General features: G+C 44.3%; 2 protein-coding genes across 5 annotated transcripts in view; one reads left to right on the top strand and one right to left on the bottom strand.

Moving 5' to 3' along the window:
- Window positions 1–29061, top strand: part of R3HCC1L (R3H domain and coiled-coil containing 1 like) — a 109037-nt gene extending 79976 nt beyond the window's left edge. For all 3 annotated transcript variants that reach the window (XM_027860395.1, XM_027860387.1, XM_027860380.1), the window contains 5 exons: window positions 6915–7090; window positions 17285–17355; window positions 18422–18517; window positions 18891–19031; window positions 28263–29061. In XM_027860395.1, coding sequence (XP_027716196.1) covers window positions 6915–7090; window positions 17285–17355; window positions 18422–18517; window positions 18891–19031; window positions 28263–28330 — 552 coding nt within the window. In that variant the 3' untranslated portion in view covers window positions 28331–29061. The remainder of the gene's footprint in view (window positions 1–6914; window positions 7091–17284; window positions 17356–18421; window positions 18518–18890; window positions 19032–28262) is intronic.
- Window positions 29062–32454: 3393 nt separating this feature from the next.
- Window positions 32455–50155, bottom strand: LOXL4 (lysyl oxidase like 4). Of its 2 annotated transcripts, none has more exons than XM_027860298.1 (16): window positions 50066–50155; window positions 46738–46986; window positions 44056–44355; window positions 43023–43201; window positions 41983–42188; window positions 40787–40825; window positions 40271–40478; window positions 39411–39594; window positions 39070–39224; window positions 38322–38489; window positions 37981–38143; window positions 37229–37472; window positions 35526–35641; window positions 35101–35237; window positions 34517–34628; window positions 32455–33406 (listed from the first exon to the last, which is right to left on the bottom strand). In XM_027860298.1, exons 3-16 carry the CDS (start codon window positions 44327–44329, stop codon window positions 33336–33338), a joined length of 2256 nt encoding a protein of 751 aa, XP_027716099.1. In that variant the 5' UTR covers window positions 44330–44355; window positions 46738–46986; window positions 50066–50155; the 3' UTR covers window positions 32455–33335. The 2 variants fall into 2 exon arrangements, with proteins under 2 accessions (XP_027716099.1, XP_027716106.1); XM_027860305.1 differs by having other exon boundaries at window positions 46869–46986.
- Window positions 50156–71230: the final 21075 nt, after the last annotated feature.

The raw sequence follows: 71230 nt of genomic DNA, 5'->3' as shown, positions 1-71230 counted from the left end.
GAACCCCTCCCTCTCTTCCTGGCTCAGCTCAAGGGCTGCTTCCTTCCTAAGAACTCCCCTGATTCCCCTAGCTGTTAGTGCCACTTGGTAACTCTGTATTTATTTTGCAAAGAGCCTTGAGGGCAGAGACTTGCTCCATTTGGTATGTACAATCCCCAGCACCTAACAGTTTCTGGTACATAGTAGGTGCTTAATAAATGCTTGTTGAGGCATAGAATCAGCAGTTCGAGTTGCATTTTCCTCTCTGCTGCAGAATCTTTGAATACCGCTGGAACAGGCATGCAGATTAACAATAGCAGCAAGTGACATTTATATAGCACTTTAAAATTTCAATGATCTCATTGTGTAAACACCCTCATGTACCTGAGGAGCTTCTAAACTTGGCCAGGACAGTAAGTTAACCAGTTGCTGGGCCTGCCATTACTACTGGCATTATCACCTGCTGTCTTGTTTAAAAAAAAAATAAAATAAAATAAAAATAAAGAATGGTTTTGTTTTGAGCCACAATAAGGCCATTTGGAGACAGCTGTGCGGTGCAGTGGTTGGAGCACTGGGCTTAGAAACAGGAAAACTCATCTTCATGAGTTCAAATCTAGCCTCAGACACTTACTGTGTGACCCTGGGCAAGTCAACCTTGTTTGCCTCAATTACTCATGTGTCCAAAAAAAAAAAAATGAGCTGGAGAAGGGGATGGCAGACCACTTCAGTATCCTTGCCAAGAAAACCTCAAATGGGGTCACAGAGAATTGGACCCGACTAAAACAACTGCACAACAACAAATGCCATTGGCATGTGGTTTTGAGGAAAGCACTGGGTTGGGAGTTAGCAGAGTCAGTCAGTTAGCATTTATTAAAGCACCCACTGTGAGCCAGGCACTGTGCCAAATGCTAGAAACTTTGGTTATAGCCCTCTTCTGCCAACTACTTGTGCCACCTTGTCTTATGACTTTGAGTAAATCAGTTTCTCTAGGGCTTGTTTTCTTATTTCTACTATGTGGATAATACTTTTTCCATGTCCTCTTTGCAGAAGTGTTTTTATGATCAAATAAGGTAGTAGTACCAAAGTATTTTACAAAGTATGAAACTCATGTGAATATTGGTATTATTTGACTTGGGGACTGGCTGAATAGAACTGGTCATCCAAGAATTCTATTCCTGGTGTGTTTCTCTTCCTATGTCTCAAAACAAAACCAGACTATTCTTTTCTTTTCTTTTCTTTTCTTTTTTAAAAAGCAAATAAAATAACAATCCCAGCATCTCTCTTGTTCTTGCACTCAGCAGTAAGTCACAGTCAAAGCAAGTGAGGTGTCCTGAGTTTGTTTTCAAGGCTGGGCCCTTAGGCCATAAGAATGCTAAACTGAGTTATCTGGAAGTTAATTGAGCTCTGATTCTATGACTTTGTGGGGATTATTCATGAATAAATGAAAGAGGTTTGCTGAAAGCTTAGATTTAACTCAATGCTTTATGAACAGCAGGACTAGCTACTGGTACATTCCTCAGTGTATGCTCATGTGCCAGAACTCAGATATTCTTACTGGTTCATAGGCTGCTGAATTCCCCTGTCCTCTCTGTCAGTCTCTTACTCTTCCTCCTCCCAGAAATATTTCAGATTGGTCTGACTTAATCAAAATGCATATGAAAAGAGCCTTTTCTGATGCATCTGATCTCTCCCTTCTCAGAAGTAACAGAGCATATTGCCTTTCTTATGCACTTATCTACCATATTCTACTAGATCTTCTCGAGGGTAAGGATGATGCCTTATTTAACTTACAATTCCTTCTGTTCCTGACACAGTATGATGCAGAGCAGACACTTTATATTTGTTCAAGGAAGGTGTACATTGAATGGTAAGACACTGTTGACCAAATAAGTGAACTGCAAGTTACATTGTTGGATCATCTAGCGCAGGAGCAGTAGATGGGGAAACTACTGGTAGATCTCCTAGCTGTTCTGTTTGCTGCTGCCTTGTACACCCCTTCAAGGATTTTGAGGATTCTGTAGAGCAGTAGTGTCAAACGCAAACAAAAAGGACTTCCTGTAGATCACATATTGACTTAGAAAACCACAAATTAGTATTAACTGTGTTGTATTGTATTTTTATTTATTTTGTTAAACATTTCCCAGTTATGTTGTAATCTGGTTCATGCCACCTCTGCTTATAGTGGATGGGAATACATTCAGCAGCAGCATACCCTCTTCTACTCTGTTCAAGAACTTGAGAGGTTCAAAGGATTTAGAACTGGAAGGGACTTTAAAAGTCATTTCAATCTCTTTATTATGCAGATTATCCAAGGGGATTAAGTTTTCCAAAATCACACAAATAATAACAGAGCAAAACTGTGAAGCCAGATCCTCTGATTCCTAATCCAGCTCCATTTCTACTGTACCACTCTGCCTCTCAGACCCAGCCTGATGGTCCTAAGGCTTCAGAGAAGTGAAAAGTAGCTCAACCTAAAAAAAAGTTAGGTACTTCTGAAATAGTCTGTTCTGGGAATAGTAGGGAATTCTGCACTTGGAATTTTGTCCTCTAGAATTTTATAAGATTCAGAACAAAAAAATAAGTATATTGACATTACTGCTAACAGAGTGACTGGATTTAGTCAGAAGAAAAGCTTAGTAATGGGTTTGAACCAATGGAAAAAGAAAAAGTTCCTGAGGAAACGTGATTCTGCAGAATAGGAGATCAAGTTAAGACCTAGGTGGCAGACAGCATGGGAAGCTAAGGTGAGGTGTCCCACCAGTCTTCCTGGTCTCCTTCCAGCCCTCGCCCACAGTGGGCCAAAATGTTTAACAAAAAGCTCATTCCTCTTTGTACTGTACAAATAGGTAAGAAGCAGCTGCATTTTTTTTTTAATCCCATGTCATCTGCAAATTTGATAAACTTGTTAGTCATACCTTCTTTCAAGTAATTAATGAAGTTGTTAAATATGAAGGGCCACAGACAGCTTCCTAGGACACTCAACCAGAGACCTCCCTCCAATCTGAACCCAGTATTGACTGTCCTTTGTATCTGGTTACTCAGCTAGTTCAAAATCACCTAACTACACTATAATTCAGCTCGTATCCCTCCTTTTTTTTTTCTGCAAAGAGACATGACAAAATTTGTCAAATGTTTTGCCAAAATCTAGACACACTTTGTCTATAGCATTCTCTTATTATACTGATATCTTTGTCTTCCTTCCTCTCCACCCCTTTAACCTTGAACTACACCCTGACCTCTTCAGCTCTGATAGACAAAATTTCAAAAGCCTTATCTTGCTGGGGAACCAGGCTTCCACTGTACTTCCCAGCCATTGCCTCACTATGTTACTACCTACTCTGTGGCCACCATCTTCATCTTAGCTCACTATAACCTTAGACTGTCTCTGTGTCTTGGGGATCTGAAAGGTGAGCTTTCAGCTTACCTTCCTGAGAACTTGGTTTCCACTACACTTCTATGCCTTCCTTGTTCATATCTCACCCAACCCTTCTTCTGGCTCCACTATGTATATTATGTTTTCCCATTAGAATGTAAGCTCATTGAGGGCAAGGACTGTCTTCCTTGCTTCTCTTTGTATCCCTAGTGCTTAGTAGCATGCCTGGCATAAAGTAAGTGCTTAATTAGTGCAATCATTAGTAGGCATTCTCTCCTTCTTTGAAAATTAAGACATTTTGCCATTTAACAACCCTGGAGCATCTCTCCCAGTCTCCACAATCTTTTAAAAATCACTGACGATGGCTTAGCAATCAGGATCCCGATATACATAGCTTCTCCAGATCTAGTTATGTGAACCATCAAGGGCAACTATGTGCTCACTTAATCTTGTGCTTCAATTCAACATGAACCAGTTTTATTCTCTTCTTTCCAGTTCAAAGACAAGAGTTAAATAGATCTATCTTATCTCTGTATCCCATTATCCTCATCTCATATCTCCTAAGTAGAGGATCTAACTCTTCTTTGATCCTCTTTTTCCTAACATAGCTTTAAAAATAAAAAGCCCTTTTTATTGTCCATAGCATTTATTTCTAACCTCAGTTCTCTCTGAGATTTGACACTATTCTTATAGTACCACATCACGCTTATTTGTTTTCCCCATTTCTTCCCCTTGCTTCTGCCTTACATATATGTTTTTTTAAAGTCCAAAGTCGAATTCCCTGGGCAAACATTGGTCCATGTAAATAGCTCCTTCTTTTCTGACTCATGTAATTGTTACTGTTTACATCTTCAGAATTTCCTTTTTTAGAGCTTTCCATCCCCCTCGGTATAACTTCCTTTATAGAATTTTAGGCCAAGGGACCATAACTATCCTTTGTCTGAACCCTTTGAAAACTACTTTTCTAAAATTTAGGGTTATTTGACAAACTATGCCTGACTTTATTCTTTTTTTCTATCATGAATGCCACGTTGGAGCAGTTACTTTTCCCAAAGTTCCCATCTTCATTACTTGAGGCATGGATTTTTTCTTGTTGGCCAAAATCAGGTCTAGAATAACATTTTCTCATGTTGCTTCTTCCACTTTTTGAGGGAAGAAATTTTAAGTAAAGCAAGCCAATTTATTCATTCTCTTAATTTGACAGAGTTCCAGGAGATATCTAGATAATTGAAGTCTCCTATCACTGTTATATCTGGTTTTCATGCCAAGCTTGTTATCTGCCTCTTGATATATTTCACATTTATTTCCTTCTTTCTTTTTCTTAGGAGTTCCTCTGGAACACCTCATTTATTTCTTATTTTCCAGTGGTCTCTAGGTTATTCCCACATTCTATTGATCTTCATCCAAATATTCTTATATCTTACTTTCCCCTACTTTGGTTCCTTAATTTCTTCACATGAGTATATCTTTTTAATATACAATTCTGTGCCCTTCTTTATTGATTCTGCTGTTCCTTTTGAATAAGGGTAAACCCTTTTAGAGTCATATTACAGTTGTGATTCCCACCTTACCGAGTTTCACTGAGGTGAAATTTGTTTTCTTGTATTGGGATATCCAGTACACCTTCCTTATTATTACTTATACTTTATATATGTGTGCATGAGTATGTAAGACCATAAGATTATTCCTAACCTTTTTCTTAGATTTTTATCTTTTATTAATTATCAGATATTCCTACTGCTGTTCTCTGTGTTGAACCTGTTACCCTCAGTGATATCTAACTTGGCAGAGGTGCGTGGGCAAGTTTTCTTCCAGTTTTCTTTCTTTTTTCAGTTAAAACCTTTCTGAGCATATTTGCCAGAATCCAGTAATCATGTGTTTATCAACCTCCCCAACCAAGTTTGTCATCCAGAAATCTAAATCCCATTCTTAACCACCATCTTGATAAATTGTTTACTTCCCAAGTCTGCCTTTCCCTTCCGAAGCCCAGGCCTTAAATCAGCAATTCTGATGAAAACGCAACCTATGTCCCTAAAGTTTCTTGCCCAGGACTTCATATTCCCAACAGTGCTTTCTGGGTTTCTTGTAAGCAGCATCATTTATTCTTATATGAATCATCAGACAAGATTTCTCTTTAAAATTAACACATATCATTAAGTTGGAGTACTTATTTTTATTTCCAAGATACTTTGCAGATAACCAGGTGTCAATAGGTAGCCATCATAACGTACTTCAGGATTCACACTGCCTTTTTACAGAATTGTGCACAAATCAACAGAGTACATCAGAGAGTCAGTGCTGGAACTTGGAGGTTTTGGATGTCTTTCTCTTGTTGCTTAACCTACTCAATTATGTTGTTGATATTCTGTTTCTCTTTCAACATCGAATTAGAGGCATGTAACAACAATTCATTTTTCAGTTACACACTCCATATTCTTAAACCACCTTCCTCTCTTCTTTTTTGGTTCTCTTCTCCATCAGAAGGACATGACTTGTCACTCACCACTACTTTATCTATTATTTCTGGCTTGGAGTGTCAAGGAATACACATTTAGGACTGCAGTGAAGGGTAGGAACAAGCATGGTGAAACTTCTGAGGAACACCCTACTTCTTTGCCAGTATGTCAGGGTGAGGTAACCTTGGGTAGTCACTATGTTCTGCTACCAACAAACAAGAAGCATAGTAGTCAGGGTACTGGCTCTACTGCTTCTTTCTACATCCCCTCTCCCATTTGATGATCTTGAAGATCTAATTTAAACAAACAGGTATCAATCAGTCAATGAACAAGCATTTATTAAGCACCTGTTATATGCTAGGTCCAGTAAAAGTTCTCCCAATGGAAAAGAATTTTATATTGATTGCATTTCGGCATTTGAGTAGGCCAAGAATAAATCTTTTCAGTTGACTTTTAGGATGTCAAATTTTACATTTGTATTACTGTTTCCCCCACTAGCCCTTTACAAATTCATCACTTCAGTCTAGTCAAAATGATTCCTTTAGATAGCTTCAAAGCCGGTGACCCTGAGTATATCTCCTTATACCATTTACCTCAGAGAAAATTCTGTTTCATGGAAATTCTGTCATCCTCTTCCTCAGCCTTCTTAACTTGATCAACAGAAAGTAATACATAAATTTTTTTCCCTATGTTATTAAATTGAAAAAGCATGCACACTACATGATGAATCTGATCAATAAGTACAAAAATTATAAGGGTCATTAATCCATCTCCTAAGCCAGGCAGGATCCACAGTTCATTCCCTAAAACACACCACTTATAACTCCCTGCATTAATCAGTCTTTATTTCTTTACATGCTGGCACATAGGTGAAAATTCAGTTTCTGGTGTTACCTGTTCTCAGTGGAAGTTCATTAAAAGTTCATAAGGTTTTATAAAAAGCCTTATTCCCATCATTGTCCCCATCATGTACAATCTTAACAATAAAAAGGCTAGAGTCAGAGAGTAGGGGCTGGATGAACAAAGAAGATATTCACATAGGAGATGGATTTACATTATTTTAGCTTCATGGCTCAGTCACTGATGTGCTTCCTCCTCCTCCCTAGTTATCTGGGAGTTCGAACAACAGGAAGAGTCTCCAGGAACCTAGATTTGATTATTACAACTATGAAGCTCGTGAACTTGACATCAGCGATTGTGAACTCCCCCATGTCATTGAAATCTATGACTTTCCTCAGGAATTTCGAACCGAAGACCTCCTACGTGTCTTCTGCAGCTATCAGTGAGTGTTCTTGCATGGTTGGGGATGGTAGGGCGGCTTGGGGTAAAGATACTTTGGAAAACCTTCTGCAAACACTTGTATGTCTTCAGTTTTCCTAAGAATGACTACAGCTTCAAGTCAACTTACATCCCTAAAGTTTAGAATTTTTTTTTTACCAATATTGTCATCAAAAATAATTCTGCACAATTAATGCCTTTTCAAACTCTTCCAGGTTCTTTAAGATACTGATTAGTCTTTGTAGACACCTTGTGTATCAGATCATTTCTCACTCAAAGATCTGTTGCCCTTGACTTGCTTTCTTTGCATTCATTCTTTTGAATGGTGTAATGGTTTCCAATTGGCTTTGCTATTTTGTCTGAGCTCTTAAAAGAATCCCAGCTGTTTCTTGTAGCCTATCTGTTGGTCTCACTGTGTGTCTGGACTTCATCTCCCTTAAGTTTGCCTTAAATTCTTCTGACTGCTTCTTTTTGGCTTCCACTAAAAGACTTTCCACCCCTACTCAGATAGGATCATGTGGCTATCAAATACTTTGCTTAGACTTAACTGTAATAGCTAGAAACTTTCTTCATCCTTGACCTTGCGCTTGCCATTTTCTCTCAAATCTCTTTAAATTAACTGTCCTCAACTTGACTCTGTCATTTTTGACTACTTTCTGCTAAACCTTGTAGAGATTAGCGTGGGAAAAGATTGCTCTAGTGGTTTGGGCCTGTGTCTAGCTAGGACTAACAAATTTTTCACCCCACAGAATATTTTCTAGTGTTGAGTTCAGTCTTTTTCTAAATATCGTTGTAGTAAAGAATCTTATTCTTTTGTCCCCAGAAATCCAAAAGGATCTCCATGCTTCTTTACCTAATCACATTTAAATTTAATCATATTTCCTTAAGAATCAATCCTTCAGCTCCTTGAATTATTTCTGTCTTATTTCTCAGAACTTTCTACTACTTATTCATCTGCTTGTACCCTGCCAGTTATTCACTTTAAATATCAGTTCTTTTGATTACTGTATATTCACAATTCTTAACTTTCATATTAAAATGCCAAATATTTCTTATGCAATTAACAAGTATTTATTTAAAACCTGTCTTTCAGTAATACTTGCCTCTGTCATCTCTTCCCAAACATATATTTTCCTTTCTTTCTCAGTCTTTCATTTGGTAAGTATTTATTGAGTGCCTATAGTATACTTAATCGTTTTCTTTGTGTTGTGGGGGATTCCGAACAAATACAATGACATAGATCCATCCCTCAAGAAGTTTGTAGGCTTTCCAGGAAGATGAGGCATCCACACATAAAACAAAATATGATTAAGTGCTGTATTGAGTGGTATAGTTTAAGTATTAGAACATTGTAGACCATTGCTTATACTACTTACTACTCTGTAAAAGATATTTTTCTGACCATATAGAAGATTTTGTTAATTCTATATGTTTCTTCTATAAGAGTAGAGGAACACCTTCCTAAGTGCTAATTACCAATATTGCTAGTAGGTGAACTGCCAGTAGAAGGGGAGACATGAGCTTTTTTAGGAACCCTGGCAAACGTAGTAAACAAGTAGTTTTCAGTGAGTTTGCAGGCAGACTAAGGGTTTAGTTGAAGAGTGGGAGTGTTGTCAAATACTTTCTTCAACTTAGAAACAAGGAAATATTGATACAGAAGAAACTCTTGCCATGTCACATAGAACACATAAGGTATATTTTTCTGCCTGAGGTGATCACTGGCTATATCTAACACACTATAAGCTAGTCTACTAAAGAAGGTGAAAGGATTAGAGTCCATCTGAAGTTCATTTCCATCTTATTAGAGATGATAAAGTTTTCTTATATAAGATGAAAAAAATAATTCTAAAGCAAAATTATTCAGGGACAAGAGGACCAAATCATTGTTTAGAGTTAAATAAGTGAAAGACTGAGACATCAAGGAAAAAGAAGAAACATTTTCTTCTTGGAACTCTACATTAGATATGAGATTTATCTTCAAAGAATAATTGGTTATACTTAAAAAAGTACCATCCCATATTCTACAGAACACTAAGGAATATTCACAGGCACAAACCAGAGTTTGTGGCAGAGTTCTAGTACCATCAAGATGAAGAGATCTATTGATAATGCTAGACCTGACAAAGCAAGTGAAAATGTGTGCTGTCACAACATGTCTTAAGACTGTGTCTCCAGAAGATGACAGAAAGCTACCAATAGAAGTACTCTGTGACATAGATAGATAGATAGACAGACAGACAGACAGACAGACACACACACACACACACACACACACAATAGAAATTGGTATGGTTGGGGCGGGGGGCAGTGCTTGGTACAACCTAGGTGAATAATGTTTATAATCTCAGTTACCATATACAGGTACAATAGACCCCTTCCACCATTTAAAGAGGGCACCCAAGGAATTCTCCTCATCATTTCCCCCCCCAGCTGTTCTCCTAGATTTCAAGATCTATAGAAATTCATCATTCTGCAAGATAAATTCAGTTCTGTAACTTGTACCTCCTCAACTCATTTTCCACCTTGGCTACAAAACCACATTATGTTCCCTCCCATGGTGAACATACCACCACCACCCCACACACACACACACCATTTCAGCTCCTTTTTTTTGTATTGTCTCCCCCATTAGATTTTGAGCTCCTTGATGGCAGGGACTATCTTATTTCTTTCTTTGTCTCCTCAGCATTTAGCATAGTTTCTGGCATATAGTAGGTGCTTAATAAATGTTTATTGACTCTGACAATAAAGTATAGTTAGCAAAAAATGATTCTTGAATTCAGGAAAGTAAAATTTGATAGATTTCACTGAAACTTGACACAAGATTTATGACTAGAATATGACATTAGAAATGTTTACATTGTTCAAAAGGAGATTAAATAGAAAGGAAGTGGATGTAACACCATGTGAAGAAAGTATGTTTGCATTTGAGAACATGGGAGTAAAAATACAAAAGAATATTTACTGACATGTAAATAGAGAAAAAATAGAAACAGTATTGTTAGAGGGGTATAAATGACCCAGCCAGGTGGAGAATATTGATGATATTTTTCTAAGACAGACTGTAAGACTGGCATGGGAAACAAAATTTGGTGATAATTTGGGTGGGAAGAGAATTTGACAATGCAAGCATCTGCTAGAAGTCTCATTCTTTTAAAAGCAGAGCATCTGATAAATCCTTGACTGGACTTGGTGTTAATTTATTTTCTCATAAGGCAGAGAAAGCAACAAAAGAATTATTGTGGATGTTTTAGGATTATAGCTTTGAAGTGTTAAGGAACTCGGAAACTGTCTGGTCTCTCTCCCCAACTCACCCCCATTTTACAAATGGCTTTATTGGCTTGAAGCCAGTGGAGTTTAAGTGACTTTTATGTGTCAGAGGTAAAATTTGAACCCAGACCCTCTGACTCTAGAACCTGTATTCTTTCCAGTGTACCAAATTCTCACAAACAAGAAAGAACTTGTGGAAGGGGAGATGGTAGGAACCTTGGGGAAGGCAACCAGATCTTGAGATTCCTGGTAGCAAGGAAAGAGAATGCTAGGGAGAATGGAGCAAAGCAAAGATAAGAGGAAAGAAGGGTGTGATGACTTGGTCAGAGATTCTGAAGAGAGGTACAACTCTAATAGCATAGGAGAGTCTTTTAAAAAAAAAAAACATTGAAAACTCTGTCAAAGAAGGGGCGGCAGGGCACACAAGTAGAAACCAGTGTGCCACAGAGCATGCTCTCTGATTAGCTCGAGTTTTTAAAAGATGTGTCCAGAAGATGAAGGAAGGGGCATGTGAGTGAGGATAAATACAAAAGAGGGACACAGCCTAGCAGAAGAGTCTAAGAGGGGACAGCCAAGAAAGAAGAGTATTTTCAGATATGCTTGGAGAAGATTAAGAAAAGGATAAAGTAGGCCTGTTGGGGATATAATAATAGAAGGCAGAGCTACTTGATTTCTTCTTTCCCTCCCCCTACTCCCTATCATTCTCTCCAACAAGGAAAATGGCATTTTTACTGAGATGTAGAAATCATGTGATATGAGAAACATTTGGAGGACCTAAAGATATCAAGGCTGGATAGGAAGAATGGGGAGAGGGAGCCTAAGGAAACTGATGATCACTAGACTGAAGAAAGAACAGACGTATTCTCTGTAGTTTGAAAGGCCAGGAGAGGTAGTGGTGGAGCAGCTTGGGGTATTAGCATGAGCTTCTATGGCTGGAAGTCTTCAGAGAAATGATATATCCCTTATTCAGGGATGTTTTAGAAAGAACAGTTTCATGGGCTGGGAGGCTGGACTGGAGAGCTGCTAATGTTCTTTTCCTTTATATAGTTCTGTGATAGGAGTTTGGAAAAGGGGGCAGATCAGAGGTGCGGCTAGATTGCTTAAGTCAGTTCTTCATGGAGGCCATGGGAATGGAGTTGGATCTTTAATAATGGTTAAAGAAGAGTGAGTAGTATATTCCTCTTGGAAAAACAACTTGGGCAGACAGAGACAGAACTGACCGTGCACTGAATCTTTAGAGATACATTTGTGTTGAGGAGTAATAAAATGAGAATGGTTACGCCCTGAAAGGGTTCAGATTACTAAACATAAAACATAAACATAAAAATTAAGCTGAGGAGCTTTGTCCTGCAGGCATTTGCAAACCAACTTGCATTTTTTGCATAAAGGATTTTGAATAGGATCAAAGCAGTGTGTTAAGAAGTTAGGTCTGTAGGTACTGTAATTTTAGAGGTAGCAGCCTCTCCCTCCTTGGAGGTTTTGTGTCCAGTGGCCTCTTTTTTGCTTGGTTGTAGTGACAATTCTTTTTCAGGTGTGGAGTGAGCTAACATCCCTTCCAACCTTGAGATCCTTTATGTAGATAAGTAAAAGAGAGATTGAATGGAGAGAAGACTAGAGGCAGAAAAAAAGCAGTTAGGAGATTGTTGGGAGTGATACAGGCATTAAATAATAAGGACCTCAATTACTTGGCATTGATAATGGAAGAGATTGGTTGGATGCAAAGGGCTTCTTGAAGGAAGAATGGACAAGATGTAATAGTGAATGGGATCAGTGAGATGAAGGAAGGATGGATTTAATTTATCATCTTTATGTAGATGACATCCAGATCTGTACTCGGCTGCCAAAGTGGTTTTTCTAAAGCATAGATCTGACTGTGCTCCACCACCACCTCCCCCCTCCCTCTCACTGGCTCCCTATTATCTACAGAATAAAATGTAAATTCCTCTGTTTGGCATTTAAAATTCTTCATAATCTCACCTTTTCCTACCTTTCTTTCTAGTCTTGTTATATATTAGTCCCTTCCACAAACTCTACAATCCAGCTTCAGTGGTTTACTTGTAGTTCCTTGAACATGACTCTTCATTTCCTGTCTCCATGCCTCACCTCTGCCTCTTAGATCACTTGGTTTCCTTCAGGATGCAGCTTCAATGCTGCCTTCTATTGGAAGCCTTTCCCAATCCCTTCCACTGCTCATCCATTCCCTTCTCAGATTCCCTTCTGTCTTTTCTGTACACATTTCCTGTCTTGTATGTACCTAATTAATCACCAGTGTCTCTCCTCATTAGAATATAAGCTCCTTGAGGACAGGGACTACATTTTCTTTTTATCCTCAGTACTGAGTATCATGCCTAGCACATACTGAGTGTTTTCAGATAATTTTTCACTAACCAGTTGACTCCATATCCAGCCCTAGTCTCTTTGCTGAGCTCTAGTCCTTCCTCATCAGCTGCCTATTGTATGTTTCTTCGTGTTGTTGTTGCTTTGTTATTCGGAAGTTAACAAGCAAAACCAATTAAATGGGCATTTTCTATAGATAGTAAAACAGAGAAAAAGGATTTCACAAGAAAATATCCTGCGGGTGTCTGTTATGTGCAGCTTGTTTTTCTTCCAACATATATAGGTTCAACCTGTAGCTTTCAAAGCTGTCTGGCTTGTCTGTGCTTCTTACCAGACTTCCTTGCGTTCTCTTCTCTACATTTAAAAAAAAAAGATGCCTCAATTATCTCCTTGTCTTTCCTTTTTTTCTCTCCTATCCATATCCATCTTGACTTCCTACCCCTTCTGATGTTGAAAAAAGAAAACCCTTGTAATAAATCAGTCAGAAAAAATTATTCAGTGCCTACTATGTGCCAGGTACTGTGCTAAGCATTGTAGATGTAAGAAGAGGCAAAAGACAGTCCCTGTCCTCCAGGAGCTTACATTCTAATGGAGGCAACAAAAAACAAACAGAAATGCTTGAACGTGCTCATTACAGGACAAATGGGAAATAGTTAAGAGAGAACAGGCACTGGTATTAAGAGGGAGGATTTGGGTTGGGACTTAAAGGAAGCCAGGGAGGTCATGAGGAGGGAGAGTGTTCCAGGGCATAGGGGAGGGCCAGAGAAATGCCCACAGCCAAGAGATGGAGGCTCCATGAAACAACAAGGAGTAGAGACAAGCAAAGCAAATTCCCACATCAACTGTATCTGAAAATATTTGTCTTATTCTGCATCTTGAGCTTCGGTACATTTCAGGCTGTGATCTCAGACCCAGGACGTTTAAAACAGAACTTAATATCTTTTACTCCCAACCCATCCTTCTTCCAGACTTCTCTGTTATTGTCAAGGGCACCACCATCCTTCTGCTTCCTCAGTTCACAACCTCATAATTATCCTTGACTCCTCATTCTCCCTTACCCCATACATCTAATCAGTTGTTTATCCTTCCACAATACCTCTCCCATCCATCCTCTTCTCTCGACCCATACAGGCTTCAACCTAGCTCAGTCCTTCATCACTTCTTGTGTAAATATTTTAATGCCTCCTAATTAGTCTCCCTAACTCTAGTCCCTCCCCAGTCTTCCACACAGCTTGCCAAAGTGATTTTCTTAAAGCATAGGTCTGACTATGTCACTCTCCTATTCAGTAAACTCTCGTGGCTTTCTGTTAGCCCTGGACCAAATATAAACTCCTCCATTTGGAATTTCAAGGCTTCACCACCTAAAGGAGCCAACCTTTCCAGCCTTTTTAACACTTTCACACTCCCTGTGGTCCTAACAAACCGGCCTTCCTGCTGTTCCATTTGCTGTTTCTGTGCTTGAAGAACAGGGCTGATGGAGTCGCTGAGCTGCCAAACCTTGAGAATGGAGCAGGAAGTGACAGTTGGGATTCCCAGCTCAGGAGCTGAGCCCACTTTTCTGTAACTCCAGAATTTGGCCCTCGAGTCAGTGAAACCTGGCTGTGGTTCAGAGGGTATCTGAGAGACCATGTCATGAATCCCTTCGTGCTCCAGACTAGAGGGGCTGCTCAGAATTGAGTTGGGTCATTAGCACCCACGTCCAAGAATTCGCCAGCGTGGGCTGTAACGGGATGTACTGTGATGTCCAAGCCAACCTGAGTTGTTCCAGCGTGTTTAGTACCTCACTTTGGTGAGCTGCAGCTCAAGAGCCATGATTCTTGTTTGAAAATATTAATTTAAATATTCATGACTTTACGTATTGAATTCATGAGATCCTAATTCTGAACATGTAAAATAGATCAGGGAGTCTAAAATATGTTGCAGTTTTTTTCAGCATCAGTATTAAAGGCACGTTGCTTTTATAAAATGCATAACAGATTTTAAAAACCAATTTAATCCTCTCCCAGAAGAAGAATCTTCTAAGTTAGGTTATTGTTAGTAAATGGCATATGTTAAAGCTATTGTCCAAGTACTTTTATTGTAGTCTTTAAGGGATAAACATTTATTATTTGTTTTCTAGACTTTGCCAGAGAAAGACCATAGGCCCTTCCCATCACTTTCAAATATACATCTCAGACTGTGGCAGCAAGAATCTTCCAGAAATTATGAAATTCATCTTTTCATCACACAAATCTTCTTGGATACATAGTTATCATATTACTGAAACTTTCCAGAGAAAAACCCTCTCCAATCTCTGTAGTAAATTGAAGTGCTTAATCCCTTTTTCAGCAAGGAAATTCTTTTTTCTGATTAACCTGAATAACTTTAATTTCCTTTTATCTGGTTTTCCTCAGAAGGGTCTTTTCCTGGCTGGATATCCTGAGAGTAGGGGTGGGTAATGCCTGGATTTGTGTGCTTAAGTTAATATATAATCACCTTTTTGAGAAAGGAGGAGAGCAGATGCCAGACTTATGCCTTCAGACTTGTGAATTCACTGGGTACTCTAGAATCCTCGAGTTGGAGCTGTAAGACACCATAGTAAACATTTAGTTCAACCCTGTTCTTTTATTGGTGAGAAAATGGAAACCCCCAAAGAAAGACTTGCTCAAAGGCCTGCAGCTAGTTATGGCAGAGCCGGGACTAGAACCCGGACCTTGGGGTCCTAGAGCCTGTTGTTTCTACCTCCACAACTTCTCTTCTCTTCTCCATCCTCAGATCTCCACTCACATCCATCACCCTAGTCCAGACTCTCATCACCTAACTGTTACAGTAGCCTGACTGTGAGTAAGCTTACCTAATTGTTGCAACGGCTTTTAACTGAACTTCTTCTCTAGTCTCTACCTATTCTAGTCCATTCTCCATACAGCTGCCACAGTGATTGTCCCAAAGTGCAGGTCTAACATGTCATCACCCTGCTCAGTAAACCTCAGTAGCTCCCTCGTACCTCTAGGATCAAATATGGTGGTGCAGTGGATAGAGTGCTGGGCCTGGAGTCAGGAAGACCTGAATTCAAATCTGACCTCGTATACTTACTAGCTCTGTCACCCTGGGCAAGTCACTTAACCTTTCTTTCCTCAGTTTCCTCGGCTGTAAAATGGGGATAATAATAGCACCTGTCTACCAAGATTGTTGTGAGGATGAAATGACGTATTTATAAAGCACTTAGCACAGTACCTGGCACATTGTAGATATTTAATAAATGCCTTCCTCAGTCCCTTCTTCCCTTCTTTTTTTCTTCCCTCCTTTCCTCTTTCTTGCTTCCTTCTTTCCTTCCCTCCATCCCTCCCTCTCTGCTTCCTCTCACCCTTTTTCTTTCTTTTCTTCCTTCCCTCTTTCCTTTCCTTCTGTCTGCTTTCCCTCCTTCTCTCTCTTCCTTCAGGCATTTAAAGCCTTTCACAACCTGATCCCATCTTGCCTTTCCTGACACATCACTCCCTTTTATGTATACTGTGTTCCAGCCAAATTGGCCTTCTTACTTTTCACACATGGTACTCCATCCCTCTTCTCATGCCTTTGCATGAGTTGTCTCTCATGCCCAAAATGCACTCCCATCCCACTCCCTTCTCCTAGCCTCCCTAGCTTCCTTCAGGGCTCAGCTCCAAAGCCACTTCCCACATGAAGTCTTTCCTGATCCCCCCTGCCCAACTGCTAGTGTCTTTCCCACAAATGCCTTGTGTCTGTTCTGTGTACCCTGGTGTATGTATGTGTAATCTGTTCCTCCAGAGACTGTAAGCTCCTTGAAAGCAGACGGTTAGATATCTAAAGCCTAGGATAGTGCCTAGCACATAGCAGGTATTTAACCTTATTGATTGATTCTACGTGACTCCAAAGTAGGTAGCCTATTAATTCTGCTAAATGACTGACTTTCCACTGCTTTGTCTTCTGATCTGGTCTGATGTCCATTTTATATTTTATTTCTCTTTATCATAGTTCCTCTAACTTCATCATAGTTTTTACTTCCATAGTACAAAAGAAAAAACAAAAGACATCTTTTAGTTGAGCTGCCCCGTCTTCATTATTTGCTTTTTGCCTTTTTTCTATGAACTCCATCTTACTGTGTAATCTCTCTATGCCCTTGAGCCTACATTTGCATTAAATCCAAATTACCTTCCCAGTTCACCTTATCCCTTCTAGTACTCCTCCACCCCCCTCCCCTGTACCTGCTTTCCACCTCTCCCTTGTCCCCTGCCCACAAGAATACCTCTTCCAAATAATGCATTTAATACATTCCCTCCCCAGGGACTTGTGAGGATTAATTAGTTGATGTCTGTAAAGTACTTGGGAACATAAAATACTCCCGGGTAGTGCTCTGTGATGACATTATTGCTTTTAAAATTCAGCTACAGCTTCTGTTCTCCAAGCTGGGTTGTTTTTTTTTTCTGTGTGTCATTATCCACTTTTGACTTTATATGAGATTGGCTCTATTTCTTTCCCTGCCCTTCTCAGTGTAAGGTGTTTTATGAGACTTTATAGGAACTTAATAAATGTTTATCAAGTGAATAAAACTTTATCTTATTTTAAGAAATAAAATATTTGCTTTCTTGTGTTGCAGAAAGAAAGGATTTGATATTAAGTGGGTGGATGACACACATGCTCTAGGAGTGTTCTCCAGTCCGATTACAGGTATTTCTCTTTTATCCATTCTTATCAATTGAAGGAACCAGGCTTGTTTAGCTGGAGAGAAGACTCAGAGGAGACATTAGAACTGTCTCAAGTGTCTGAAGAGCCGTCACGAGGAGATTAGGTTTGTTCACATCGACCCCAGAGGACAACTTCCCTAAAAGGCAGATTTCAACTTGATGCTAGGAAGAACTTTCTTACAATTAGAGCTGTCTGAAAGTCAAATGGCTTGTCTCCAGGGGTGCTGAATCCCTCTAGCCCGGTGGTCTCGATGCAGGGGCTGGAGAGGGATGCTTTAGTATGATAGGTTAAACCAGATGGCTACCGGGTTCCTTTGCAGCTTCCTTTCCTGCCCTCCTCTTCCTCCTGTGATATGGCAGCCTTTATCAGTTCGATGCTCATTTGAATTTCTCTTCAGGCAGCCAGGGCTGTGGGACAATGGCAGGTTTTTTAAAGTGGTACCTTGGCACCTTCATCTGTAGATGATGGTGATACAAGAAGAGGAATGCTTCTCCACCTTCTGAAGAATTACTTCTGAATCTGCTGGAAGGTGTTACATTTATTTGCTAATACTTGGAGGAAGAAGTATTTCCACAGTACTTTTGATGCTATTTCATCACCATAAGCAGCAATGAAATCATAAATCTGAACACATGCCCCCCCCCAAAAAAAGCACCAAAAGTAATTAAATTGTGGTGCCGGAAGACCCCTTGGAAGCTTGTGATAGCCACACTTTGGGTGTCATATGCCTTCACATATGTAAGGAGCCTCACGAAGGAACTGAGAGAGAGAGAGGGAGATCTTTTTAGACATTCGACTCTCCCTACCTTCACCCCAATCCCTTGAGGCCAGGATCTGTTGTGTTTGTATCCTGAGCACCTAATACAGTTCCTGGTGCATCATAGGAATAAAGAAATACTTGTTGAACAAGTGAATATATGGATAGTCTCTATCACTTCCCCCCAATTTTTTTTTATTTCCAAGAAGTTCCTTCTGAGAACCAACTTCAGATTTTTCTTTACTTCCTTTCATTCCATTTTTACGTGTTCATGTTTATACTTCTGCACAGCTCGTGATGCCCTGAATAGTAAGCACATGATGGTAAAGATCCGGCCACTCTCTCAGGCCACGAGAGCAGCCAAAGCCAAAGCACGAGCTTGTGCCGGTGAGTCGGACCCTCTTTGGTGACTGGTCTTCTGTCCCTCTTGTCTAGTTAGGAAGGGGTCATGGAGGCAGGCGTGGCGTCACTCCAGCCTGTCTTACTTCCCTGGCCTTCAGTATCTCATGACTGCTAGATCCGGGTCTGGCTGAGACTGGCTTGCTTAATGCAATCGCTGCATAAAGTTGTGTTATTGCAAATGATGAAGCCAAGTTGTACTTCACAGTGTTAATTTCCTGTGATGCTCATCTAACACTGGTATTAATTACTGCTGATGCAGCCCTTGTTAGTCTATTTGGTATGTTAATTACTGTGTTAAATCACTTAGGACTGAGCTGATTACTCCTTCACTCCCTCCCCCTCCCTGCTTCCTCTTTAGAGTTTCTCCAGCCAGCCAAGCCACGTCCTGAGACATCCGCTGCCCTGGCCCGAAGGCTAGTGATCAGTGCCCTTGGGGTTCGGAGTCAGCGGACCAAAGCAGAACGGGATGCTGAGCTCAAGAAACTGCAGGAAGCCCGTGGTGAGTTGAAGAATCGGTTCCTTCTTTAGCTCTTTTTAAAAACTTTTCCAGATCCTCACTTGAAGGCCAGCGAGGAAAGGAGAGCCACCTGTTTCGTTTTGCCATCTTCCTCCCTGTGAAGGCTCTCAGGAGTAATGAGATGGTTCTTGTGCTGATATTTGGGAGAAAGGCATTTTAAAATCTGCTTGCCAGTTTTATACCCAACCAGATATTCTAATCAATGCTCCTTGCAATGTTTTTCATGAGATATGTAACAACCCTCTAGATAACATCTGTGGTTCTTTGTAAAGCATAATAATGTCTTCCCCAGCCTTTAGCAAGGCCTTTCTTGTGAAGTACATTTCCAGTGGAAATCCTGCCTCTGGCATGAAAGGCAATTTGCCATGGTTTGTGCTCAGCACATCCCGCACATCACTGTGATGTGATCTTATCAATACTCAGGTAAGAAGTAACAGAGAAGAAAGTGCTGGCAATTCTGTTAACAACTAGAGAGAATGATTTTGATTTTGATTTTTTTTTTTCAGTCTGAGACACTCCTGAATATTTCTAGTGTGACATGATCTGGAGTTCGTCTTCTAATTATTTACTAGTAGGTGGAGTTCTAGGAAAATGTTTCTAGACCACAGGTAGATTTTTTTTCTTTCCCCGCAGTTGGGAGCTGAAGTTAAAGTCTGTCTCTTACCCTTTATCAGCTGTTGACTTCTTCGTAAAGGCTTGGGATTCTGGCTTGGCTCCTAAGTACTTTTTATCGACATTTAAGGTTTAGACAGTCTCATTGCCCCAGCTTAAGATCTGGGGAATCTGTGAAGGCAATTTATTCTGAGAATTCCACTTACCAGAAAGTAACTTCATTTTTCCATTAAACGAATTGAAGTTTCAAAGACCTTGTTTATTGCTGGTCTAACAAGGCCATTAATACTTCCTGTCCACTCTGCTCTGGTGATAGCCGCCAGCTTGTAGCCTCTCAGCTGCACTGACCAGATAACCAGTGACAGAGTGTGTCATGGCAGGTGCTGAAGTTTCAAAGCTGAACCCAAACTATTTTTGAAACCTTAATGATTGTAATGAGCTAGTTGTGAGTTCTCTCCCATGCTCCATCATTGAAGGCCTCTTTGAGACTCTAGAGGCAGGAGAGAGGTTTCCTGCTGGTTTTGAGGAGGCAGTAACTAAAGGGCTATGTGAAGAATGGTCGGGGTTGTTAACCCTTTACTTACAAGTGGAATGTTACCCCCATGTTACATCATTTTTCTTTGTAGACATATCAGTTGACAAACGTGAGTCTTTCCTAACCATCCCCTTCAGTGCCCGTCACTTCATGATTTTCATTGTAGGACTGCAGCAGACAGTGCTACCAGTCTAGCCATATCAGTACCTTGCCATGCAAATTATATATAAATGATGTGAATGTTAGGACTGTGGCTAGTCTGTGCTGGAAGGGAGGAGGGAAGCAAACATTTTATTAAGCACCTGTTAACATGCCAGGCTCTAAAGTGCTTTACAAATATTATTTTATTTGATCTTCACAACAACCCTGAGAGGTAGGTGTTATTATTATCCCCATTTTACAGTTGAGGAAACTGAAGCAGATAGTGGATAAGTGACTTGCCCAGGGTCACACAGCTAGTAAGTATCTGAGAACAGATTAGAATTCAGGTCTTCCTGACTCTAGGACCAGAGCTCTATCCACTGTATCACCAGCTGCCTCTGAAAACACCACAATCTTAGTGAAGTGACCTACTGTGATAAGTTTCTTTCTGGTGGTACTGATGGTCTAAAAAATCTGAATTCGTAGACTCTTTCTTTCTTATTGTCTAGAGATGATCCCAATCTTTGTGTCTGAGAACAGGATTTGCATAGGAGGATTTTGTGTTGTAGTAAAATCTCCTCTCTTACTAGCTGTGTTCCAGATTAAGTAGATGCTATTGTGTTTCTGTGGAGCCCCAAAATGTCCACTTCTCAACATCTAAATTCAGCCTTCTCTTTGAAGATGAGAGAAAGCTCTAGAAGAAATGGAAACCCACCCAGCACTACTTCGGTCACCTTTTTTTCAGCCACAACACTTTGTATTTTCAAAACATTGATCAAATCCTGCCACTGTCAGGCGGCTTCCCCCCCCCATTCATGAGTTAAGAAAATATATACCTCCCAGAGGCATCATAGATGAGTAGTTTCTCTTTTCATTGCTGCCCTGCAGATTAAAGTTAAAAATACAAAACCATAAAAATCCTATCATCAAGCCAGGTTGGATGAGACCTTGAGGCCATATCATACTTAAACCTTCTGTGGAAAATGATAATCAATTCTGTTTTGAAAGACTCCAGAGGAAGAAATTCCACAACCTCCCTTGGTAACCTCTTTCAGTTTCTAACAACTTTCATTGCCAGGAAATTCTGAAATCTAACTTAAATTTGTTGTTGTTGTCATTAACCTTTTTCTCCCTAGTTCTCTCCTTAGTGGAAGTAGAGAATCCTTATGAAGACAGACTTAGGTGTGCGAACAGACTTGAGTTTAGCAGTCAGAAAGTGCGTTCTGATCTGATCTCTGCTTTTGTGTGTCTGGGTGGCCATTAAGACAGTCATCATGCCCCAGTTTCCTCATCTGCAAAATGGGCATAATAATTCTTGACCTACCTCCCTGATGGAGTTTTTGTGAAGATAAAAATAAGCTGGTATATGACAGTGCTTAGGAAAATAGACCTCAGTTTTCTCCTCCTAAAATGATGAAGTTGAATTAGGTGATTTACAAAATCCCTTTGAGCTCTAATATTCTCTGATTCTGCAACTAAGGAATCCTATTCAAATGTCAAATGCTCTTGTGATTGTTACTGGGGTGAATTTGGTATAAAATCATTGTAACAGTATTGACATTATTGTTGCTGATATCTTCACATCCTTATCCCTCAGCCTTCTCTAGGACTCAATGCCTTTGACTTTTCCTCATAAGCCTTATTTAATCATCCTCATGCCTTGCTTCTAATCTCCTTAACACATTTTCTCCATCCTCTTAACTATACAACCTGGACAGCACAAGAAACTGTCCTGTTCATGGATTCAGGATTTGTGATTTTGAATACTTCACCTGGTGCTTCTTTATGCCATGAAGCCATATGTGAAAAGCTGACTCAGAAAGACCTGGGAAACTTTCCCTTTTCACCTTGGACAACATCTGTTCTCACACCAATTTGTGATAGCAGCCCAAACTTAGGTACCTTTTGTCTTCCCAAACTTTCTATACTTCTAGTCCACACTGCCCTTGGGTTCTGCTGTTGTGGCTGAGTTGTATAGACTGGAAGAGAGAGTAAAAGTCAGCTTTCATCACCCAATCTACCCAACTAAATCATTGATAATTTAGAAGCAAGTTCTTTTTGTAGATGACTCTGGAGGTGCCTGTGATAGAATTATCTTACAGAATCTCTGAGGTGGAAGGGTCCCAGAGGCCATTGAGTCCAATCCATGCCCACGTGAGACTCTTCTGGGAGACTGAAAGGGATAGGGTAGGGGCCCAAGAGTCAAAGGACCTGGGTTCAGACCCTGTCCTTGAGGCTTCACCCTCTGTCACCGTCACCAGATCACCTTGCCTCTCACAGCCTCCATCTTCTGCTTTAAGATGAAAGCGTTGGACCACCTGGCGTCCAAGGGCTCTTCCAGCTCCAGAGCTCTTATCCTCTGGTCCTTCTGCCACATGCATAACAAATGGTCATCCCCACTTGGCTGGAAAATCTCCAGTGAGGGAGGAAGCTCACTACCTCCTGAGGAACCCATTCCATTTTTGGACAGGTTGAGTTATTAGGCTGTCACCCTCACTTGCCACTTTAAGACACTTTTTCTTTGTTTTTATGAACTTAATAATCATTAGCAAATACAGATATTCAAATATACACACACTTATAAGGGTTGTATATGAAACTGTGAAATTCTGTTACATAGTTTGTATTGAAAAGTGTGTATTAAACTTAATGTAATAAGAAGATTGCCCTAATTGTGTTCCCTTTGGAACTTATTTTTTTTTTCTTTTTTGTAATTTTAAAAATTTAATTCTTATTATCTAGTACTCTTGCAAAAGCTGAAAGATGTTGTTTTAACTAGAAAATAATGCATTCAATAGTTGAAAGAATTTAAGTTTTTTGATCTTGAATTAATACTAGTTAAAAGAATTCCCTATGATCTTCCTTCCTAAAATATTTGTTAAGTCACTACAAGGTTTCACAGTCCAGGTGTTGTTTAGGAATACAGAAATATAAATCATAGCCCCTTCCTTATGAAACTTACAGTCCATTCGGGAAGACAATTCAATTCAGTCGCTCCTATATGAAAGGCAAATAGACAACCTATCACAGTGACTGGAGAGCTCGTCTCCAAGTCAGAAAGAACAAGATTCATGTGCATCCTCCGACACACTGGCTCTGTGGCCTTGGGCAAGCGTCTTGTACCCTAGGTCGCAAACTAGTTGCCAGATCTTCATTGGAAGAAGAAATTGGCTCACCAGAAGTTATCTACAACAATGAAATCACAGGTCTAGGTCAAAATTCATTGTAAAGGACTGTGCTAGATAGTAGGAGAAAGACAAAATTAGATAGTCATTGGCCCTCCCCTCATGGAACTCATAGTCTAACACATAATAAATATATGAGAATAATCTGAAAGGTGAAGTCAGAAGGGAACCATTGTTCCTGACATGGAAGTTTCTGGCAAGGCTTAGTTCTAGTGTCAGCATTCCTATTTATGCATCCCATTGTTAGGCTGTTTTTAAATCACAAAACTACTTTGATGACTATTGCTCAGATTTGTGCCATTTAGAAAGTTTTCTGTTTGTTCCCTGAGTGTATTTCCGATCCAGATTACTCCTTATATAAATTTCAGTACCTTAGTATCTATCTAACTACAACACCAACACATTCAATTAATGCCCCCTTCAGGGTCATTAATAGCTTTAGTGAGCATCTCATTTCTTCCATCACAATCAGCAACTTGACAGTTCATAAAGTGCTTACCTCTCCACAACTCTGAGAGTATGTCATTATGCCCATTTTACAGAAAAGGAAACTGAAAACTAGACATAAACAATTTACCCAGGGTCGCAGAGCTAATCGGTGATATGGCCAGTACATAAATCTAGATCTTCTGACGTCTCCAAGTCTTCCTCTTCTTTCCACTGAACCATAGAAGAATGATGAAAATGTTTAACAACCCTAGCCTAGGAGCCCTGCTGAATACCACTTAGTTCACCAAACTGATAATACTAACCCATAGATAATCATCCTCTAAGTATGACCTTTCATACTCCCCACCTCCAGTATAACTGTTCTGCAAACTGAACTACATTTTCTCAGTATATTGATAAATATCTAAATGTTTGCTAAATCAAACATCTAAAGCCTTACCGAAATCAAGATAGGTCACATTTTTCACTCAAAGAAATAGAAGGATATTAGATTAATATGGTTGCACTTGTTCTTAAGAAAGCCATGTTCATTATTATTCTATAGGTGTTTGTGAATTGATTTTGTGATGATTTTTTTCATTATTTTTCCCAGGTGTAGAAGTAAATCATACAGGTCACATCCCCTTTCTCTTTTTAAAATGAAAACACTGGCCCTTTTCCAGTATTTCGCTCGCCAAGTCTGAGGAATGGTAGCTTGTGACCCTTCATAAGTGACTTCAGTCAATTCATTTAAAACTAGAAAATGTATAAATCATTAGGCCCTGTTTATTTGAATGCATCGAGGTGCTTTCATACTCTGGTACCAGTTCTGCTGTGCTTTCTTCCTCTCTGTCTCTCCTAATCTGTCTTTTACAATACTGTCCCTGCTCTTAGCTTCTACATCACTTATTAAAATCATCTTGGAGCTCCACAGAAGCAGGCAAAACAAAATCCCACCACCTTTTAATGTTTTCTGTTATCTTCATTTGGATAAAGGGACAGCATTTGTCTTGAGTTTTCTGCTTTGCATGTTTTCCTGTTTGTGTTTTCTGGTTGTATTTTAAAGGGGCATTGGGGCTGAAGGGGAAGAGCCCTTGGCTGAGAGCATAGAAACCCCTGGCTCCCAATGTGGACTTTGGAAGCCCCTCTCTGGTCCTCTGTTCATTATCTGTAAAATGAGGAATGAGGAAGGTGACCTGAATGATCTCTGTTCTTCAGCTCTGAGATTCTTTTATCCTAGGCCTGCTTGAGCAGTTCAGAATGTATTCTCTGTTGCTTTGAACTGATTGCTAATGGGGGGGGGGGTGAGTTGGGGTTGGCTTGTTTATTGGCATGAACCATCTAGTTTCCCCTCACATTTCCCATGTTTTTTATATTCTCTTAAAAGGTTAATGTTCATGAAGTCACCCCTATAGAACTCCTTTGCCTTTTATTTGCTTTTGAAACCTGTGGACCCCTTCTCAGAATGTTTGTGGCCTACATTACTAATTGAAGTGAATGCTAACTTTTAGTGAAGGATTAATAAAAAACAAAGAGAGAGATACACATGTATAGAATATACATGTGTCTATATGTGTATTGTATCTGTATGTATTATACATACATACATGTGTGTATACTTGTATATCTTTTTCTCCTCCCCCTGCCCCCCAATTAAAGTTCATAGACCCCATGGAAATCTCTTCCTTAGTGGACCATAGACACGAGATTAAGAATCCCTTGACCTCCAGCCTTTTATAGTTTGCTTAGCTTGATTGAAAAGCTTGATTTGTGAAAATTCACTTTTTGTTTATTTTGCAGGAGTCCCATTTACTTTCTTTCTTTCTTTCTTTTTTTTAGGCAATTGGGGTTAAGTGACTTGCCCAGGGTCACACAGCTAGTTAGTTAGTGACAAGTGTTTGGTCTGAGGCCGGATTTGAACTCAGGTTCTCCTGACTTCAGGGCCAGTGCTCTATCCACTGTGCCACCTAGCTGCCCCTTCCCATTTACTTTCCTTGTAGTCTTTCAGTTTTCTGTTTCTGCTCACTTTCTCTTAAGGTTCCTCCACCTTTAATTACTTAATAAACTTCTTGGTGTTGGAGAATTAGGAAGTTCCTCAGTTTTCTAAAGAAGCCAGTTACAGCTACTACATTTGGATGCCATATGTCTAGCTACCCCAGTCTGACCTAAAGCCAAATCAGAACCTTGGGGTTATCCCCAAGCAGTCATTTTCTGACAGGGAAAGAACAGCGCACTGACTGAACAGCCATTTGCCTTGATAGAACTGCTCTTACAGGCTCGTTCCCATTTTTTTCACGTGGATGTCTTGGCTGCTGTATTCTGTGCATACCACAAGATGGAGCCCACATTGCAGTAAATTCCTTTTCCTGTCATTGTCACCTGCTGGTCTGCAACCTGGCAGTGCTTTTGCCCCCAGAGTGTTAGAGCCAGAGAATTAAAGGCAAGATATCTCATTTCTCTGTGTAGGTATAATTTAAAAAGTGTTTTTATTTATGCAGCCTCTTTGATCCTCATACTATAAAATCCCTTATAGATATTAACATATGTAGTCCTTTCAATAGACCCAGATGGCAAATAATTGGTAAAGCTTGTTTTAGAAAGTTTGAAAATATAATTTCATTGGTGTAGGAACTCCCAGGTGAGGAAACTCTCAACCAATGTTGATTGGCAACTTCTCTACAATTTAGAATCTTAAAGAGTGGCTTAGAGCACTGAGAAGTTAAGTGACTCACCTAGAGTCACATGGCCAGTTTGTGTTAGAGGTAGGACCTGAACCCAGGTTTTCTTGTCTTCAGGGCTGGCTCTCTATGACCTGTGCCATGCTGCCTCTCACTGTCAAATTAAATAGAGAAAATTAAGTCACTGCCTCCAAAATTGCATTTTCAGTGGTCTTAGAAGCAACATCAGTTCTCCACCATTTCTTGTGGTCATTATCACTTACTGAGTATTCATTCTGCCCTCATCTACCCCCAAACTTCCCCATCAGTAATCCGAAAACACTGAACTTAAGAAATATTTTGCAGTAAAGCTGTGTCAAGAAGGTATAGCCTATTCCAGGATTACCGTTTCCATTGGAGTTTTGAACTAGAGGTTCAGTAATGAGTACTTAAACACATTCTTGACACCTCACCCGGACCCTTGTTCCTCTTGAGAATAAATGAGAGATCCATATAAAACAACTAGCCCCAAAATGATAGGTAGTCTGAAGGAGGCATTAATACAGTTGAGAAGTAGAGTAAGAGAGGCAAGAGTAACCAAGCAAGAACTGATATCTGGGATTTGCTGGAGTCTGATCCTGGTTCTGAAATATATTTTTTCCAATAACAGTACTAAACATATATGTACCAAATGATATGGCATCCAGATGTTTAAAGAAGTTAAATGAGTTACAGGAGGAAATAGTAAAACTATACTATTAGAGGGTCTCAACTTTCTCCTCTCAGAACTAGATAAATCTAACCAAAAAAATAAACAAGAAAGGAGTTAAGGAGGCGAGTAGAATTTTAGAAAAGTTAGATATGATAGACCTGGAGAAGATTGAATGGAGATAGAAAGGAATATACCTTTTTCTCAGAGGTATATGGCATCTACACAAAAATTGACCCTGTATTAGGGCATAAAAATCTCACAGTCAAAGGCAGAAACATTAAATGCATTCTTTTTAGATCACAATGCAATAAAAATTACATTCAATAAATGGCCATGGAAAGAAAGATTAAAAATTAATTGGAAACTAAATAATCTAATCTTAAAGAACAAGTGGGTCAAAGAACAAATCATAGGAACAATCAATTATTTCATTAAAGAGAATAACAGCAATGAGAAAACATTTCAAAATTTGTGGGTTGCAGCCAAAGCAGTACTTAAACGAAAATTTATATCTCTAAAATCAACAAAATAGAGAAAGAGCCAATCAATGAATTGGTCATGCAACTTAAAAAAAAAGAAAAAAAGAAAAAACAGAAAAAGAACAAATTAAAAATCTCCAACTGAACAACAGATTGGAAATCCTGAAAATCAAAGGAGAGATTAATAAAACTGAAAGTAAGAAAACCATTGAACTAATAAATAAAAGTAGGAGCTGGTTTTATGAAATACACCTTTTTCTCGCCTCTTCATGCTTTCTCCTGTTTCTCTATAATATGACATTTTCTTATTGGTGTTGCAGAGGCATTAGTTACTGGTAACCACATCTGGAAAAACCAGTGATTCTGCTTGTCTTGATTAAGATTTCTCTGAAAACTTGGATTGAAGGAAAGTCAGTCAGTTGGTGTTGTGTGGAACCAATTTTAATATTGCCTGTCTTTACAGAAAGAAAGCGGTTGGAGGCCAAGCAACGGGAGGACATGTGGGAAGGCCGGGACCAGGCCACTGTCTGAACACCACCCAAAGAAAGGGGTAGTTTCACGAATTCAGAAGGCTCCAGGCTAGAAGACCCTTGCTGAATTTCCTTTTGTGTGTGAGAAAGACAGAGGCTGTGGGTTCAGAGAGAAAGTAGACTTCTCTATCTTGGTGGCACTGCTTCCTAGGCCTGGAAGGAACAGTTTGGAATCACTCCACGTGGAAAGTAGGAGGAAGCAGTGTTCATCAACAAGGAAGAAGTTTGGAAACTGATGTCCCTTCAGAGTCCTCTGGGCAAGAGAAGCCATCGATGTGTGACCGATTTACCTATGAAGAGCTTAACCCACCTAATAGAGAACAGAAGAAGGATAGAGGAGTCCCCAGGGCCCCAGGCCAGAAGATACCAGGACCTTGATAGGAAAGACGTAGGCCCTGAAAGACATCCTCCAGCCCTTCTCCAGCTGTGAGCAGAGATGTCTGGATGGTCAGCAGATGTAGGTGAAGAATCCAGTATTCTCAGGGTGCTGGGAACCAGAATTTTAGTGCTGGCTCCTTTTTAAGGATTGGTCCAGAGCCCCATAGCTGGCTGACAGCAGCACATGTTACGGATGTTTGGTCTCAAGAGTTTCAGCTTTGCCGAGAGCCTGCCTGCTGCTGCTGCTTCTGTCATGTGGCAGCGGGGGTGTACCCACGGCACAATGGCCACCAGTGCCTATGTAAACAGTGATGTCATGGGGTAATAGAGATGCATTAAATCTATTTCCTGACATGGGCGGCTCTGCTCTGTCTGTTTTGTCATCACCACAGCCATGGGGAAGCAGAGTGGGGCTGCAGAAGGAATTCCTTTCTTGCCTTCGTATCAGTAGTACGTATAATGCACAGGTCAGGTGGAGTTTTTTTTCATCCTGCACCCTAATGATCTAATCCTGCGTCTCCCAAAGTCCTCTGTAACAGTGGCCTTTTCTGACATGGGATTATTGTACAATTGTTAGCGTTTGGCATTTGTGACTTGTAGCCCCCTCCTTCTCATCACCCGTCACCCTCTAATCTGTCATCCCACAGAAAGCATCTGGCACACAGCATGTTCTTAGTGTAATCATCTCAGCTTGTGCCAGCAGCACTTGGCAGGCAGCTAGAGACAATCCATTAAGACTAGGAGCAGCCAGGGTCAAGTAAACCCCCTCTGGGCAGTGCCAAGAGACTTTCCTACAGGAAACAGGACAAGTCAGAGACCTCAACCCAGGCTCCAGGCACCGTGGGGCCAGCAGGCCATGCCGCAAGTTCCAGCATGGCAAGAACTGGCCTTTCCTGGGGTCTTCAGCGAGGCCCAGAGCTCTGTTCCCTTGTGGCTTAGTGCTCGAGATGGCGATAGATGGAGCACTGCCTGGGTCAGTTCAGAGGAAGGAGCTGTGGAGGAAATGCTACACAGATATTCCCCACGAGCCTTCATCCTAACTTCATCCCTTCTTGGTACCTCCACAGGCCTGCATCAGGGTCATTTCTTTGGTGATCTGATTCTCGGTTATCACTCCCACTGTCCCTTGGTCTTGCTTCCTACCCACCCTGAATCACTGATACTACAGATTCTGATCCTTAATCCCATTGTCTCTTTCTTCAGCCTACAGCACCAAGGCTTTCTCCTCCCTCTCTTCCCAAAACAAGCTTCCCTGAGGTCTTTAGCCCGATTTCTGAGACAGGAAACCTCTGTTTGAGAAGTATTAGTGTTGGGCCTGCAATAGAGTGACCTCATCTATGGTGGTCTGTTAAAGGACGTGCCACGGAACTGTGGCTGCTCAGCTCTGCCGCCTATACCTCGGAGGCATCCCTTTTCTTGGCTGTGTTTCCTTGATGCCAGGGGGTCATTAACACAAATAGGGAGTTTTCTTATTACTTCCCATTGAGGGCTCTTGGCCTTACCTAAGAGCATTTTAGCCTTCAAAGGCAGTTTTTGTTAAAATATGCCGTCTAATGCAGATTGCATTCATTATCTGAGATGTCATATATCCTTCTCTCTCAGAAAGTCCCTTCTGCCTCCTTACTAACACCCTGGCATTCTTTCTTTCCTGGTGTTTACCCTCATAACCTAAATGAGAAGAAGGAATTTTTTAGGCAAAAGTCAAAGCTCTGGGACTCTTCTCTTTCATATACAAATAAGATTCTACTGACTTATCAATAGGGCATATGCTTTGAGTTTTTTCAGTAGAGGCGATGAATCTGCACCAACCTGTTTCCATTCCCTTTTTGAACAATGACGTTTTTTTCAAGACCTGGTTTGGGTGAAGGATGCAGGCAGAAGTCATGGATAGGATGAACCTACCAGCCCTTCCATAGCAGCCTCTGCTGTAACGCATTTCCTACCAAGTAGAGTCACCCCCAAATGGAATGGGCCTCCTTGGGAGGTGGAAGGTTGCCTCTCAGGACAGCTCTTCTAAGGCTAAGGTTAGATCACCACTTGTGCCTCTTGGTCAGACTCAGACTAGTGCCTCTGAGATCCTGTCTGACTCCGAGAGTCTCTGATTCTGTACCAAGTGAATCATGGCATTTAGCCCTGGAAAAGACTTCAGAGGGTATTTCATCTAGTCAGACATCTCCACTTTATAAATGAGGAAATTCAGAAAGAGGATGGTAGCAAATTGCAGAGCAGGGCTTCAAACCCAGGTCTCTGGCTCTTAAGTCCAGTGCCATTTCCCTGTACTGTACCATTTCTGTTAGGCCCTGAGTAGATGCAGTCATCTTTACATGCATACAGCGTTCCATCCTTATTCAGTCATTAATGTCTTGTGATTTAGTGTCTTAATGCCTAGAATTAAGTCCAGAAAACAAATATTCCCTGTTAGTCCTAAAATCCTCTGCCCACAGATAAAATAACTAATCGCAGTTCTAAAGCCCAGGAGATGTAGAATACAGCTGAACTCGACTTCTGAGGAGTAAGCTCAGGTTCCTTGTGCTTCGGCTTCATAGAGACTGAAATATGCTGAGGCCCCATCTTCCAGCTTTTTGGGGTCTGTCTGGAATCTGGTGGTTGGCCCTTGGTTAACATTTCTCACCCAGCTATAAGCTATGTTAGCCAACACCACCCCCTCCACATCCCCCCTCCTCCTTTTTCAACTCAGCCCTGTAACAGCACAGCCGTTGTGTGGCCTCTTCCAAAGGATGGAACTAGCCACTCCTTTCCAGCGTGTGATGTGGGCAGTAGCATTGGGACTGGGACGGTGGCTGTCTGCCTGACCTGATTTCTCTGGCACTCTTTGAAACTGGGTCCTGTCAGGAGCTATGGGTAACCTCCCTGCCTGGATCTGGCCTGCCATAGTCATCAATCACCACATACTCCTCCACTCGATGCACGCTTTTCCACAGACCGTTAGCTACATGTGTGGGTATAATGTTGTTACTGTTTTGGAGCTGTTTGCTGAAGCCAACAGGAAATCAGTCCTTCCCTTGTTTACCCAACCTGCCATACCAAAATATAATGTCCCTTCTGCTTAATAAAAGAACTGGGGGAGTTGGGAAAAGAAAGTACAGTACAGGGAACGAGGGAACACAACCATGCCATTTTATATTCATGGAGTACACCCCAGAACGTGACCCCTTTGGCTCCCAGAGAAGAGAGACAACTCTAAATGGAAGGAGAGAACGGGTGGGATAGGCATGTGGTCATAAATCTGCCCCGTCCACTCTAGACTTTGAGCTATAGGAACAAAAGAAGACCTTCCCCAGTAATAAAAACTAATAACCCTGGGGATTTCTCTTTTCGTTTGTTTTCTTGTGTCCCACCACTCTTGGCACTGAGCCTAGGGCATACTGTTTGAGGGAGGCAGGAAGCAGAAGCTGGCTGACCACTTGTGTGGGAGGTGGAAGAGGGGATTCATTTATCAGACACAAGGTTGGACTAGATGACCTCTAAAACTAAGTATCTGTGATTCAGAGGTTTGTAGTAGCCTAGGAATTTGGCCAGTGCCTGGTTGGAGAGATGGTGTGAGGACCAGCGTTCTGACCACAGTGCCCCAGGGTGTGTTCCTAGAGTGCTTGGATTTCGTGCCACCTGTGTGGGGGCTTTTTGATAGCCCATAACAGCAACATTCAAATTTCCGTCAGGGGCTTTGTCTCCTCTTTCCCTCGCCCAGCACTCTTTCCCCAAGATTTGTTAGCAGATAGATACTCATTACATTGCAAAACTTATTTATTTATTGTGAAGTTCACTCTAGAGACTTTGTTCAGACCTGGAATTAAATTGGACCAGAGGCCAGTCCTGAGACAGAGTGACCCTGAGGCAAGCATGTTGATGACAGACATCATTCTTTGGTGTAAAGGCCCCTGGCATGCCCTAGAGCCCAGATTTTTACTGTCCACTGTGTTTTCTCGGGCCATTGTTCTGTGTGACCGATATATACATCCTCACAGACATCAGGCACTAATGGTGACCTGAGGCCTAAGTTGCCAGGGAAATGGGACCCATAGACACGCAGCTGAGTGTGGGTGAGGATCCAGAAAGAAGACTGGGCAATGGTGCAGGTGAGGAGAGCGGACAGAAAGCCGTGGCTGGTGCAAAGCGTGAGACCAAATCCACTGACTTCTGTGATCATGTTGACTTAGACGTCACTGTTGACTTTTACTCAAGCTGTGTTGCTCGAACTGCTCACAAAGAACAGTTTATTCCATCAAACTTCTGTTGGCTTTATCCCCAGTTTCACTGCAAAATATATAAAGCACCGTAGAGATGGGGCTCCTGGCCATCCCACGAAGGTTAGAGTCTGTGGAGCCAGTGGATGGTAGCACGGAGTCTAGGGAAAGGTGGCTCTGTGAGAGACCCAGGGCTTGGCATCTAGAGGCTCCATATGACAAAGGCCCAGGCCCAGTGCCATCCTCAGGGAGCTGTGCACAGCCTGGTTTGGCATTCTCTCCTTCCAGGGCTCCCTGAGTATATTCTGGTTGCTCCTGGGCACCGTCCCCTCCTCAGGAGGCTGAGACTCCATGGAGGCTCTGGCTCCAGTAAGCTGAGGTATCTGGTGTGTGGGCAGCAGGTGGAGGGTTATGGCCAGGACCTCAGATGAGGTTGTTGATGAGTCGCCGCTGCTGTTCCAAGGACACTTCCGTGTTGGCTCCGTAGGCATCACCTGTAGTATGGGACGGTCAGGATGAGGGGGAAGCATCAGTTTCTCTCCCATCTCTTTCCCCATGACCTCATCATTGTAAATAGACACATCTAGCAGGAGTCAGTCCTGTGTCCTGGCGCCCATCCACAGGAAGAGAACCCCTTCCCACCACTGCCCCCAGACAAGGAGGTGATTTCTATGAAATCGGATTGAATAGACCGAGGCTTTGCTAGAGGCCTCTTTAGCATCCTCAGAAGTCATGGAAACTCACTGTGAAAGAAACATGGTTTCTCTTCCCCTTTCACTTCCATGTTCATGGAATGACACCCCAGTATTCTAGAGCATGATGCTCTGTGTAGGATAGGCATGACTCCTCCCATGCCCAGCCTCCGGCCTCCATCACTCCCACCATTATCATTCCTAGCTGCTACTTCCAACCAGACCCTGCATCATCTTCCAAAAAACCAGCCTTCTCGTTGCACAAGCGCACAAAAGGCCTTGCACATAAGTAATCACTTAAGTGTTCAAGTTCAATTGAAATTAGGCGCAATTTGAAACTGAAATCAGGGAAGGTCTCACAACTAGACGACCTTTTTGTTGCCCACCACCCTTCACTTCTGCCCTAACTCCTCCTGCCTTGCTCAGGATCGGGTAGCCACAGCTTGAGATGAGAGTTCAACACTGCCAACCATTTCTGCCGCTGCTGCCAAGCATTACCATTGTCCATGTGGCAGCTAGGGCAGGGAGAGGCTAAGGGTGGGTGTGGATAGGACAAAGTGCCAAGAAAAAAAAAAACACCTTGTTTTCATCTTTGTCTGTAGCTAGGAGTGACTGGAAAGGTTGAAGGAGGTTGGGGGGGCAGACAAGAGGCTATTTCTTGAGAAGGCTTTGGGGAGCTATAAGGGTCATGTAGGGGTAGGGGGTTAATACTGGGAAGTATTAGGAAAATAGGTTCTGGACATCCCATCCATCTGCAAGCCTTTGCTAGGGAACCCATCCTTCCCTCAATTGAATGCCCCTCACTCAAGGTGAATAGTCATAACTTGGAACGTAGCTCTACAAGTCCCTCCTTCACAAGGTCAGCAACTCCAACCCAACTGGATTCTCCCACCTGCCCTCACAGCCCATTACCTGTGTGACAGCCGTGCAGCCAGACCCGATGCCCATCATACTTGCACCGGCACCGCATCATGTTATTGGAGAAATCTGACTCAGCCACCTCAAATTTGGGATTTACAACCACCTGAAGGAGAAGTAGGAGACAAAGAAAAGAATGTAGAATCAGTAAACAGCGTAGGGGATGGGCCCATTGGGTGTTTTAGTGAAAAAGTGGAGAGGGGGGATTGGGAGGATTGCAGCCGCCAAAGTGGAATAGACATCTGGCAAATTAGACTGTATCCGTGCTGGTAGAGAGGACATTCCAGAAACAGACCCCACTAAACATCCTCTAAGGGCAATGTTCTAAAATCTTAGATTAAACTCAATCTCCCTCAGCATCAGTTGGCCTGTATAAAAAATACGGTTGGTCATTCTTGCATTACCTCTCTCACAGGGTCTTTTGGAAGAAAGTGTTCATTTTTTTGTTTGTTTGTTTTTTCATAGTCTCAGTGACCCCAGTGAGGTAGACTGAAAAGCACTGTTCTCAGGACCCCAGAAGGAAGAAGGTAGATTTGTGAATTGTGGTGGACCTGATCCCTGGGATGAACCAACATTACCTGGAAGATGTAGTCCCCGGGCTGCACATCTGTAATGTCCACCCACTGGCAGTCAATATCATGACGATAGGTATCCCAGCAGCCCACAGTCACCCCTTGCTCTCCAAAGTTGGCACAGGCATAACGCCGCTGTAGCCCTGAAGGAAGGCAACAGCAGCTTCAGAGGCCTTGGTTGGAGAAACGTGCTTGGGAAATAGTGGCCTATGGGATATCCTCCCCCTGCGTATTCCTAGGGACCTGGGCAGCAGGAGGACTTCCTTTAGTTGACTGCTAGCTTTCTCCAGCCCTTACCTGAAGGGTCTTTGAGGGCTCGGAACGGTAAGAAATTTAACAGCATGGGGAGAATGGGAGGGGGATGGGGAAGAACCTGAGAAGAGTCTAGTCGGAGAATCGAGGGCCGGCTGTTTTTCCTGGGTACCATGTACCTGTGGGGCAGTTGGTGTCCTCTAGACAGAAGCTAGCCTTGTGTCCTTCAGCAACCTTGGAGCCGTTGAGAGTGAGAAGGTCATAGTGGGTGAAGACTTCAATGCTGTGGTAGTGCCTATGAAAGAACCAAAGCTTGTCACCCCTGGCATCAGGACAAGGCCTGTTCTGGGGGAATGTAATAGCAGAGCAGTGCCCAGAGCTGCCACCTGGATGCTTGACCAGTGTTTGGCCCAGGGCCTACTTTCCAACAGTGTGGTCCCTGCCCTCTGCCAGGCAGCACAGCAAGGCTGTCCCTGTACACCTGTCCTCCTAAGCCTGAAAGGGCAGCTTGGCAGCACAGGGCATGGTAGGGGCTGGAAGCTGGGTACCATGAAGCCTGGGGACCTGTATGGGAGCTAAAATGCCTTTAAGGGGAGCTCTTTCTTCCATGTCAGGCTGAGACCAAATTGCTAGTGTGCTGTCCAAACTGGCAGTAATAACAGCTCTGTTGGGAATGTTGGGAATGGTGCTTATTATCCTGGGTAGGACCAAGTGTCCAAAATGCCTCCTCCCCACCACACCCCTTGCATCTCTTTTCCCTAAGGGAAGGTGTTTCCTATGCTATCCTTATCACTGGCATTGTGTCTCTGTCTGGTTGAAACTCTATCACATATCTGGGACACCATGGGCTTTCAACCTTTCCCCCCTGACTTCGGGGGTCTCCTGACATCCCCCAGCCATTGAATGACCAGGAATTTGTGACTAGGTTCTCCAAGAGCCAGCATCCTGGGTGAAGTACCTAAGATGCAGAAAGAGCTCAGAGGGCTAAGGGGCCAGGACAGTACCAGAAGAGTGAGCCCCTTCCAAGCTCACAGATTTTTGGGTACCATTACCCTGAAAGGATCCTCCAGGAGAAGGTGCCAGATCCAAAGTTGCCACAGGGTCTAACCCTGTTGGCAGAAGCCTCTGTGCCCAGGAGGGCAGTGGAGTTTGGGGCCAGGACCCTGAAGAGCCTTAACTAAGAATTCTGGTACCTGGGGCAAATTCATTTTGGGGTAGGGGAAAGATGCCAGACACCAGAGGCCTGGGGGGAGGTAGGGGTGCCAGGCTTCTTTCTCTGAGTAGGAGAAACATCACAAGCATCCTCTATGAAAAGGGTGGCATGGGTCCCCAACAGGGCTGAAAGTCTGATCTATGCTTCCATGGTGCCATTCAGCTGACGTGAATCCCTCTCCCAACTCTCAAGAGAAGGTGGGTAATGTGACAGTAGCATTGTGGGAGGTGGGATCCCAGGAGGGGTGGGAGCCCAGAGGGTCAGGGGAGCCAGATCATTGGGCAGGGTCAGTCATTCAGTGCCAGGCTTCTGTTGGAGGAAGTACACCCTGTCCCCCAAATGTTTCAGTGTGTTGGGACAAAGCCCTTCTCACATGGCCAAGATTTTAACTCTGACTCAACATGGCAGCAGCTAGGAAAGAAGGAAGACACTGCACACACAGTCTATACCCACCATGCCGTGACTCTACAGTTCCTGCCTTGGAGAAGGAGACCTCTAACCTCTAATCAGCCACCCCCGGGGAAAGCCCTTCTGCAGGGGACAGTTAAAGGTCATAGTTGCCTAATGCCGTGGGATAGCAGAGAGCATAGAAGCCCCATTTCAGACTGAAGCACCTGTTGCCCTCATTAGAATAGGCTTTGCCAAGCCAAGGCTAACGTGGGTGCCCACCTGTGGCACTGGTGCCAGATCCAGCTATGGCGCCCGGTCTTAGGTCGGAAGTCTGCCCGGCCAAGGTTGTGGATTTGGGAGGAGAATCGCAGCAGACGACGGTGCCCATAGGGCCACTCCATGTGGTCAGCTGACTTCGAGAGACAGTTTTCCTCATGGGCACAGTAGAGCAGACTCAGTGGGCGGTCCTCCAGGTAGGCTGTCTCTTGTACCAATTGTGCGTTCATCACCAGGTCTGGGGCACCTGGAGTCAACGGAGGGCCAAAGGCTAATGGCATCCCCCAACCCCACCCCCCAAAAAAGACCTTCCTTCCTGCTCTACCAAACTGCAGCCAGGGACAGGCATTCACCTGAATAACACTTCACATGAATACTAAGGAGTTCTGTACAGTCACATGTGAGGTTCACAAGGCAGGGAGACATTATTATGCCCATTTTTCAGATGAGGAGCCAGGGTTCAGAAATGGAAAGTAACTGTTCTCCAAGGTCACATGGCTGCTAAGTAGAGGAGACAGGATGTAAACCCAGCCCTCCTGAGTCCGGGGCATTATCCTACGTCATCGTTCATCATTTTATCAACTGCCGAGGGCCGAGGCTCCCTTCACTCACCTCCCCCTATGCCAGGAGGCCCGGCCTCAGGCAGGGGCAGCATCTGGAGTTGAGAACAACCCCCACGGCTCTTGCAGCCCAGGGACCATGGCCCGCCCTGTCCACGCCTCACCCAAGGCCCGTATGCCCCTGTCGTTACTCACTATCTGTACAGGTGACGCCTGCTGAGAAGCGGCCAACCCCGTGGGAGCAGTGTACCGGCCCATGCCGCTGACACTGCTGCAGAGCCAGCTCTGTGCCCGAGCAGCGTACCCCACTCATCACCACCTTGCCAGCCCCTGGAGTGCCCTGCCAGTACCAGGTGTCCTGAGGAAACAGCCATTGCAACATCAGTCAGCATAGACCACCTTGCCACAGCAACAAACTTCAGGGGGGGCCTAGCTCCAAAAACCCAGAGACTTTACCAAGGGGTAATACCACCCTTCCCCAAACTCCCATGAAGCAGACCAGAAAGGGATCATTGGGGAGGCCATATGGAACCTACCTGGATGGCGTGGCTGGCAAAACCCATCCCAAGCTGCCTACAGGCCACCATGGCTTCATTGAGTCCCCAGAGGTCACTACACACAGCTCCCCATTGAAGGGCCCCATTCATCTCCACCAGAACCTCCACCAGGCCCTCCTCTGGACTGCGCCCACCAGCCAATCGAATCTGCAACAGCCAAAGCCTTGTGAATAGCGACCATCTCCACCCTCTACAGATGGCGATAATGTCCTTGAGTGACTAGGAGGTGTTAGCTGAGGACTGCTGCAAGGTCCCAACTGCCTCCTCTCCTAGAAGACCAGAAATTCCCACCATTAGACAACACTCCCCTAAGGGTAAGAGGTTTTGTTTTTTTTGTTGTTGTTGTTTTGTTTTTTGAAGGCAAGACTGTGGTCTCTATTAAAAACACCTGGTACCTAGGAGAAAAGATCTGTTTCCCTTTCTCTACTAGTGAAAAATAGTTGACAGCTGAAGGTATCTGAGATCTGCATTTAAGAGATCAGGTAGAGGACCTGGAGTTTTCAAAGGGAGGCAAAATGCCCTGAGGGCATTGGAGGACACAGAGAGGAGGCTGGGCCCTGGCCAGGGTGCCCCAGGGAACCCTGAGCCAGGGAACATAGCCCCAGCACCTCTCACCAAGGGCAGCTGACCTTTGTAGTGGAGGTACCAAGGACATTGAGGGCCAAGGCTGGCATCTCCCTGTGGAAGCCCTCTGGGGATGCCCCTCCTGCTCCCAGCCCTGGCTCACCTGTTTCTGGAAGTCCATGTTAGGGATATTGCATCTGACGGCGGCATCGTTCTCATGCTGACAGCCACTCTGAGCCGCATCGTGAGCGGAACAGTCACTGAGGACCCTCTCGTACCCACTGCACCGCACTTCACTCAGGTGGATGGGGCCCAGCCCTGTGCGAGAGAAGGGGACGGCAGAGTTAGTCTCTCTGTAAGCCTGCCCCCTTGAAATGGTGTCCACCTAAGCCTCAGTTTCCCCCTCACTCCATGTCCACATTTATCACTTCGTGGACCCTGCAGGATGAGCACTATGTTACCCCAGCTGGGGCATCGGGCCCTATCTCAGGACTCCTCACTCACCTTGGCCCAGCTGAGCCCCAAAGAGGACCTCCCGGGCAGAGCCAAAGCCTAGCTGGCGACACAGGACACTGGCTGAGATCAGATTCCATTTGTGGTCACAGATAGTGCCCCATTGGCCGTTCATCAACATTTCTACGCGTCCCTCACCCGCCTGGGCTCCAGCCCGAAGCCGCACCTGGGCCTCCTGGAGGGAGAGACCTGGAATGAGCAGGCAGCTTAAAAAGCAAGAACGGTGTCTGGGTAGGGCAAAGAGGCTGGGGCTGGGGTGTGAGGAGAGCTGGGGTCTGGTCCTGGCCCTGCCACAAATTCGGTGGGTGACCTCAGCTAAGCCATGAGACAGGGTTTTTTGTTTTCTTTTGTTTTTAATCTATAAAATGAGGCTATTGATGACCAGAAAGGTCCCTTCCAGATCTTAATCTTCTGTGATTCCAAACCTTTCACATGCCAGAAGTTGATAAAGCATCCTTTGAAACAGCCTAGCACCATAGAAAGAGCATCGGACCTGGAGTCAGGAGAGACCTGTGTGCAAATAAATCCCAACTGGGACATGTACTATGTGTGTGTGTGTGATGGTCTCTCCGACCTCACCTTCCAAATCTGTAAAATGGGGTTCCTTACAGTGTGAATGCTTACACTGCCTACCTCTCAGGGTGGATGTGAGCAAAATATTTTGCAAATTTTAAAGCACTTTGAAAATATGAGCTGTTTGGAAAATGCTCCCCCCCAGGAGTAACCTTATGCCCTGCACCTTAAAGCACCTCTCCCCGGGAGCCCTAGTCATTCATTTCTGACCTACTGTTGGGTCTGCTTGTCATCATTAAGAATGGCCTTCCTTCTCCCCTCCCCATAAAAACCTTTACCTCCTTACGGCGGGGTTTCCCCTTGGGGTAGCGGAAGCGTGGTCCTGCCACACAGCTGACCACCGCATGGATGCCTGTGGGGCAGGCCGGCCGCAGCTTGCCCTTTGGTGGGGACACCTGCACTTGGCATTTAGCCATGTGGGGCTCGGTCCCCAGGCAGTTCACCCGGTGGATCCAAAAGGAATTCTTCTTGGTCAGGTTCCTTAGCCTGCAAAACAAGGGAGGAGGAGAGCATGGACTGCCTGGAGAGAAGGAGGGAGGGAGGGAGGGAGCAGGGAGAGAGAGACAGACAGACAGACAGACAGAGACAGAGCCAGACAGGGAGGAAGGGAGGGAGCAGGGAGAGAGAGAAAGAGACAGAGACAGAGACAGAAAGAGAGACAGAGAGAGGCAGAGAGAGAGATAGAGGGAGGGAGGGAGCAGGGAAAGGGAGGGGGCAAGAAGAGGAGTGAGCAAGAGGAAAGGGAAAGGGAAAGGGAAAAGGCTGACCCTTCCACCCACCTCCCCACTCTTCACCTGGATTTGGGGTCCTTTATCTTCATATTCCAGAGTTTTCTGTGGTTGAAAAAAACTAGAGGTGAGGGATCAGAACGTGGCTACATGGACCCTTCCCTTTAGCCCATTCCCAATTGCTCTGGGGACAAGCATTGGGGTTCCATGGAGAGAGCCAGACGATCTGGATTCAAATCCTGGTTCACCCTACTTCCTACCTGTGTGTCCTTGGGCAAATCATTGCCTCATCCTGGGCCTCAGTCTCTTTATCTGTGAAATGAGGGTGTTGGGCTCCCTCTGAGGGCTTTTCATACTCTAAATCTATGATACCCTGCCTGTTCACTGAGTCCCTGAATCCATCCCTTCTCTCCACTGCCTCCTTTCATTCCCTCCGCATCCAGGGAAAGAGAAATCACCCATCAAGGTGAAGGTCACTGGTTCTCGGGAGCGGCAGCCTAGGCTGTAATCAGAGCTACTGGGGCCTCCCGGGGTGGTGACTGAGTCAGCAGCGGCCCAGACATGCAATTAGTAGAATTTAGGCCAAGCCCGGGCCTGTGTCCTGGCAGCAGCTGAGGCAGGAATCACATGGTCCCCGAGTGGCCCCTTGTCACCCTTCATCCGGGTTATATTGGTCTGTGGGGCAGGGAGGCAGCACGTGAGGCTGTAGCTTGGGGCAGAGCCACATGGAGTCCAGGAGAGAGGAGGGACCTGGGGGAGGGAGAGAATTCCCAATTCTGTGGAAAAATAAGGTTTGACCCTCTCTGGAGCAGAGCCCCTACCCAGGCCATTTGGAATTAGAATCTTGGCTAGCTTGGAGTCACCTGACATCCAGCCAAAAACACCAATTAGACAGCACTTTAAATGGATTTGACGTAGTCCAGATTTTTACTTAGGAATTTCAACATGAATATTCTCATTAAATTCCTTTAAATGTTGCAGCTTTTCAGTTTCACAATTAAATACTTTTGTCTTGCAGATGGATTTTTTCCCTCCTTTCTTCTCTGGTCGATTCTATTTCTACACTTTCTATCTGAACAGTCCCGTCTTAAGCTGGTCGCTGTAAAATGGAGAAGCCGAGAGTGTCCCTGGGTGACTACGGTCTGGCATCCTTCCTACTGCTTGGAATCCCTGAACCCAAAACATCTAACCTAGGGTCACACAACACTCAATCCCTGACCCTCAAAGTTGTCCTTGCCTGCTGGCGCTCAGGACCTCCGTACCTGTAGAAGGGGGTGTCGACTGGCACCTCGCTGGGGAAGCCCAGCATCCCGCAGACCACTCTGCTGTTGTTCATGGTCCAGTCCTGGTCACACACCTGCCGCCAGTGGCCCTCGTATCTCACCTCCACGGCACCCTCCAAAATGGGGCTGCGCCGTTTTGCACTGGCCAGCACAGGCTTGATGCGCACCTCCTCTAGCCGCTGTCCCTGTCCGAACACACAGGATCACACAGACATTGAGGGTGTAGGAAACCCCCGGGGAGTCCTCCAGGGAGTCTCGGGGAACCACCAGGAGTGAGCTCCTGAGGCTGGGAAGGTGTGCGGCCCCCACTTCCTCTACCCAGTCCTTAGATCTTCCGTCTGCTTTCTGGGACCCCCTCTGGCCCTGGAGTTGCCTTGTCCCAGGCAAGAGCCCTCTCCATCAGGTGGGCTGAGGGTGGCTGCCTTCAGGCTGGTGGCTATCCCACGTACAGAGCCCCGCCCTGCCTGTGCTTGGTTGTTTGGCCCTGGCTGTTTTTAGCTCTGGGATGTTTGTGATGGGAAGAGGCAGCAATTGTGGCCAGCTGTGTGGGTGAAAGCCCACACTTGGCCTCCCTGTGCTCCCTCCCAATTGGTAAGCTGCTTCCGCCATTCCCAGCAGGCCCAGCCTCTTTCTTCTCCAAGTCTGCTCAGCCTCAAGAGACAAGATGCTCACTGGCCTTGGGACTGGGCCTTTGCCCTCACTGGAAAGACAGCCCCAGGGCCCTGGAATTCATTCTAAGCCCAGGGATCTCTTACTTCCTTATTCTGTACTCTCTAGGCTCCCATCATCAATTCAGTATATTTAGTAAGCATTCGTCTTGAACACGGCAGTGTCCTACCCTCAGAGGACACCAAGATCAAAAAATTTTGCCTGTCTTCAAGGAGCTTTCATCCTACGTCATCCTACTGATGTACACTAAGGCGATCTCTCCACCCATGACCCCAAGGTCTGTGCGTTTCCTCTGTCCAGAGCCAGAGAGGGGCTCTTTTTCCAGGCCAGTGTCGATGCTGTCTCCTCACCTGTGGCCCCAGGGTCTGGGATGGCCTCTCTGAGCGGTGGCCAGGCAAGCGCTGGGGATGGCACACAACCCCGACGTCTTCCGAGTGGCTGCAGTCACTGACGCCCCAGCCATTGAACCTGCACTCTGCCAGGGAGTTCTCAGTGCCTGCACAGCGCACGTTATCCATCCAGATGCGGCCTGTGGGGGGAGAAGGAGTGGGGGACGGGTGCTTAGAGCTAGAAGTAGATGAGGTCAGAGGCCGCTGGCCCCACTTTTTTTCTTAACCTTGAAAAGGTTAGGAAACTAAACTCAGCGACTTTCTTTGAATCAATCAACACACAAGCATTTATTAAGCAACTTCTATGTGATAGGTACTGCACCAAGCAGTCCTGTGTGGGAAAATGGGACAGTGTTTGTGGTCAAGGATATCTCTTCTGCATAACAAAAATCAGTACTTTTCAGGCTTACAAAGGACTTTACTAACATCTCCTTTGATCTTTACAACAACCCTGTTATTAGCCCTACTTTGCAGATAAGGAAACTGAGGCTGAAAAAAGGTATGAGTCTTGCCCCTGGGTTACACAGCTAATAAGAATATGGGGCAGGACTCAAACTCAGATCTTTCTGACTCCAACTCCAACACTTTGTCCATTATGTCACCTTAAGAGAGCTATCTCTTCGGGTTTTTGTTTTTTTTTCTTGTCCAAGGGCCTCCTTGAAGATCTCCCTGGCACCTGAAGGTAAGCACCCCCCGGTAAGGAGACTAACAGAGAGAAGGGGAAAGGGGGGTCAAGGGAAGTTAAGGTTAGAAGGGACCCTGGAGATGATCTAGTCTAAACGTCTCATTTTTAAAATAAGGAACCTGCGTTTCAGAGAAGTGACTTGTCCATAATCGCCCAGAACCCAGGTTCTTTCTCCTAAGTCATGCTGCTGGGCTCTGGTCCTGCTCTCACCTCTCCTGCGTCCTGGGTACATCAGGGGCTCTGGCATGAGCTCAGCCCTGGAGAGAGAGCAGCCCCTCAACCCTGTTGCCTGGCAGCCCGGTCACTCACCTTCCCCTTGACCATACTGGGCACTGTGCGCCCACGTCAGAGCCGACTCAAAGCCAAGCTGGCGGCAGGCCACATTGGCCTCTGGGAGGCTGAAGTCATCGTCACACACGGTGCCCCACTGGCCCTCGTGCAGCACCTCCAGGCGACCCTCCTCAGGCTGGCTCCCAGCGCCCACCAGCCGCAGTTTAAGGGATCCCAGTGACTGTTGCCAGCTTAGCAGGGCCTGGCACAGCCACAGCAGGATCAGAAAGCAAGCAGGAGGTAGAGGCCACATCAGGATAGCTGCAGGAGCTCAGGAATCTGGGGAAATAAAGAAGATGATGATGGTTAAGCACCCAAAATCCACTTGGGCAGTGGCTTTGCCCCATCTGGGGATCCCAAAGTCTCAGATGGAATCCCCAGCCTTGCCCCGCTTACACAAGGTGGTAAGAAGGACAGTACCTGGCACACAGTAAGTGCCTAATAAGTGACTGTTGACTGACTAAACGTAATGCAGCAGCAGTCTGAGGAATACAGCATCTCCACTGATGCTTCCGTTTATGGAGCAGTAGCAGTAGGTCCTAGGCTGCATCCTCAGAAAACTGTCCAGGACCTTTGGGTTGTGTTGAAACAATTTAGCAGCTGGGTAAAGGAAGGGAGTGCCCTGTGCCCCTCGGTGGTCTTGTCACCGTCTGGCTAACCTGTGAGTTACCCTCAAGCTAGTCAGCAAAGGCCCAACAATGGTGGTCGCTAGCTGACTACGAGCTTGTGGCCAGCTCTACCAGCCCCAGTAACACTGGGGGGGAGTGGAGGGAGAATGCTTCCCTCCCCCGGCTTTGGACGTGCCCTGCAACAATTGCTAGGGTCTCATCAGGGCTTGAGCTCCTTCACTGAGGGGCCCACCCAAGGCTGTGAAGGTGCTTCCTGGGCCCCAGGAGGCCAAACCAGCTTGTACCGAGTGCTTTGTCTGATTGCCTAGGACTGACCCTCCACGGAGGTGAGGGAGGTAGCCACCTGTGCGGTGTAAGTGGGGGGAGGAAGAGAGAAGGGCGTCCATCCTTGAATCTCTCTCCTCCCTTCTCGCCTCACTTGCCAAGCTCCCCAGGAGTGCCTCCTCCGGGTTAGACAAGAGAGGAAGGCTGACTGTCCCCGGAAGGTTCCAGCACACACTGGAAATGCACGCATGCTGGGGTTCTCAGATGGGGTGGGCATGGAGGGAAGTTACCCCCGGGCTCCTCGCCCCCAGACACACACCTATGATTTCATTGTTAAAGGGAACTCCCGGTAGGAAAATCCCTCTACCCACAATCTTAGAGAATGGCTGGGGGCACTGAGAGGTTGAGTAATTTGTCCAGGGTCACAGCTGGTATGCGCTGGAGTGGACACTTGAGCTCTAGCTCTCCCCTGGCCTCTTACATTTTAAAAGAATAGCTGACATTTCCTAGCAATGGTATATTATTAACAGTAACAACAATAGAGGGTTACAAGATTGACAAAGGCAATTTGCATTCATTATCTCATTTGAGCCCCGGATCTCCCCTGAGAGGGAGTACCATTGCCCCCATTTTACAGATGAAGAAACTGGAGCTTTGAGAGGTCGAGAGACTGGCCCAAGGAGACACAGTTAAAGTGTCAGGGCTGGGACTGCGTCCCAGGTCCTCTGACTCCAGCTTCAATGATGCCCCTCCTACACCGAGATGCCGCCATTAAAAATGTAGAGAGGAGCAAGCAGTTTATGAGGTTATCTAATTGTAACTCTGAACACAGAGAATGGGGAATGGTGAAGTTTGATTTGGTGGGAGTCAGACGTAGCCAAAAGGAGAGCAGCTGTGGAGAGGGAGAGAGTCGGAGGCGAAGCACTGGGAGTGAGGAGTGAGGCAGCAGGAGGACTTTGGAGGCGGGATTAGCGGGGTGCAAGTGGATAAGCATTACTTGGAAGCAACAACAACAATGACCAGGTCTCCTGGCTCCCAGGGCTCTGCCCTGGGCTCAGAACTCCAAGTAAGGCTAAACTCCCTCTCAGCAAACCTTCTGCCCTAAGCAGCCAGGAGCTAGATGGCGTCAGCTCATGGAAACAGTCCAGGCTAGAAGAGCCTTTAGGGATCATCTGTTCCAATCCCTCCATTTCAGAGAGGGTTCTGGAATCAAGTCTCCTGCGCTCTTCCTCTGAAGCTTCTCATCCAGCCCTTCCTCTCCACCTTCACTGCTGCCATCTTGGTCCAGGTTTTCACATGGCGTCTGCTGGGATACTAAACCATCTAAGAGTCAAGAGATCTAGCCTCTTGGCCCAGCTTTGACTTCTCCTCTGTTTCATATACTGCCATCAGCTTGCTAGGTTGCAGCAGGAGGAAGAGCATAAATTCAGAGGCAAAGGTCCTGAGTTAGAATCCTGACTCTTCTACTTACTACCTGGGAGAGACCTTGAGTAAGTCATTCACCAGTCAGGGCCTCATCAGTGAGACACAAGAAATGGACTCAATGGTTCCTTTCTGCTATGGATCCATGATACCAGGATCTTCCTAAAACTCTGCCTTCATCATTCCCCTCTCGCCTCCCCACATTGCTTCCTAAGTCAGGAATAAGCAGCCCACACATTTGGGTGCCTCAGATTCTACCAAACTACTCAATCGACTGCAGCAAAACAGACACAACCACGGATCGTTCTTTGTTTCAGAAGTCAACATTTCGGTCATTGGGCCATACCTGGCATAGAGTGATGCCTGTGGGTCACTCCCGGCCCCTCTCACCAAAAATAAAGAAATAATCACACAGTGTATGAGTCTCCCCGTGTGGTCAGAGAGGCTTGGAACCGTTAGTGGACAAAGAGAAATAACACCTTGGTCAGTTAGTCACCAGTTTGGGTCTGGCCCAGAAGGAGAGGCAGATCTTCAGGTGGGCGGGTCTTCAGTGTGGTTTGTGGCTGACAGCACCTCTGTACCCAATATGAAGGAACTGGAAAGAAAGAGACAATGTGTGGTAGAACATCACTGATCGGTAAAACAGGGATAAGGAAAGGCACAACAGTGGGTTTGAGAGGTCCCCACTTGATACCTGTGTGATTAGCCTCAGTTTCTCCATCTGTAAAATGAAGGCTTAGACTTGATCAAGAGAGTCCTGCATTAGATCAGGGTACCTTCTAACACAATGGCTATGATCCTGTGGTCTTACAAACTTTATTGTCCCATTTGGCTCTAACACTGTGATTCCAAGGGGGAAGGAGAGGCTTCATCATGGAAACGGAAGCCAGGTAACGGCTCCAGGATCCCTTTCCTTCACTTTCCTCACTAGATGGGAGAAGTTCATGTAGCCACTGACCAGCCTGGTCCCCACTCTGAGCCCCCCCCCCCATCCTAGGCACAAAGATCATTGATTTAGAGCTAGAAGAGACTAGTCCAATAGTGTCAAACTCAAATAGAAATGGATCTTCATGGGTCACATACCGACTTAGAAACCCACAAATTAACAGCATCTATGTTGTATTGTATTGTTATTTATTTTGTTAAACATTTCCCAATTACATTTTAATCTGGTTCCAGTGCTCAGGACTTTTGCCTCAGCTTGATAGCTCTGATCTAGTCCAACCCTATTTTTCAGAGGAGGAAACTGAGGCCCAGAGAGATTGTTACCCAAGTAGTAAGTAGCAGAGTGGGAATGAGAACCCAGATCTCCTGACTTGCAGCCTATGGTTGTTCCTTCCTTTGTCTCTGATCTTCTGCATTGCTAATGATGTGTTGATCATATTCTGTGTGTGTGTGTCTCTATTTCTGTCTCTGTCTCTCTGTTTCTGTGTCTCTGTCTCTGTGTGTGTCTTTGCCTCTCTGACTCTCTGTCTCTGTCTGTCTCTCTCTTGTTTCTGTCTCTCTGTCGCTTTTTTTTCTCTCTCTCTCTCTCTCTCTTCTACAATTTCCCCATATTGGTGGCAGTGAGACTGCCACCCACAAACTATACCAAAGACTAGCTGGACCACAGACACACCTCTACCTCTGGGTCAGACCCAAGATGGTGACTAACTGGCCAAGGTATTCTTTCCTTTTGTATACTAAGCAATTCCAAGTCAGGATTCAAACCCAGGTCTTTGGACTCCAAATCTAGGTAGTCCTCCTTCCCTGGCTTCATGCAGCTCGATCTCTGCTTTGGGTGGGCTGATAGGATGGGAGGGGGATGCTAACAGAGATAGTTGGAAATAGGAAAGAGAGGCAGTTAGAGAAAAGGGATAGGGCGGGAGACGAAACAGAAAGGTGTCAGGAAAGTAAGACTCTCAGCATGAGAGAAAGTCAGCTTGAGTGCCAAGTTTCATTCACTAAAGGGAGGCAGCAAAGGCAGGGCATGCAGATGCGGGGCTGTAGGTAACCGGGTATTGGATAGGAAAAGTGAGAGGGACATGTGAGGAGCAGGGATGGGGGAGAAGAATGAATGAAATTCCATCATGGTATGGACTGATTTTTGACCCTGGCAGAACTGTGTGAGAGCCCTGGGGTGGGTGCCAGCTCTAAGCTGAGCCAGGACACAGTTCCCAGGCTGGTTCCAGCTCAGGGTAGAATGAGGCACCTGCTCCATGGTCCTTGCCAAACAAGACTGGCACCTGGCCTGACCCGGCTGAGCAGGAGAATTGCTAGGTATGGGGGAATCCCAGAGCCTGCTAGGAGGGCCGGTGGGCTGATTGTTGGGAGAGGAAGGGAGCAGTTTGGACCTGAAGGACTCAGGTCACTCATGCCGCCTTTCCCCCAGAGCCTCCTCAATCCTGGGCTCACATGCGTGAGAAAAAGTGTTTGAGTTGTTCCCCTTAGTCCGAGCCTCCTGTGGCATACGGGATGGAGAGAAGTCGAGCTGTCCGTTTAGAATCATAGGCTATAGAAGGTCAGAGAAGGAAGGACTTTCGAGATCTTTGAGTCCAACTCCATTTTATGGATTTAAAAAAAAAAAACACAACAAACCCAGAGGATCAGAAAGGTAAGATGTCTTACTTATGAATGGCAGAGGTGGGACAAGATTCCTGCTCTTCTGATATTTAGACTAGTTCTCTTTCTACTACACAAATCTATCTCCTAAACCGAACTTTAATCTATTTCAAGCTAATGGGCTGAAGTACCTATCTTTCCAGGTTCACAAAAAGTGGAATTTAAGCCACATATCACTCACCTCTCTCTAACTCTAAGGAACATCCTTTCTTTCTCTCTCTCTCTCTCTGTCTCTCTCTCCCTTTCTCCCTCTCTCTCTCTCTCTCTCTCCCTCTCTCTCTCTCTCTCCTCCCCCTCCCCCACTTCCCCTCCATCTCTCTGTCTCTCCTCCTCTGGCTCTGTTTCTGTTCCTTTGTGTCTGTGTCTCTCCCTTCTGTCTCTCTGTCTCTCACTGTCTTTCTCTCTCTAACCTAACCTACTTTTGCCACGGACCTCTACACACTTCTGCCAGCCTCCAAAGGTTGTCAACCTTGCCCAAAAACATCCACAAAAAGTTACCCATAAAGAAAGGATGTGTTTATAACCACGTGCAAACTAGTTCAGTCATTTTACCAATCAGTGACAGGCTTATAAGCAATTAGCAAACAGCTGAGGACCAATCCAATAATACAATCCAACTTACTGAATAATAACCGTCCTTTTTTTTTTTTTTATCATCCAGAACTTTACTGTTTTCAAAGTACACACATCTCTATCAATCCTGCCCCAACCCGACTGTAGGCTAAACAAGAGTTCTTATTCCCTTGCATATGAGAAAACTGAGGCTCAGAAGGGTGAATGGGTGAATGGGTTACCAAGTCAGTCAGAGGTGGAGCTGGGCTTGGAATCCAGATGTCTGGATTCCTAGGTTAGTGTTCTTTCCAATGCAACAAGTTCTGTTTAGACATAGCCCAAAGTTGTTTAAAAAAAATAAATCCTCCAGAACTCAGAGTCAGACAGGCAGACACAGAGAGCTGGGAGAGATAGAAAGAGAAATATCAAAAGATGGAGGGGGCAGGGGGAGAGACTCCAATAGAGAACTGAGCATCCAGGAGATCAGGGATACTGACTCAACATTCAGTTGGTTCACTCACCTCTTGGAGCACAGAATGGGTCGGGGTAGACTGAGGCTGCTGATGCTGCTGCTGCTGTTGCTGCTGCTGCCACCACCTCCTGTATTGCTTCCTGTCAGGTAAGTCTTGGAGCTGTCCTGGCCCTTATATCCTGGTTCCCTGTTCTGTAACCCCCTCCCTCTACTCCCACCTCCAGTCTAGTCTCCTGAAGCCTAACGAATCCATGAGGAGGGGATGGGGAGGAGCTTCCGGGGGCCAGATGCCCAGCAGGAGGGAACCAGCTTAGCCCAGCCCAGCCCAGCTCAGCCTCCTGGGCACGAACCTGAAATAACCAGGGCCTGGCTCCAAGCTCTACAACCTGTACCCCACAACCAGGACTACCTCACTGGGCGGGGAGGGGTGGGGCGCAGTGAGCTGAGCTCTGAGGCTTTGAAAGGGTGAGTTTGATCATGGAGGCTGAGGCTAGAGGAGAGAAAGGAAAACCTCAGCCCTGAAGGGCTGGGGAGGCGCTCCCTCAGCTCATCCAAGGGCTTGTCCCAGTTCCCTTCCCCAGAGACTAGGCAGGCTCGCCCTGTGCCCTGTGCCCTGTGGCCAGGCTCCTGGTGACACGTGCATGTCATTCTTCTCCCCCCACCAAGAATTTTTTGCACGGCTTGAGGTCTTGGCAGTCGCAGGCAGCCCAGCACAAAGTTTGATGGAAGTTATTTTCACTGGCTATTTTCTGTTTTCACCGAGGACGGAAGGAGAGGAAGCAGGCATAAACAGAAGCATGAGAAATCGAGGTCAGATAGAGGGAAGCATTTCCTGGCAGCCGAGTTTGTCAAATATTGGAACAGATTACTTAAAGGTTGTGAAATCCTGCTGGAGTTTGAAAGGGGCTTTAAAAAAGGGATTTGTGTGACATGGTTTAGCTGTGGTCCTGCCTCAGAGGTGGGAAGTATAGACTTAGTCCTCACCATTAATAGAAAACATTTGTTGAGCCCATGTCACATTTATATCCTTCTTCATACCCCACCCCAGGTCCTTTCTTTCTCACCTCATGGGGAAACTGAGGCTCTTTCCCTAGGTCAAGGGGAATCAGTGGAAGGATTTACATCCTTATCCACCCAAATCTTAATTCCATTTTTTTTTGCCACTAATTCACTATGTGACTTTGAGACACATATTTCCTCTCAGTATTCTCATCCATAAAATGGAAAAAATGACCCCAGCCCGTCTACTTCCTTCCTGAGCCCCAGAACAGGGCCTGGACCTCTCTCCACCTTAGGTGAGCCCCCCCCATCCTCTTAGAACCTTGACTTTAATCTCTGTCAGCATCCTCTCCCCCTCTCCCAGACCCCTCATCCATGTCTATAGCCTCTCTGTCCTGTCTGTAACCCTGCCCCACCCCAGTTGGAAGTGAAATATTCCTGCAGCATGTCCCTGAAATGAGTCAACAGGAAAAAATGCTTCCAAACCTGGGTCAGCTGCTGTTTGGAGAGGCTCCTGGGACACTGAGGCAGCTGTGGCCGGCATGCCAGGTATGCTGTTCCTGCCTGCCCTCATCCCCAGCCACTTCTAATGCTGAGCCAGGAACAACACCGGGCGACTTGGAAACACCGAAGCCACCGGCTGCCAATCATTCTCTGTGCAGTCAAGTCCTAAAAATACGTCCCCCCCCCCCCACCCCAGGGCCTGGAGGGTGGGGTGCTTTTGAGCTGGGGTGGGGGGTGTAGCCCGGAGTTTCTGGGAACACCGGAAACAGGAGAAGAGGTGACCTCCACGGGACTCGAGAGCCCCAGATACGGGGCTCAGTGAGCGATTACTGAGGGCTTTGGAGCAAGGGGGCGTGGAGTAGCCTCCCATCGCCTGCTCAATAGAGTTCAGACTCCTGGTCCTGGCATTCAAGGCCTTCCATGGTCTGCTTCAAAGCTTCAAGTAAACTAGACCGTTTGTATCCTTTGCTCTGCGAATAGCAGCCAAATCAACATGTGACAATAGACATGTGTTGAGAATCGTGCCACTTCCGACACACTGGCTGTGTGTTCCTGGGCAAGGTCCCTCACCTGTCGATGCTCTAGACCAGTGGTGACAAACTCAGACTGAAACAGGGGCCGCTAAATGAAGCATAAGGATCCCTGCATGTCGTATATTGACTGGAAAAACACATTTTAAAAACTGTGCATTTTCTTTTTTTCCAATTACATTTAAAAACCATTTTTAACATTCATTTTTTAAAAACTTGAGTTCTAAGAAAACCGCAGGTTAACATTATCTATGTCCTATTATAGTTTTGTTTGTTTGGCTAAATATTTCCCAATTCCATTTTAATCTAGTTCAATGGCACTAGGGAATGTTGCTGGCTGGGGGAGGGGAGGCATCTTTGACACCTCTATTCTAAAGCAATTCCTTAAGTCAATAATCGAGGAAGAGGTGCCAACCTGCATGGTAGAAGGAATTTCTTCCTCTGGGAATTTCCTATACCGATGAAATAGCAGTTGCAGCCTTTATCTCTAGGGCTCTACTTACTATTGCTACAACTTCCCAAACAAAAATACCTTTCCCTGACCAGGAACCCCTCACGCATCTTGTCACCCCTAACTAAAGTGAAAGCTTCTCTTACTTCTGCATTTATAACCCCGGCAGCACCTAATAAATGCTTTTTCTTCATTCAGCCTACACACTTTCCTGCCTCTGCGTCTTGGCTCTCCAAGTTCCCTGGACCAGGAGTGTCCTTCTCCACAGTAGCACCCCTCTGTGAGATTCCTGGATCCTTCAGGACTCAGTTTAAACACTGCATCTTCAGGCCGAACCTTCTTGGATGGCCCCGTTGCAAATAGCCCTTCGTCAGTACTCACAGAGCACTTTGTTTACAACTCTCCTACCCTTGCCTAGTTTATTTTGCACCATGGTTATCTGTGTATACATCCTAGTACAATAGAAAGAACATGTGCTCTGGGAGTCTCAGAGGATTTCTAGTCAAATCCCACCTCATGCGCTTACTTCTTGTACAACCCTTTCTTGTTGTTTTGACTTGCAAACTACTTTTACTTGGTTCTTACATATATGCACTCAAGTGTCAATTTCGTTAAATAAAATAGAAAAAGTCAGTTCTGTTCCAATCGCATTAAAAACTATTTACAAATCTGGAGGGTGCTGGCATTGACGTCATGCAGAAGGAAAAGCAAATATGAGTCCGAGAATTATTCCACTTATCAAATCTATACGCTGAAATTAGCTCTTCCTGCCAAACTGATATACAAAGTCAGGTTGTGTGTATATACCTCCCCATCTTTCCTGAGGATTCCTATCGACAAAATCACTCAGGCTCCTTTTTGAAGCTCCAGTTTGAATGTAAGGATATGGAGAAGGAAGCTGTCTCCAATTTCCCACAGAAGCTTTCATGTGAGACCAGTCAGATGGAACGTCTCTTAACTTCCCTACGCCTCAGTTTTGCCAAATGTAAAATGAAGGGATTGGACAAGATGGCCTCTTTAAATCTATGATTCCATGAGATGCTGGCTGCTGGGAAAATTGTTACTAGTCATTGGGAATCGAGCTGAGTCGAGGAGGGTCAGATATATGGTTCTCAAGCAAAATCTGGGCACTATTTCATCACCACGTGTAGCATTTCTTCTTCCCTGCCTTCAAAGAATGGCAGGATCTGATCCCAAACCATATAAGACACTCAGGAATATACTAACTCTCCCCATAAGCACTTCCTGGAAATAAACCAGCTAAGACCACATATTACACTAAGGGGGACAGGAAGCAAAAACCAGTCCTTCATGGCCCAGTTGACTCAAGTTTCCTGGAGCCTTATCTGCTCCTCAGCTGGTTTAACCAGGGTGTTGGTGTTGTTCAGTTGTGTCCGACTTTTTTATGACCCCATTTTGGGGCAAAGACACTGAAGTGGTTTGCCATTTTCTTCTCCAGTGTTTGCATTTTACAGATGAGGAACTCAGGCATGTAGGGGTTAAGTGACTTGCCCAGGGTCACACAGTTGGTAAGTGTCTGAGACCAGATTTAAACTGAGGTTTTCCTGACTCCAGGTTTGGTGCTCTATCCACTGCATCAGCTAGGTGCCTGTCGACCTGAGTAAATCAGTCATTGTACTATGCTGTAAACTATAAGCAATGGAAGGTTGATTTAAATAGCTACACTTACCCATACCAGGTATGAGTGAATCCCTTGCCTCTTATCTCTGGTGCATGTCTCTGGCTGAGGTCCTTCATCCTTAGACTTTTGCTAACATTTGTGTTATATGTAGCCCTTTTATGAGACTATAGTAAAGGAGATTTTAAGATAATTCATTATCTCCTCCGAAACTTAGCACAGGGCTCTGAATACAGTAGGTATTTAATACTTTTTTTTGTTGATGTTGTGGAATTGATGTTGAAAATGGTGTTTCAAGGAGATGGATCTGGCCATGATGTGCAGGATAGACTGAAAAAGAAAGATGGATATCAGTGAGACCAGCTGGGAAGCTGTTTTCATAGAGTGGGATTAAATCCCAGCTACACTGCTTCCTACCTGTGTGACTGTGGAGAAGTTACAACCTCTCTGAGACTCAGTTTCCTGATCTGTAAAATGAGGGGGATGGGTTAAGTGACTTCTAAGGTCCCTTCCAGCCCTAAATCCGAGATCTTCTGATCCGGGCATGCTCGGGTGGGAGCCTGGACTAGGATGGTAACAAAGGAAAGAGAGTAGCGACCTCCGTAAGCACCGAATGCTAGAAGGAGTTAATGCTGAAGTTAGGAAGGGGGCATTAGAAGTCATCCATCCAACCCCTTGATTTTGTAGGAGAAAGAGAGGAAGAATTCCCCTCAAGGAAAGTGCCAATTCACCAAGTTTTGAGCTTCCCCTCCCCAAATGATTTTGTTTGGGCTTTTTATGTATTTTTATTGACTTATTTATGTTTATACATTATGTGTCCAACACTACCCCCTCCTCTCCCAATTTCCGCCCAGTGTAAGTTCCTTAAGGGAAAGGACAGTTTTGATATTTGATTTTGGGTCCTTACTGCCTAAGGCACAGGGCCTGAAATCTTCACTGATGTTTGTTGTTCAGGAATTGAAATGCATTGAAAACTTCAGCGTCAGGGTTTTTAACCTGGAATCCACAGACAACCCCCCCCACCTCTTTCCTCCTCAGGAACTTGGATGGAAAAAATATATTACATGCTTATTTCAATGTGTAATTGGGTACATTTGTAATCCTATGTTCTTTAGTTGATTCATTTAAAAACATTCTTCAGAAGAAGGGTTCATAGGCTTCACCAGAGCGCCCTAGGGCTCCAGGACATAAAAAAATGTTAAGCTACCCTACTTTCAATGACTTCCTATCTCTTCTAGGGTAAAATACAGACTCCTCCATTGTTATTCAAAGGTCTTCACGACCTGGGCCTGCCTTAGATTTCTGGCCTTTTCACGGCATCTCTACACTTTGTTCACTCACTGTAGAATCCAAATATGTTGGCCTTCTTCCTGTTCCTCACATACAACTCTCCATCTCCCTCTTCCACATCTTTGCATCAGCTGTCCTCCATACCTGGAATGCATACCCTCCTTCTCTCCACCTCTTAGAAGTCCTCACATCCTTCAGAGTTCAGTGGGGTCCACCTCTTGCCTGAGACCTCTCCAGCTCCACCTTCCCCCCAGTTGCTAGATCCCTCTCCCCATAAAGGACATTGCTTCTACTCTTTATATATGTAGCATCTGCTTGGAGGTACATATGCTGCTGCCTCCTCTAAAATGCACTGTGTCTTCAGGGCAGGGCCTGTCTCAGTTTTATGGTTGTATCCTCACTACTTAGCATAATGCTATCAAGTACTTAATAAATAAAAGCAAATAAAACTAAAAGCTAGCATTTCTATAGTGCTCTAAGGTTTGCAAAATACCTTACAAACATCATCCCATTTTATCCTTACAACAATCCTAGGATCTTAACAGACAAGGAAACTGAGGCAGACAGAGATTAAGTGTCTTGTGCAGACTTACCCAGATAGTAAGTATCTGAGATCACATTTGAACTCAGGTCTTCCTGGCTCCTGGACCAGGTCACTATCCGATGCACCACCTTATTCCTGCAAATACTTGTTGCTTGATTGAATATAAACTCTGCAAAGGCAGTTGCTATGTTGTATTCTTCTGTGTATTTTTTTTTTCACAGCACTTAGTCTGTTCTCGTAGAACTTATGGTCTAGGTAGATAGAGAAGACCTTTCTGTGAGATGTCTAGTTCAATCTAAGAGATATCCCCAGGTGGTAAATGCGGAATTAATTGCGCATCAATTCTTCCAAATGAGCAGCTCGAGTTCAGAGGGACAAGGCTCACGGGGGGGGGGGGGGGGGGGTGGGGCGGGGGGGGGGGGGCGGGGGGGGGGTGCGGCCGGGGGAGTCTTTATGGGGAAGTTAGGATAATAGTAACAAGAACAATGATAATAATCGCTATCTGCAGAAGTGCTTTAGGTGTGTGATCTTTTGGTTTCAGTGGCTGTGTGAGGGAAGTGCATCAGGCATTATTATTCCCATTTTACAGATGAGGAAACTGAGGGTCCAAGCAGGAACACGGCTTCCCCATGGTCAAAGAGCTGATCAATCAGTTATAGAATCACATCCCCGGGAGGGGACTCAGGAGCCATCTGGTCTAACCTGAATCCCGAGAAGAAACCCCTCCATCACACACCTGACAACGTGTCACACAGCCTTTGCTTGGAGGGCAATTCCACTACCAACTAGTTGAAGGGAACTCACATTTATTCAATGCCTACTATGTGCCAGGCACTGCACTAAGTGCTTTACAATTATTCTCTTATTTGATGCTCACAACAATCCTGGGAGGTAAGTGACTTGCTCAGGGTCACACAGCTAGTAAGTGTCTGAGGCCAGATTTGATGCCCAGCACTCCGTCTCTGTGCCACCTAGCTGCCCAGGCAACTCAAACCATCTACTAGATAGGTCTACCCAGCGGGACATTTTTCCTTACATCAAGCCGTGTGTGTCCCTCTCTATAACGTCCACCCTTTGTTCATGGCTCTGTACTCTGTGCCTAGAAGAACAAACCTGATTCCTTTGCCATATTAACAATGCTTCAAAGGCTTGAAGACAAGTACCATGTCCTGCTGTTCAAGCCTTCTCATCTCCAGGCGAAAGATCCCATTTCCTCAGCTGATTCTCCTGTGACATGACCCTGTGCCCCTCCGTTACCCTCATTAACCCTCTGAGGACACTCATCGGTTTATCAATGGCCTTCCTAACAGGTGGTCCCCAGAACCGAATTCAACACTCTAGATATGGTGGAACCAGGGCAGAGTACATAGCAACAGTCCCTCCCTGGTACTCTATGATGTCAGTACACTTATCCCCGGCTTATGATTATGTTAGCACTTCTAAAATAGCATTTGTGGTCAAATATAAGTTGCAGAGTATGCTATTTGTCCCTCGTAAAAGTCATCTAGACATCTCTATCTGGTTAATTCCTACCACTTCAAATCAACTTCTCTTCACCTTCCCCGCCCCCCATTCCAGTGGCCTTCAGAGGGGATTAGAACAGCAAGTGGCAGTGGGAGTTTAGTCAACCCCATTGACTCCATCTTGTGATTCAATTCTAGAGCTAGCTGACTTTCCTTTTTATTCAGGGACAGATCTAGTTCAATTTCTGTCTTGTGAGAAAACTTAATTCAATGATGGGAAACTTCATTGCACTGTTTAAACCTATTCCTGTGTGACTGGGAAGCGGAATATCTTCTATGACTGCTTAGAGATCATTAACCAAGGACTTAGGTTATGCTGACCAGAAACCTGGTCAGATCCAAAGATTGATGCCTCTCAAGCAGCCCCTTGGTCTTATCTGAAAACTGACCCTGTACTGATCAATCAGTTATTGTTTCCATTTTCCTTTGCTTGAATACAGACACACTTTTTCTGATTTCAGGGAATTACACCTGTCTGCTCTCCCCCTCCCAACTTGGAAAGTCCCTGATCTTTTCTCCAATTAGAAATCAGATTACCTAATTTTGTATCCTGGTTCATTGTTTTCTTTTAATTAATTGGTCTTAGATGATTAATTGACTTTAATGCATAAAAGTCTGTCTCCCCCTGTATTTTGGGTCCAGTAGTAAAGCTCAGGAAGCCTGCTCTCCTTTTATTATGCAATTGCCATGTATTGCTTGATAAATTGATGTGCTCAGAAGCAAGAACCTTTGTTTCCTCAGTCATTTCATCTTTTACCTGCCCCACTTCTCACCTGGAGATGCCTCCATCCCTGCAATTTCTTTCTCTCATTTGTGAGTTTGTCTTTTGAACTTCACTTTCAAGAAATCCCACAAGAGTTATGTTCACCTCTAACCCGGCTCAGCTCCTGACTGTCTGGACTCCTTTTCTACCTTGCTCCACCTACAGAGTACCTACCTACCCGCACACCTCCCCTGCTCCCCCCCACCAATACACCATACCACACCACACCTTGGCTTCTCTGCTCATTCTTCTGCCTTGTCTTCCCCCGTTAGAATAGAAGCTCCTTGAGGGCAGGAACTTGTTCAGTGTTTAGCACAATGCCTGGCACATAGTAAGTGCTTATTAAATCTTAATCTAATCTCTTCTTTAATGACAAAGTCACTGCCCCAATCACCAGACTTAAAACATCAGCCATTTCTGGTTCTCTATCTCAGTGGTCCCCACCACTCCCTCCCCAGCATCCAACCAATTACCCAGTCCTGTCAATTCTAATAAAGTAATATTCTTTACATCCATCATCTCCTTTCCATCCTCACCCCAGCAATTCTAGCTTAGGCCTTCATTACCTCTCACTGTGGCCGAGCTGGGCTTTTTGACTCTAAGTCCCCTACTGTACACTTGCCTCCCCATGCACAACAGAACTGATAAAGATAGGGCTGGCCCAAGTCCATTGGCCCTGTGAGCTGGTAGAACCCGAAGTGGTCTATAATAGGGTGCAGAGCTGGACTGGCATGAAGCCAATTCCAAAAGATGGTTAGGATTTGAGTAGTGGAGGGGGTGAACTGGGGGGCGGGAATGCATTGCAGGTGGTGTGAATGGCATAAACTAAGGCCCTGGGGGAGTGTGGGAAGTTAACTATGAAATAGCTGAGAGAAGTAAAAGGATTATTAAGCAGCCTCGAGTGCTCAACGAGAGATAGGCAGCATGAATTTGAAATGTGCCAAGTTCAAGTTTGCATGGTTCTGTGATCTTCGGCCTGGCACAGCAACCAAGAAAACAGATGGTGGCAGTGGGCCAGGTTCGGGTGGCAGCCCAGCAGAAGGTTAAGAGACCGGGGTATTAGTGAAAGCAGCGCTGGCCAGCCATGATCTTTAGCCTGGACAGAATGGCAGCTAGCAAAGAGCAACATCCTCAAAGGAGAGACAAGAGGTGGCATGGACCAGGTGAGTCAAACCACCGCCAACACCTTCCCTCAGACCCACATGGAGACAGCCCAGGACTCTAAGCCCAAGAGCCTTGGCATAGCAGCACCACGGCCCTCCTTCCCTTCCGCAGTCCTGTATCCATTCCAGCTCCTGAAGCCATCATTCAGGAAATCAACCCTTGTGGAATGTGACCTGGCAACTGCATCTGCAGAAGCTACAGCCTCTGCCCCTTTGGCAGTCACAGCTTCTAAAGACCCAGAAAATTGAGTTTTTGCCACCCAAGTCTTGGATCCTGTTAAACAGCTCAACATCAGAAGCTGATCCAGTTTTATCAGTGGAAATAATGTAAAATAAGATGGATCGTCCTCTTTCCTTGATGCTGCACCCTAAGGACCGTGGGGACTTTCCAGCTGACTGGCAGGTGACCCCTCCTTGGTTGGCTTCGTTCATTAGAACTGCAGAGATGGTCGTGTTTGTATCCCTTATTGGGGGCTTAATAAATGCTTTTTTCATTGTTATGAGAAAGCTACAGGTTGAAGAAGGCGAGGCAGAGAGCTGATGCAGTCTGTCTTGGGGAGGAAGAGACGTGAAAGCTCTTCTCAGAGAAGGGATATCAGCTCATGTTTTTGGAGGCAGCGTCTTCATGCAGTGAAGAAAATGGTGAGGTGGCATCATTTCTGTGGGGTTAGGGTTCCAAAAGAGGCAGACAGTGATGGGGCCCAAGAGCTTAGGAATTCACATTCAATTTAGCCTTGGAGTGGATGAGGATTTTGTTCTCTCCTGATCATAGAGGGAAGGCACCAAGGATGGATAAAGAAGGGGGAAGAAAAGGGGTATCCAAGAGAGGACCTTAATTTTCTTAGAGAAGCAGGAGACACAGTCAACCAGAGAATGGGGGAGATGGGGAACGCAACTGAAGGCTTAAAGGTATGGGAAAAAGTTCAGAACTGTCATTGTGGGGAGCGTGTGGCAAGAATAGAAGAATTGTCAATAGCATCAATGGCCTGTTGAAATTAGACAGCAGGAATTGGTAGTAGGTTAGGTCTGCATGGGTCTGTGATTCCTCCCTCCCCCCATTTTGACTCTTTAGCCTGAGGAAATAGATGCTGGCAGGTACCCAAAGTTGAGGATGGGCATATTGAGCACTACAGGTCATACCTATGGGTAAAAGTCTAGTAAAGTGACAGAATATGGCATCCAGGTCTTACAGACTACCCCGATTAGAAGTCAGGTGGAGCCAGCAGGGACAGGATAGATTGGTTAAACCAAGAAGAGCAGAATAGTAGCAGTCTCTGGGAAAACAAAAGAAAGTTCAGCAGATGTGAGGAGATGAAAGAGGGTCCTTTTGTAAAATGAGGACCAGATCGGCTCTCTGGGAAGGTGGATGATTGTTCAGTTTCAACCGAGCCCTTCACAGAATCACAGAATTTGAGAGTTGGAAGGGACCTCCTTGGCCATGCAGTCCAACCCATACCCAAAGCAGTCCCACCCATACCCAAAGCAGACCCCACTACAATGTACCCGCCAAGTAATCAGCCAGCCCTTACTGAAGACATGCAAGGAAAGGGAATCCAAGCAAGCCATTGTACTTTTGGAGCATTCTCACTGTTGGAAAGTTTTTCCTAACATCAAGCAAGTGGGCTTCTTTGTGCTTTCCACTCATTGCTCCTGGTTCTCTCCTCTGGGGCCAAGCAGAACAAATCTAATCCTTCCGTTACAGGACAGGCTTCAAGTACTTAAACCCAGCTCTCCTGGTCCTCCATCTCCTTTTCTCCAGCCTAAACATACTTGATGTCAGTAATTCTTTTATTTTTCTAGTCCCTTCTTAGCTCTAGTGTTCTATGATTGAAAGGTTATATTTGAAAGGCATCTATCAATATTTAATCTTAATCACTAATCAATTTACTAATATTTTTCTGCATATCCACTCTGCAGGTTTGTGGTAAGGATGCAATGAGATAATGAATGTAAATGTAAGCTATTAATATCTGTATCCTCATATATTCAATGGAGTTCAAATAGAAATCACCCTTCAACATATCACAACCCTCTTACTCTTCTTTTACATTTAATGTTTGGTAGACTATTGCTTTTTGTAATTGAATAACAACAGTACTGGGCTGTAAGCTCACCAAAAACAACTTTGGGCCACCTCCATTATTGCTAGGGAATGATGTGTACTTTATGGTCTCTCTACATGGCTTTGATTTCGTCCTCTAGGTCTCTATTTTTTGAGAGTTTTTTAATGCTATGTACTTTGGAGATTATGAGTGTTTTCTATGCTGATATCTATTTTTAAAACGTTGTTTTTACAATTTTATGGGCCAGTGTTATGCTCGGGCAATTGTGGACAACAGTTTTGTCTGCAATGATGCTCCAATTCCAGGACAGTTTGTTCATTGAATTTTGGGGTTTGGATTTGTAGTCCTGAGACTTGTCATCTGTTAGTTTATGAACTCTGTCCTGGATCTTCTCCATCACAGTGGCAATTACCTTTGGCAAGTGTACATCTCCTTGTTTTATGTCAAGCTTGATGTTTATTATCAGAGGTTCATTGAACAGAGTTGTTTCTGTTGTTTCATCTTCCAAGGAATCACGAATGATCTAGATGTGTGAATGGGAAACACCTACTTGTACAAGAACCTGTAATGGGGGAATTTGGGAGAGAAAATAAATGCTTGTGAATTGAAAAAATGAATAAATTTTAAAATACAAACAGAGCCTTATAAGGCAGTGTTTTGTTCTACCAAATCAAATTTTTTTTTCATAATTAACAAGCAATAAGCACAAGTATCTTCTATTCTCTGTGTCTTTCAGTTAATTGCAAAATATTCAAGATGTGGCCCATTGTTGGCTGGTGCTTGTGAAAGCCTACTTGCCCTCTCTTAATACTTTTAAGTATGCCCTCATTTTGTATACCGATGGCCCTAGGAAGATTTTCTATAGATAGGCATATAGGTCAGTAGTTAGTGACATTTTCTTGGTTTTTTGGAATTTTTTGCATCTTCTCCTTCCAATATCTTATAAATCAGTTCCTCAATGCTCTCAAAATTGCACCATTCCCAGCACAGATCCCTTCTAATGCGCTTGGTCCAATCTTTTCCTACCTTTGTTGTCCATGTTGCTACTTCTTCTCCTTCTATAAACACACCTGGGACTGTGATATTGGGTCCAAACAAAATGTTTTCACCATCCTTCATGGAGAAAACAGTTTGTTAAAATGGTTTCTGCAGATATTTTCCATTTTTCTGCTCTCTGTAGTTCTCCTATTTTCTTTCTTGGATGCCCTTCAGTTGACATTGCTTCGTTGGATACCTTGTGAAGTTTTCTTTATACTGGTTTTATCCTCCACTGCTTCTCTCTGGTTTATGAGACAATATTACTCATGACCATCCATCATATTTCTTTTGTAAGAGTTTTACAAAAAAATTTATATTCTGACCCAGTATTGGTTGCCTTTGGCAGCTATTTCTCACCATTTGGCAAGAATATCAGATATTGCTGACCAACGCACTTTCTGGGCAATTGTGGCCTCTTTGTTGTGCAATTAGTTTACATTTGTTAAACTTCTGCATGAAATTATTAGAGTTGTCGTCAGTGTCATTTTTCTTGTCTATTTTCCATTTTTTATTTTCAATGGCTTCTTTAAATAATTCAGGGTTAGGTAGTTTCCAGTGTATGCCATTTCTTTTTCTCATTTTCTTCTTTCTTCTTTTTAAAAAATTAATTCTGACCTTGGAGATCCAGTGCAGAATCCAGGTCAAAAAATGATTCCCCATGAATGGTAAGGTCCTTCAGATGCTCTTGTTGGCAGATGATACTGTTTTGATTTCCATGAACCTCTGAACACTGCAGAACCTCCTGGAAGAAATCTGTAATCACTCAAAGGAATTAGGCCTGTCCACCCACACAGGAAAGACCAAATGAATGAAAAATGTCTGTTGCCCAGATTTCAACATGAATTTAAGTGGGCACTGTAGAGCTTGTCCAACAGAATGTGTATCTGGGACAGTTAGCAGGAGTTGGGCCTAGAGTCAAATAAGAAGAAGGTAGCAAGCTAGATTACTTCGGGAAATTGCAAAGCTCCTCACAGAAGCAGAAACCTATCTTTTCAATACTAAGATTTAATCAGTGATACTATATGGCAGTGAGACACGGAACACATGAACTCCCTTCAAAGAACTAACAAAGAGGGCAATGGACATATGGCGGATGGGTGCAGGCTCAAACAGATAATTGAGGAAAGGTTGGAACTGGGAGAAAACCTTATTATGTTATTTGAACCTATCCCTGTATGACTGAGAAGTAAGACAACCTCTATCTGCTGCTTAGAGACCCTTAACCGAAGACCTAGGTTATACTGATCAGAAACCCAGGCAAATTCAAAGACTGATGCAAGTTTTCTCTCAAGTGTACATCTCAAACAACCCATATGTCTTATATGAAAACTGGATCCCATACTGATCAATCAGTTATTATTCCCCTGTTCCTTTGATTGTTTACACACACTTGTGGGGAGTGGGGCACCTCCTTTTTTGAATTCAGGAATTGTACCTGTTCATTCTTCCCTTCCCAACTTGGAAAGTCCCTCATCTTTCATCCAATTAGAAATCACATTCTCTAACGTACTGTTTCCTTTTAATTAATTGACCTTATTTGATTAATTGTTTTTAATGTGTTAAAAGTCTTCCTGTATTTAGGGACATTGGTACCCTCACAAGAAGGAAAATCATGAAAGATGTGGGGAAATAAAGAGATGCCTCCAGCACACTGTGTAGACCCTCATTAGTGAACTCTTCAGAAGATACAGATAGGAGTCACATCTTTGGCTGGACCTCCCAATTGGTAAGATCACATGCATTTGAGAATTTTAGTTTGTGAAGGATAGAAAGCTTCTGCTGTATAATTTGGGCCCAATGATTACATCTTTCTAGGTATTGTTAGGTACTAAATTTTTACAGCCTGCAAAGGTATGTTGCACAGTTTTTATCATTGACTTGTGTTGTGACCCCATGGGCTATCCCTCAAATTTCATTTGAAGCTTGGGTACCCCAGGGCATACCAACCCAGGTTCAGCATATTCTGTGGGACAGTACTCCTAAAGCTAAAGCTCACAAGCCCCCATCAGTGTTTACCTATGTATTATTATCCAGAAGCCACAATTAGCTCAAAGCAGTTATTTACTGTTAACAAGTAAGAGAAGTAACAACACTTTCTTTCATAAACTTGGAATACACTTTCCCATAACTACACAAGAGTCAATAGGAAGAGTGTATACCTACCTGTAAAGCTGGTACTTGTAGGGAACACATGTGACCAAGGCAATTCACACCTCTCGTTTGCCAGGTCCACCCCCCTCATTCTCCTCTCTCTGCTGGACCACTGGTTTTGCTCCCGGGTAAGCTGTGTTGCTCTTATGATTGGCCATGACTCCCCCATTTCCAGATTTGGGCTCAGTTAAAACCCTGGCTAAAGGTACTTCTATCAACAGAACCCTTAACATAGGACCAGCCAGAGTCTCAGATGTGGAACCTACTATCTTTTGAGTAGGACTCTAGTTCTAGGATCCAGCCTCAAGTTGACTCCACTCCTGTTCCATGGGACAGTGTAATTAATATGTTTCTGGTGGACAATGAGGGAAAGTGGGGAGAGAGAAATCCTCCCCATCCTTGCTGCCTTCTCTAAGAGGTATAAGGGTAAAAGTGAACAGTGAATTTGTTCTTCAAAGCTCACTTTATACTCTAACAGAGCAGGTCCCCAGTTTTTAAATTCTCAGCAAATCTATCTCCACCAAGGGATGAGTCCATTGTCTCTGCCAATCCTTAACCACAGTTCCTGATTTTTTATATGCAAATGAACCACTCAAGCTCTGAAAGTGATGTGCCCTAAATCTATTACATCTTGTACCAGGGCTACTCAGTGTATGAGAACCCTGTAATTCCACCAAGTGACCTGGGGGTGTCCATTTGATTAGAGGCCCCCTTATCCACATGTACATTTCTCACATTTTCATCAACTGGAAAATCAAGATGATAATAATGAAGACGCTGCTGGGGATACAAAGTATAAAAGTTCCCTGTCTTCAAAGGGTTTACAATCCAGATCAGAGGTTCCCAAACTTATTTGGCCTCCCTTTAAAAAAATTGCTCAGCACCTCCTTGAAAATCTTTAATCCTTTAACAGTTTTTTTAAAAATTTGCATCATTTTAAAATATTTTTTGAAATGATACATCTTAAATTTAATAATTTATTGTAAATTCGTGAGTTTTTTCCTTTATTGAAATTTTGATGATGCAATATTGCATCATGTAACTATATAGTATCGTATTGTAAACAAATCATTACATGCACATATTTCTGCCAATGCATGCTGGACTTCACCACAATTCATGATACACTCACCTGCCAACACTTGCTTGTTAAGATTTATTGGCAGATTTGATCACTCATCAGTTATAACTTGCATTTTGTGTGTTTATTTGGAAAATAATGTAATCACTACAACTTTACCTCTGTTACACAGCAGATGAAATATATATGAATTGTTTTTCAAAATTTTCTTCTCTTCTCTTCCTATGCTTCCACTGCTCCCTTAATTGTATTCAATGCCCCCTCCCATTGCACCAGAGGCTACTACCACCCCCCTGGATCATTCCAGCCTTTCCAGCACTTCCCAGGGGATGCGGTATCGCCTACTTTGGGAACCTCTGGGAAGGAATAGGACATAGGCTCCAGGGGGAGGGAGTGAGTTATTGTTTTCCCCAAAATGTTTTGCTCGTGTGTGTTCCCATACTACCTTATGAGAGAGCTTTCAGCAACCAGAGATGGTCAGGGTTGGGTTTTTTTTTTAAGCTAACAAATATGTGCCCATTTATTAGACTTTATTGACCATGATTATAAAGAGCAGTAAAACACCAAAAACCAAATTCTTGAGATTTTATGGGAAATTTGAATATTTCCTCCAACAGACCTGGGTACTCAGATTTTTTTTAAAGCCACAGCCCCTCCCTAATCATGTTAATGACTTGTGGTAAATTCAGGAAACCCAAGGTCTACTTATTGAGGAGAAACCTTGGAAATGGTCATTCCATTAAATTAAATTCAACAAATAAATTTATTAAGCACCTACTATGTGCTAGCTACAGTGCTAGGCTTTAGGAATACAAAGATTAAAAAGGAAACAGGGAGCTTTTAGTCTAATGAGGGCCACCAATATAACATGTGTAGTATAAATAAATACAAAATACCTTGAAGAGCATTAAGAAGAAATAAGAAGGATCAGGGAAGGCTTTGAGAAGCAAGTAGCATCTTAACTGAGCCTTGAGGGAAAATAAGAAGCATAGGTTTCTGGGAGAGACTTTAGAGATCATCTAATCTCCTTTCCTGATTTTACAGCTGAGGAAACTGAGGCCTAGAAAGATTAAAGTAACTTGCCTAAGGTTAGACAAGAAATGGCAGGACCGGGTTTTGAACTCAAGTCCTTGCATTCTCATTCCCCCGATCCTTCCATTTGGCCATGTTGCCTTTCTTTGAGGGGAGCTAGTGAAGAGGAGGCTAGACCTTCCAGATACGGGCAACAACTTCAGTGAATGCACCAAGGTAGGAGAAGGGCTACTGAGTCCAGGAAACCATCAGGCAATAAACTTTTATTAAGTGCCTAGTATGTGCCGGGCACTGTGCTAAGTGATGGGGATACAAAAAGAAGCAGTGTGTATTGCAGTTTGAGAGAACACTTTGTAGTTTAGTTTGGCTGGAATGGAGTGGCTTTAGAGCGGAGTTATGCAAGATTAAGGTACAGGTCAGTTGTGGGGGGCCATAAAAGCCAGGCTGAGGAACTTGAATTTCATCTAGAGGCAGTAAGGAGCCACTAAACCTCCCCTTCTGTACAGGGGAGTGAAGTGACATAGTTAGACCCAGACCTTTGAATATTAACTATGAGGAGGGTTAGAAGGGTGAGAGGCTGGACTGAGGGAGATCAGGGGATAGGCTATTAGTCTAGCAAGAGTCCAGAGGAGGGCTTTGGGCAGGGTGGAGGCCAAATGAGTGGGGGGGGGAAAGAAACATGGTCACCTTCCCAGTTAGCCTCCAGCACCCCAGCACCCCTCACTGGTCTTAGTTAGCCCTGAACACTGCCGTTCTTCAGAGTCAATCTCCTCAGAATGAGATGGGTGTTTTGGGAGAAGGGACAAATTCATATTTCTTTCTTTCCCTTCTTTTCTGACTTTCTGCAATTCAATTCAGCAAATGTTCATTAAATGGCTATTGCTTGCAGAGCATTGTGCCAGGTCCTTGGGGAGAGGAGGTAGGGAATGCAAAGATACAGAAGGCACTAGCCCTGCCCTCAGGTAGCTCACAATTTAAAAGCATCATATGGTACGTTCACAAGTGACTTTGTAACCTGGACCCTCTCTTTCCCTTCTCACCTCATTTATGTCTCTGAATTGTTTCTTCATGGGCACCAGGAGAGATAGGGAAGATTAAGGGGGTGGGAGAGAGAGGGTAGGTAAGGCAGGGTAGTGTAGAGTAGGGTTGGTAAGTAAGAAGAGGAGAAAGGGAGGAGAGAAGGAGAAAGGAGGGGAGGAAAAGGGAAAAGTAGAGGAAAGGGAAAGGGAGGGGAGCAAAACAAAAGGAAGAGAAGAGAAGGGAGAGGGAGGCAAGGAAAGTAGTGGGGAGAAAGGGAGGGAAGGAGAGGAGAAGGGAAATAAGAGAAAGAAAGGGGGGAAGAGAGACAGACAGGGAGAGGGAGGAAGGGAGGAAGAAAGAGAAGACAGAGAGAGGGAGGGAGCAATTAATGATGATCCTGGCACTTGGAAAAAAAATCACTATTTGAGGTTTTTTCAGACAATCACAGGAAAGAAAAATCATTTATTCAACCCCTTTATCAAGGATTGTACACAACCTTCTGCACACAAAAGTCACTCATCTAGTTAAAGGGACACTATCTAAACACTTCTCCCTGTCTCCCCTCCAATGCCTTTGCTATTTTGACTCCTAGGAGAGAAATGGAAGTATTTAGCCTGTAACCAAGCAACCACATGGATTAGGCACAAAGACCACAGCCAGTGATGGTACCAAGAGAGAAAGGCATCTAGAATCCAGCTGAGCTGGGAGATGTTCTGCCCTTAGAGCTAAGATGGAGCTGAAAGCCCCTAGGAGCAGAGATAATGACCCAGGGAGAGCTAGTGCAGCTGTGAGAAGAAAAGATCCAAACGTTCTGAGCCTGCCAGCTACTGGACACCCATGGGGCTAGTGAACTGGGGAAACTGATTTCCATTTGGGTGTGGAACCTCCTCATCGTATTCCCTGCTTTCCCTTTTCTTTTAGTTCATGATTCTGAGACAAGGAATGGACACTCCTTTCCTATTCTTTTCCGATGAACCATGCTTGAGTGTGGTTGGAATTTCCTATGTCTGTAGCCAAAGATCTGGGAGAGCAACTGGGAGAAGGACTAGGAGGAGGTTAGAGATAAATGCCTCCATATAGGAATGTTCTATCTAATTTCCTTTTTCACTTCAATCTAAGCAAATTGATTAGGCAATTGTAGCATATTAAGTTTCTTAATCTATGAATGCATTGGGCAACAAACCTAGAAAAGAAGAATCCACAGATGAGACTGGAGGCTCTGCAATAGGTAGAGAACAGATTTAATATTTTCAACAGCATTCTATTTCATCCCTCAGATTAATTTAAGACCTGGCCATTGAGGAATCAGAGCTTTCCTGCTCCCTCTTCAGCATGGGCTTGTTTCAGAGGGAAGTAGCCCAGGCATTTATTTGTAGGATGAATGCCCTCAGTTGGCCCCCAGAGACACTGCAGCCTCTTGAGAGGTTTTCTCACACCAGAGAATGTCATTTACAAGGCTAATGGTCTAGTAGTTTAAATAGAGCCTCACTTGTTGGGCAAATCAGATACTGTACTCCTTTGCTGGATAATTTATATAGTGACATCTCTCTCTCTCTCTCTCTCTCTCTTTCTCTCTCTCTCTCTCTCTCTCTCTCTCTCTCTCCTCCCCACCCCCCCCATATTAAGCAGCAGCATTGAAACCACATAGCCAAATGGCCTCATGCTTGAGGCCAGTGTCATGACTATAGAACATAAGTACAGATGAAATGCTATTTGGGATCGGAAGTACTATTGCAACTACTCTTTTGGGACTTAGAGGTTTCCATAGAAAAAGCAAACCAGCCAATAATGATAAAAGCAGTAGTCCTTTCATTAGTTATTGTTGTTCTGGTTCAGTCATTTTTCAGGTGTGTCTGACTCATTGCGACCTCATTTGGAGTTTTCTTGGCAAAGATACTGGAGTGTTTTGCCATTTCCTTCTCCAGCTCGTTTTACAGATGAGGGAACTGGGGCAAGCAGGATTAAGTGACTTGCCCAGTGTCATGCAGCTAGTAAGTGTCTGAGGCCAGATTTGAACCCAGGAAGATGAGTCTTCCTGACTCCAGGCCCAGTGCTCTGGACACTATGGCACCACCTAATTGCTGTTTACTAGTCATATGTTGCCTCAAACAAGGGAAAGCCCTTAATTTTAAATGCCTGAAGTGTGGAGGGGGAAGAAATTAAAAGGAAGAAAGAGAAGGCAATAGAAACAGCTTGGATTAATGATACAACCACTGAGGCAGCTGATTGGTGCAGTGGACAGAGCACTCTGGAGAGAGCAAGACCTGAGTTCAAAATTGACCTTAGACACCAGTTGTGTGACCCTGGGCAAGTCATTTAACCTTAGTTTCTTCATATGTAAAATGGGAATAACAGTAACACCTCTTCCCCCTCTACCCCAGGATTGCCCCGGGGATAAAAATGAGATTTTTGTAAAGTGCTTGGCACATAGTAAGTGCTATTAGTAGTTATTATTATTGTTAACCAGAAAGTAGTAAGATGCATAGGGTCCAGACTTTCCACTGAAAGTCATCTTCACACCTCCATTTAAGGAGAGCAATCCAGGCCAGCCATATCTTCATTTCTCACCTAGCTGCAAGCCTGCCTCTGGATTTCTCCACCATGCTCCTGTGCCAGTATTCTCTCCTTTTTTCTTTGGGGTCAGGCTTCTCTGTCAGTAGCCCCTTCTTTTCAGCTTGATTTTGTAAATTGTCTTTCCCGTTAGATTGTAAACTCCTTAAGGGCAGGGACTGTCTTTTGCCTTTCTTTGTATCTCTAGTACTCAACACAATACCTGGTATACAGTAGGTGCTTAATAAATGTTTATTAACTGACTGACTGGTAGGGGAAAGAAAGGGACAAGTAGAGAAATAACTGATCCAGGAGAGAGGCACCCTCCTGAGCAGATTAAAACAAACTCTTGGTCACTCCCAGTGCATCCTGCTGTCCCACAAGCCAGGGTAGAGCAGCAATGCTGAACAGGGCTGAGTGTTTCACAGGGAGGGGTGGGGTGACAGGTGTCTCTGATTGGTTTTCCACCTCTGATGTCATAGGCGAGGCCAGGTACCAATGAACATGGGGGTGGCATGAAGTGAAGAAGAATTCCTATATGAAGCAGGGGTCTGAGGAGGGGGCAAGGCAAGGACCAAGAAGCATCTCTAGAGCACAGACTGCCTGTCAGCTCCAGATCAGTCTTGGAAAACCCTAGGTTTTTTCCAGATAACCACAGGAGGAAAAGGTCATATTCAGCTTATTAGTGGGAAAAGGTCAAAATAATGAGTTGTTTTTTCTAAAATTAATTTAGAAAGCTCTGGAGTTTAAGACTGGAAGACACCTTAGGGATCATCTAGTCCAACTTCCTAATTTCTAATGAGAATCTTAAGGCCCAGAGAGGGCAAGCCACCTGGCCAAGGTCACTCAGTAAGTAGCAGGACCCAAATTCAA

This window comes from Vombatus ursinus, unplaced genomic scaffold (assembly GCF_900497805.2).
Source record: "Vombatus ursinus unplaced genomic scaffold, bare-nosed wombat genome assembly UNPS02000749.1, whole genome shotgun sequence".
NCBI classification, from domain to species: Eukaryota; Metazoa; Chordata; class Mammalia; order Diprotodontia; family Vombatidae; genus Vombatus; species Vombatus ursinus.
Note: the sequence above shows the minus strand (reverse complement) of the source record. Positions and strands in the feature narration are given on the sequence as shown.

What these genes read in the sequence shown, in the direction of transcription:
- LOXL4 (XM_027860298.1), bottom strand. Translation starts at nt 44,329, where the DNA reads ATGTGGCCTCTACCTCCTGCTTGCTTTCTGATCCTGCTGTGGCTGTGC. An exon ending in ATAAAGGACCCCAAATCCAG is followed by an intron (nt 40,479 to 40,786) that starts GTGAAGAGTGGG and finishes CTTGTTTTGCAG; the next exon opens with GCTAAGGAACCTGACCAAGA. An exon ending in GGAAACCCCGCCGTAAGGAG is followed by an intron (nt 39,595 to 40,270) that starts GTAAAGGTTTTT and finishes CTCTCCCTCCAG; the next exon opens with GAGGCCCAGGTGCGGCTTCG.